Consider the following 69,802-nt stretch of genomic DNA (forward strand, 5'->3'; position numbering starts at 1 on the left):
TTATGGTATAGCAACCAAGTAATAAATAATACTGGTAATATCTTGGTTTCTGCTCCTATTACACCTACATCTGCCAGGGGCCACCCAGTGGGGTCATCAGAAATTCCCTTTTTCCATATTTCCAAAATTACTATACCAGATGTCTCTGACAGATACTTAACTTTGTGCAAACATTTCCAGCTTATTGGTTTAGCTTCAGTGCCCTCCCTTAAAAGTCAATTAAATATACCTTCTCTGCCATGTGGAAGGTCCTTGTTTATTCCCTGCAGGAGCAGCCAGGGAGCAGATTCCCCTCTGGAAAAGATCCAGGCTGCACCTTGGGGGGTCCAGCCTCCCAAGTGCTTCTGCAGCCAGTTGAAGTCCCATCGAGGACACCAAATGAAGAGTAGAATAAGGACTTTAATTAGAAAATTCTAAAGCGGGTATGTTTAATTTCCAGTTGGGATGCAGAGGGGGACATTTCCTCCAAACTGTGTGTGCTCCGGTGACTTTCTCTTATTTATCTTTTGAAGTATTATGCATTTGAAGTGTATGCATTCAATTTCACAACACACCTATACATTACCTACATACACCTAACCTCACTTTGTATTAAAATTAGCCAGAAGATATTCCTGCCGCTGCAGAGTCCCCTCTGGTGGTCGTGGGCCAGGGTCTTCTAATGAAGTAAATAGTCTTCCTCCGAATGTCCTCTTCTTGACTGGGCAGGCACAGTAAGGATTTGGCTAGTTCCCAGGTCAGTTTGCCCTGGCCAAAACAGGAGCCTTGTTCTTGCTGGCTCCCAAGCCACAAAGTTCTTCTTTATCAATTTTTGACAAATGCCTAGGTGCAGCTTTGCTAAGTTTCAACATTATACATCTTACCTATATTTTAGTAGCTACCTAGTAACTACCTAGCAGCCAAGCTTAATAGCTAGTCTTCTATGTGTTATCAGTACAAACTGGTTTTTTACTTCTACAAAATCACCAAAAGCTGCTGCTAAAATCTTGAATTTTCACATCCATTACGTCCCCCATATTAAGTGCACCCAATGCTGGAGCACCCCAGAGAGGGCATTACCATGGGGCTCACTCAGAATTGGCTGCTGGGCTGGGCTGGGCTGGGCTGGACTGGGGTGAGGGCAGGGGAGGTGGGCAGAGCTGGACAGAAGCTGGGCTAGACTGGGAAGTTCCCAGGAGATAAAACCCACCCACGTCAGCTGAGCTGTGTGACTCTGCAGGGCCAGGACACATTCCAGCAGGTTTGTGGGGCTGTGCCAATCCCCTGGCAGGGATCTCACACAGGCAGGTGCAGCGCTGAGGAGGTTGGTCTGTGGCTTTGGTGGCATGGCCAGTCTGAGAAGGTGCCCCAGGGCTTTGACCATCCCTCCAGCCTTCTCCAGCAGTCTTTTTCAGACCTGGGCACTCACCCTAGTTTGTTGGTCTATTTGTTCTCTGGTTATCTTCTTCCTCCTGATGATTTCAGCCACCCTGTCCCAGGCTCCCTCCTCACCCAGCCCTTGGCAGACTCCAGGGCAGGGCTCTCTGTGAACCCTGCCATGGGATGTGGGTGCTGGAACTCAACACTGAGGTCTGGTGTGGACACTCTGGTGGGGAACATTTGCCCACCAAAACACACCCTGTGCTGTACCGTGCCTGATGAGGGGGATGTGGGGCCTGTGCTGGGCAGGGGGCCTGTGCTGCCTCAGGGATAAATGACAGGGATGAGCCACAACACAACCACCAGGAGGTGAAAATGAGGACAAGCTAAAGAGGAAGAATTCAGAAATCTGTCCTGAGTGTGTATCCATGTGTTTAGGAAAGCCAAAGCTCAGCTGGAGCTGATGGAGGCTGCAGGCAACATCCAAAGCAAAGTTAATTCAGTTGCTTGTAGTAAATGGCTGCAAAAGGAACATGCCAACCTGCTGCTAAATGAGGTAATGGAGGGGCACATCTAGGATCATGGAATGGCCTGGGTTGGAATCCTAAAGATCATCCAGTTCCAGTCTCCTACCATGGGCAGGGACACCTTCCACTGGACCAGATTGCTCCATGCAACCTGGCCTTGAACACCTCCAGAGGTGGGGAGTCTGCAGCCTCTCTGGGTAACCTGCACCAAGGACTCACCACCCTCACTGGGAAGGATTTCTTTCCAATATCCCATCTAAACCTGCCCTTCTTCCCCTCATGACCATTCCCCCTTGTCCAGTCACTCCAGGCCTTTGTCCAAAGTCCCTTTCCAGCTCTCTCAAAGCCCCTTTAGGTGCTGGAATGGGCTCTAATGTCTCCCTGGAGCCTTCTTGTGCTCAGGCTGAACAGCTGCAGCTCTCTCAGCCTGGCTCCAGAGCAGAGGTGCTCCAGCCCTGCAAATGTCCATTGTGACACTGCAGGGCTTCCTGTAACCAAGGGTGCATTGTCACACTGTGGAACCAAGGAGACCCTCGTGACACTTTGAGGCCTCAAGGAACCAAGCAACCATTTGAACACTGCAGAACCAAGGAGACCATTGCTACACTGAGGGGCCTCGTGGAATCATGGAATCCATTGTACCCCTAAGGGGCCTCATGGAACCAAGTGTCTTTTGGGATACTCCAAACCAAGGGGCCATTGTGACACCTCAGGGCCTCATGGAACCAAGGAGAGCATTGTGGCACTGCAAGGGCTCATGGAATCAAGGAACCGCTGTGACACAGGAGAGGCCAATGGAACCAAGGGGTCCATGGTGACATTGAGGGGTCTCAGGGATCCAAGGGGCCATTGTGACACTTCAGGGCCTCGTGAAAGCAGGGGGATCCTTGTTACACTGTGGGGTCTTGTATAACCAAGGGCCAGTGTGGCACTGCAGGGCCTCATGGAACCAAGGGCCATTTTAAAACTGCAGAGCCAAGTAGGCCATTGGGACACTGTGGGGCCTGATTGACCTGATGAGAATAATGTGACACAGTGAGACCTTATGGAAACAAGGATCCATTGTGAAACTTTGGCGTCTCATGTAACCAGGAGTCCAACTGTGACACTGCAGAGCCAAGGAGATCATTATGACACTACAGGGTCTCATGGAACCAAAGGGCCATTTTGACACGATGGGGCCTCATGGAACCAAGGCGACCATTGCGACACGATGGAGCACCCTGGAAACAAAGCATCATGTGACACTGCAGTGCCCCATGGAAGCGAGGGTCCATTGTGACACTGCTACCAAAGATGGGAAAAAATAAATGAAACTACTTACCACCACGGGAGCAGGAAGAAGCAGCATTCTTTATTCAGCACAAGGGGGAATAGCTCCTCACAAAGGTGTGCATGCTAAATACAGGAAAGTTCCTGCCTACAGACCATTTTACATACATATTCAGTGATAGTCACAGAATAAACATACAGATGATAACCATTTCCCTGAAATCATAATCATATTTTCCCTCCCCTTCACAGATGTGTTCTTCTTTCCTTGGGGTCTCTTTGGTGGTCCCTGGTGGTTGGTGATGCTAGAGTCACACCTGAGTGCCTGCTGGACTGTTAGAAGTTGGCACAACTGCAGCTGGTCACTTTCCAATTCTTCTTACACAATGGGCATTGTGCAGTTCCATGGGCCAGAGGGTTTTGAAGAACAAGCATTGTGTGTGCTCAGCAGGTGGAGAGGGTTTTACATCTCGTAACATCCTCCACTTTGAGGCCTGTGAAACTTCTCTTCTTCCAAGCCTTTCTAAGCCTCACATCAGTGTCTGCTGGAATTCAATCTCCATCCCCATCCTGCAGCAGCCCTGCCTTTCCCTCCTCCAGCCTTAGTCTCCAGCACAGCCATGGAGGCTCTTTGGGCTTTGGACTTTTCCTGCAGCCACCAAGGGCAGCTGAGCTCTGCCCCTCCCACAGTCAGCCCTGCCCAGCCCAGGCAATGCCCAGCAATTCCTTGTCTGTGCCTGGCCTTGCTGTCAGCCCCGGCAGCGGCTGCGTGGCCCCTTTGTGCCGCGCTGGCCCAGCCATGGTGCCACAGCCCCTGTGCAGGCCCAGGGCAGGACAGGAGCATTGCGGGTGGGAACGGCCCCTGTGCCGTGGTGCCCACAGCAGCCTTGGGGCTCTGTGCCCCATGGCCTCCCTGCTGGGCAGCCTCTGCCAGCTCCTGCACAGCCCGTGGCACCTGTGGGGCTGCACAGACAGCCCTGCCCTGGGTAGAAAGTTTCTCACACAGTTTGACTATTGGAAAGTGTTCTGCCAATTGAGAGGGGTAATTTAAAGAACACAGACACCAATGGAAAGAATGACCTTATTTTACTATGAGTATAAAGGCAACACATAAGTAAAATGATATAATCCACGAAACTACAGACTTGGCTTTAGCAACAAGAAAAAGTAAGCAAAGTAATGAACCTAACCATTAGTAGATGAGAGAAAGACTGGAATTGAGAAAGATACATCACCAGTTGCCTAAATACTTTACCATCATCCAGAGTCCGCAGTCACTGGAGAGCCTTGTTTCACAGCGAGGATCTGGAGAACCCTTTCCAGTAACTGGCAAAATCCTGTGATGAGTGTCCATCCATAGGTGAGATCTCCAAATACACTGTTAAAGTGGGTCCAGCTTTTATAGGCCCAAATCAGTAACTGCTCACAGACTGGGCTATGACATCACAGAGTGGGTTATGTGAGATCATTGATCAGCTATAGCATAATAGAGGAGGCTCTGTGATGTCACAAAGTGGCTGTGTGACATCAGAGAGCAGGCTTTGACAGCACAGGGCAGCTGTGTGACACAGTGGGGTGGGCTGTGACAGCACAGGGGCTGTGACATTACACAGCAGGGCTGGGTGAGGTCACTGTGTTGGTCACTCTGCCCTGGCCCCCACTCACATTTCCCTCGCAGAGAAGTCTCCCCTGCTGCTCGTGCCCAGCAGGGTCCTCTGTCCCCCTGGGTTCCCCCTGCCCCCAGCACTGCAGCCTCCCCCAAGGATGTTCCACAAATCAACCCCAGAGCCTGACACGGGGACAAAGGGCTGGGCTGTGTGTGACCAGGGCATCAAGGATGTGCATGATCCAGATCACTGTGGCCTGGCTTGGGTTCCCCAGGGCAGGAAAGATGTCTGGCAGCTGCAGCAGGGTTAGCCCAAGGTGGGGCTGGAGCCCTTTGGCTGTGAGCAGAGGCTGAGGGAGCTGGGCTTGTCCAGCCCGCAGCAGGGAAGGCTGAGGGGCTCCTCATGCCAGCCTGGCAGTGCCACCGAGGAGGTGATGGAGAGCACAGAGCCAGGCTCTTCACCAGGGGCCTGGTGGGAGACAAAAGACAATGGGTGGAAGGGGAAGGAGGGGAGCTTCAGCCAGGACAGGAGGAGATGAAATGAGTCAGGATAGTTTCAGCATTTCCTCCCCATGAAAAGCAGCCTGACCCCCTTCTCCATCCACCACTGACAGCTTTGCAAATCAGGAATTGCTCAGGCTGTTTTATCCCCACTTCATGCAGAGTATCCTGATTCAACAACTGAACTGTGTTTATCACTGAATCATCTTTATCTAAAATTGGTTTTATATAGAAATTCCTTGTTAATTGTGGAACATGTCAGATGTTGCTGGAATCACTCACATTGCTGAGGAAAGAGTTTCAAAGTTTCTTAAATTGTATTGTGTTTACATTTTTTATGTTGTCAATGAAGAGACATTTTCTGTGCCTCGGAGTCCCACCAGTTCCTGACCACCAAAGGACACAAACCTGATGAGTTTTGGTTCCCACTTGCACTACCCTCCATACCCAGAGCAGAGCTCCCTTGTCCCAGAAAGTCCCTGGCAATGCAGGGATGAAGGGAACAGCACAGGCTGTGGGGATCAGGAGCAGGGCACAGACAGGGATTTGGGGTGGTTTTGAGCCCAGGGCAGGAGCCGGCCCTTGGCCTTGGTGAACCTCATCCAATTGTCCTGGGCCCATGGCTCCAGCCTGTCCAGATCCCTCTGCAGAGCTTCCTGCCCTCCAGCACAGCCACACTCCCACCCAGCCTGGGCTCCCTGGGAACTGACTGAGGGTGCCATCAATGCCCTCGTCCAGATCATCCATCAAGAGATTTAACTGACCTGGCCCCAGTCCTGAGCCCTGGGGACACCTCTGGGTGTGACTCCATTCCTCAGCTGCTCTGAGTCCCAGGGACTGGATGAGGGAAATGGTGGGGTGGGGGTAGGGACAAAGTGTGATTGATTGTCAGCCATGAAGGGTCTGGATTTTCAGATCTATTCAGACTGCACTAGGAGGTGCTGGGAATCAATATCAACTGGGGATCACTGATATCAATCTATGAAAAAAAAAGAAACCTAACCAGGACAAAAGAATTATTTCCTCATTGTTTTTGATACAGTATGTTCACTTTGAATGCACTTCTGAAAACTGCAGAAACTTCTAATTAACCACAGAAGAATTGAAGTCTTGAATGAATCCCAGGGGCTTGTCAAGTTTTGGTGTTTTCAACAAATGTTAATGAGCCTTTGCCAACAAATTTCTCAACTGCAGACCTCAGGAAGAGGCCTTTGGAAAAGTAAAATTCATTACAACCACCAGGTTACTGATGACCTATCCTCATCATGTCAGGAATGAACAGAAATGGGCACAGATTTCTGGCTGCCCCAGCTTTGGGATGGGCCCTGGGCCTGGAGCAGGAACAGCTCCTGAGGGCCACAAGGCCGGGGCTGTTGTGCTGGCCTGGGCAGATGAGATGGCAGCAGGGGCTGCAGAGCTCTCAGGATGTCCTGGAGAGGAGAGCAGGGCACCCAGGGAGCCTCCTTTTCCCTTGGCCAGGCACCTTCCCCCATGGCTGGGGCTGAGCCCTCTCTGAGCTGCAGCTGCTGCTGTGCCCTTCCGAGGGGCTGAGGCCGTGGGGCCCCTGCCCAGAGCAGCCTGCCCTGAGCAGAGCTGTGGGGCCAGAGCCGGCTGGGCTGTGCTGGGGAGAGGCCCTTGGTGCTGCAGAGAGCTCAGGGCAGCTGGCAGAGCTTGGAGGGAGCTGGGCTGGGCTGAGAGAGCCTGGCACAGAAACCATCAGTGTCCATCTCAGCCTGTGTGAGCGTGCAGGGGCCAAGAAAAGCACCCCAGGGTCCACAAGTTCTCTGTGTGGGAGCTGAGCTTGTGACCTCTGGAGCCCTCCAAGTGCTGGGGCTGCACCTCCAGCTCCAGAGGAGATGGGACAGATGGGAGCAGAGACAAATCATTCCTGCTAGATTCTTTATTTGCTTATGCAGGTGACCTGGATCTGTATGTAGTGTTGTTTTGTATCAGATAACACTGACAGAGTAATAATTAATTTTTTTTTAGCTGAAAATGATATTTGATATATAATAGACAATAAAAAAAAAAAAAAAAAAGGCACATATGATCAGAAGAGCATCTGAGTTTTTCAGAGGATGAGAGACACATTGATGTTCCAGTAGTCAAACCTGTTCAAATCCTTGCCTCAGGGCTTCCCTGAGATGACAGGTGACCACCAGAGGCCAAGGCCAGCCAGAGCCCTCTGTCCTGGCACCTTTTGTCTGGGAGAACTCTTGCGTAGAGGGAATTTTTCAGGGGGAGTGTCAAGTTTTGCTACAGGCACCAAGGAGGACAGATTATTCCTTTCCATAGGAAGGGAAGCACTAAGCCCACCATGATGAGAGGCAGCCCTCAGCATTCCAAAATCAGCTGGACCTGTCAGGTGGCCCCTGGGAGCCCAAAGCAGCAAGATAAGTTCCATCCCCCCCCTTGCTTCCATGAGGCCCAGCAGGGTCACAGTGGCCCTTTGGTTCCACAAGGCCCTGTAATGCAACAGTGGCTTCTTGGTTCCACAAAGCCCTGCTGCTTCACACTGGCCCCTTGGGACCATGCAGCCCAACAGTGCCACACTGATCCCCATGTTTCCATGAATTCCCACAGTATAATAATGGTCCCTTGGATCCAGGAGGGCCTGAAGTGTCACCATAGTCTCCACAGGAAAGAAGGCACAGAGCCCCAGTGTTTCAGGGGCTGATAAATGGCAGCCAGGAGAGGCCAAGTCAAACCAGAGCTCTGTGTCCCAGCAGTTGTCATCTGGGAGCAACGGAATAAATATCTTGGATTCTATATCTCGGATATATGGAATTTTGAGGGCAGAATCCCAATTTCAGCCAAGAACACCTGCATGAGAAGGCCAGTTCTTCCCATAGGAAGGAAAACACCGATCCCCAGTAGTTAAGGGCAGATTAGAGGCGACCAGCAGAGGCCAAGGCAAGCCAGGCTGATGGGTCATTTCAGCATTTATCTGGGAAAAACCCTTGCTTACAGTGAATTTTGGAGAAGTACCAATTTTGGCCATGAGTGCCTGGGCAGAAGGGAAGGTTCTTTTCTGTAGAAAGGAATGCATGGAGTCACGATGTTTCAGGGGTACATGAGAAGAAACCCTCAACATGCCAAGGTCAGTTGAGTCAGTCAGGCCAAGCCAACCAGACCTGTTCCCTTTTCCCTTGGATCCATGGGGCCTCACAGTGTTCACAATGGTTGTGTCATATGGGATTCTTGGTTTCACGAGGCCCCACTGTGTCACACTGGCCCCGTGTTTCTGTGGGCCCCCATAGTGTCACAATGGTCCCCTTGGTTCCATGAGGCCGCAGAGTGTCACAATGGTCTCTGTGTTTCCATATGGTCCTGCAGTGTCACAGTGGTCCCTTGGTTCCACTGAGTGCCTCAGGATCACAATGGCCCCTTGGCTGCATGAGGTCCTGCAGTGTCGAAATGGTCCCGTGCTTCCATGAGTCCGTACTGTGTCACAGGGGTCTCCTTGGTTCCACAAGGCCCTGCAGAGACTTTTGTGTCAAAGTTTCATAATAGTCAATTTTGAAATTTCATAAGTCTCCAGGAATCCATGAAGCCCTGCAAGGCCATGATGGACATTTTGGTACCATGGGTTACCGTGCTGTTCCATGAATCCTAAGCTCCATGGGGCCCTGCAGTGTCACATTGTTCTCTTTGGTTCAATGGTGCAACAAAATGCCACAATTGTCCCATGGTTCCAATAAGCCCCACAGTATCATTATGGACCCCTTGGCTCCACAAGGCTCTGAAGTGCCACAATGGCCCTTTGGTTTCCCAGGGCCTCAATGTGTACAAATGGCCTCCAGGGTTTCATGAGGCCCTGCTGTGTCACAATGGAGCTTGGGTTCCATGATGCCCCATGGTGTCACAATGGTATCCTTGGTTCCACGGTGTCAGAATGGACCCTTCATCCCATGGAGACCCACAGTGTTCACTGCAGCCCCCTTGATTCCATGAGGCACTGCCATGCTATAATGGCCCCTTGGTTCCAGTGGGTCCCAAAGTGTCAGAATGGTCTCCATTGTTCCGTGAGGCCCTGCCATGTCACTGTGGTTCCCTTGGTTCCACAGAGCCCCACAGTGTAACAATGGACTCCTGGTTGCATGAAGCCTTTCTCTGTCACACTGTACTTTTGATTCCATGAGGTTCCAGAGTGTAACAATGGTCTCCTTGGATCTGCAGTATCACAATGGACCATTGGTTCCGTGTGGCCCTGCTGTGTCAAAAAGAATTTTGGTTTTTATGAGGTGTCACAGAAGACTCTTTGAATCTGTGAGGCCCTGCTGTAACCAAATCTCCGAAATATCAGAATAAGGATCCTTAAAACTAATGTGCAATTAAGAGAGAATCACTTATCAGGCCTGAGATCTGAGGTGTGATAATTCAAAACCTTACATGGACATGTCATTTAAAAGAGTGTTAGTTATGTACAGCAGCTACATGAGCCATTACCATAAAACCCACAGAAACTTCCCAGATTCACTTCTTTTTTCCTATCACTGCACTCTTGAGGCAGATGTCTTCCACTTGCCTTCCCACTGTCCTTGCTGGGAAAGCAGGCCCTGCATGCCTTGTTCCCATGCTAAAACTTCACAAGAATGGTAAAAGTTGAATTCACCCTCCTGGTTTCATGCCCAAAGGTTTGTGTGGTGCCCAGGCAGAGGCAGGCAGGACGCAGAGCTGTCAGCAAAGGAAGGGGCCAGCGAGGTGGGGCAGCCGGGGGATGACGACAGCCTGCAGGGACAGAGGCGCAGGGCATGGACACCGTAGGACAGCCTGGGCTGGAGAGGGCACAGGGATGGGCAGCAGCTGAAAGGCCCTGACACAGCCAACTCCTGCAGCACTTGGGCCATGGCTGCTGGCCCTGGGCCTGAGCCATGAGCAGGAGACAAGTGACCCTGGCAGGCCTGGGGCCTCATTGCCTCCTTGTCCCTGCTCAGCAGCCTGGCAGGGGCCGCCCCATGGTGCTGCCCTTGGCATTGCACATCCCCACATCCCAGTGTCCCGGGAAGAGCCCTGAGCACTGAGGGAGGGACAGGATCTGCCTTGGCAGGGGCTGGGGCTCAGGCCTTGGCCCTTTGCATTCCTGAAACACATTTATTTTTGCTAAGCATCAGAGACACCTTTGCCTTGTTTGTCCCCACCGGTCATCACTGCCCACAGTGTTCTGCTCTAATGGGAACATGGGTACACTTTCTCACTCATGCCCCTCAAAGGGACCCATTAAAACTTGAAGAAACTTCAGTGTTTCATTCTATTTTTGAGTTCTTGAAAAGTATTTTGAAGACACTCTCAGGAGCTGAGACTGATGTAAACAACCCCAAAGCCCTGAGAGGGTCATTAAAGTCCTTGTGCTGTGTCTGTGCTGCTGAGCTGGGCTGGGCTCCTGGCAAAAAGGCAGCTCCTGGCAATCACAAAGAGCTTCAAAAACACATTTCTCCTGAGGAGCAGCTCGTCTCCCAGCCCACCAGGGCTGAGGGCACTGCATGCAGATACCAGGGAGCAATGAAGCAGACAGAGGCCTAAAGACACTGGAAGGACAATTCTGAGATTATTCAAGGAGAAATCTTCACAGCTTTTGAAAATTCTGAGCTTCTTCATGGAGAAATCATCACCACTCCTGACACAGTAAGTCTCTGGCTGCAAGGATCTCCTCAAGCTGACCCAGGACAGGACTGACATGACTGTAAGGATGGTTCTGCTGCCCTTTCTGCTTTGGGGGAGGATGTGCTCCAGAGCGGGGCTGCCCTGGGCACCGTCAGAGGGACAGGGCAGGATGGCTCCTGCTGCCAGGGACGGCTGCAGGGGCTGAAGCTGGGGCTGCAGCCAGGGGCGCCCAGGGCTGTCATGCAGAGCAGCTCCTGCAGGCCTGAGGGCTCTTGGCCAGGCCAGGGGATCTGCCACCTGCCAGGGGCAGCTCTCAGCCTGCCTGGGAGATCCCCATGGATGGTGGAGGGGAGCTGTGGGTGCCAGGAGTGACTCCTGCCAGGGCAGGAGGTGCTGCTGTGGAGAGGGTGCTGTGTGGGCCAGGGCTGCTCAGAGCTCCAGCTCATGCCCAGGTCATTTCTGAGGGGACTTTTCATGAGCTCATTCAGGGTAGGAGTTTCCTACTCGAGTCTCTTCTTTCTGGAATCTGTGCACCCATTTTTCCCTGGTGAAACTTTGTGGGAATGGAAACTCAGCTGTGCAGGGCAGAGGAGGGGATGAGAGTATTAAACCATCCCACTTTTCTGTGGGAAAACCATCCAGTTTTCTGGAAACCTCAGCAAGTGCCTCCAGCTCCCCAGCCTCCAGACCCATCCAGCATCCCCTTTCCATGGTGCCCAGGCCTGGGGGAGCTGTTCTTTAATCCCTGCAGCCCCGAGCAGCTGCAGGGCAGAGCTGGCCCAGGGGCTGGGCTGGGCTCTGGCAGCACTGGCAGGGAAGGAGCCCAGGACCACAGGAACAGCTCAGGCTGGGACAGCTCCAGCAGCAGAGGCGTGGGCAGGGAGGGAGGGAGGCAGTGCTGAGGGAAGCCCTGCTGCAGGGGAGATGTGGCACCTGCCGGCCCTGCCCTGCAGGGCACACACTGCCCTGAGCAGCACAGCTCTTGTGTCCCCTCGCAGCCAGCACAGCCCTCAGCCCAGGGGCTCGGGGCCCTCAGTCCCCTCCTGGGCCGGCAGAGCAGCCCCAGAGATGAAGGGCATCTCTCCTGCCATGTGCCCATTCCCTGCTGACCAGGGCCTGAGGGCCACTGTCCTGCACTGCTGCTGCCTGGCAGGGGCTGGGCAGGGCTGCGCAGGGAAAGGCTTTTCCTCAGGGCCCAGCTCTCTCTCTCCTTGCCTTGCCCAGGTGCTCCTGGCATTGCTGACGGGCTCTCTGGGAATGGCAGTTCCAGCTGCAGGCTCAGGCCCAGCCCTTGGGCTCCTCCTGTGCAGGCTGAGCACAGCAATGGGGTGTCCCAGCTCCCTCTGCCCTGGGAAGCTCTGGGCAGGGCAGGCTGGGAATGAGCCAACTCTCCCTGACTTTGGGAAAGGCAGGAGCCACTTTGTGTGCCAGGGATCCCTCTGCTCTCAGCAGTGTCTCCTGGCTTTCCAGGATAACAAAGGAGTGGAGCTCTGAAAGGTTCAAGTCCAGGGCAGCTGAGAACAGGAGAGAGGGAGAGAGCAGCTCCCCTCAGTTTGCACTAAGGCTCAGACAATCCTTCTGCCTCACTGTACCCCCTGTTCTCCCCAGGTGCAGCAGAATCTCTTGTTCTGCCCCCTGCAATTCCCATCCCTTCACCCTGGCAGCTCCTGTGCCTTAGGAGGGGATTCTTTGTCCAAGTTCAAACACCAACACTGGTCCCTGCCCTCACTGTTCCCCTGCACTGATTGGGGGTCAGGGCTGACTCCCAGGTGTCCTGCAAAACCAGGTCTGGCTCCTCAGTGAGCATTGGCCAGCAGCAATCTCCAGCAACCAAGATAAAAGAAGTTCTGCTAGATGTAGACAAAGGGGTGGTATTTAGTGGCAGGGAATGGTCTGTGAGAAAGGGCTTTGACGCTTCTATGAGAAATCTCCTGTCAAACTTCGCTGTCTTTCCTCCTACAGGTTGAAACAGCCAGACACTGCAAATGTCCAACAGCAGCTCCATCAGCCACTTCCTCCTGCTGCCATTGGCAGACACACGGCAGCTGCAGCTCCTGCACTTCTGCCTCTTCCTGGGCATCTCCCTGGCTGCCCTCCTGGCCAACGGCCTCATCATCAGCGCCGTAGCCTGCGGCCACCTCCTGCACACGCCCATGTTCTTCTTCCTGCTCAACCTGGCCCTCACCGACCTGGGCTCCATCTGCACCACTGTCCCCAAAGCCATGCACAATTCCCTCTGGGACACCAGGACCATCTCTTATGAAGGGTGTGCTGCACAGCTGTTTCTCTTTGTGTTTTTCATATCAGCTGAATATTACCTCCTGACTGTCATGTGCTATGACCGCTATGTGTCCATCTGCAAACCCCTGCACTACGGGACCCTCCTGGGCAGCAGAGCTTGTGCCCACATGGCAGCAGCTGCCTGGGCCAGTGCCTTTCTCAATGCTCTGCTGCTCACAGCCAATACATTTTCCCTGCCCTTGTGTCAAGGCAATGTCCTGGGCCAGTTCTTCTGTGAAATCCCACACATCCTCAAGCTCTCCTGCTCACACTCCATACTCAGGGAACTTGGGCTCATTGTCCTAAGTGCTTCTCTATATTTCAGCTGTTTTGTGTTCATTGTTTTCTCCTATGTGCAGATCTTCAGGGCCGTGCTGAGGATCCCCTCTGAGCAGGGACGGCACAAAGCCTTTTCCACCTGCTTCCCTCACCTGGCTGTGCTCTCCCTATTCCTCAGCACTGGCATGTTTGCCTACCTGAAGCCCCCCTCCATCTCCTCCCCATCCCTGGATCTGTCCCTGTCAGTTCTGTACTCGGTGGTGCCTCCAGCCCTGAACCCCCTCATCTATAGCCTGAGGAACCAGGAGCTCAAGGCTGCAGTGTGTACACTGATCAATGGACAATTTCAGAAGCATTGAACTGCTGGCCAGTTTCTGCAAATCCTTTGTAATAAAAGTCATCTTTGATACTTCCTTTTGGTTTGGTTGTGGAAGTTTTTTCATGTGTTTTAGTTTTTCAACATCATCCACAAAAAAGACCATTGTTTGTGCCTTTTGTAATTTTCTTTCCACCTTTACTGTGGGCCTATGTCACCCTGGTTTTTCTGAGTTTTTTTAAAGCCTTCTACTTGTTCATAAGATGGAGTCAGTTTCTTTAGTTTCTGCACAATATTAGGAGCAGTGTTTCACTTTTCTCATGCATGGGAACATTAACAAATGTCGCGGTGCTGTTCCTCGTGCTGATGAGCGCGGCCACGGGCTAGCTCAGTCTCGTGCACCGCGGCAACATATGAGGTCGGGGTGGCAAGCCGGGCGAGCCACCTCCTCCCTGTGGGGTCTTGGTTCCCCTCTCAGCGACGGCCAGCAGATGGCAAATGCAACCCACGGCAGCTAATCAAAAGGCGGAGTCCTCTGGGCTCAGTTAAACAGGATTTTATTCAGGGGGAGAGGCAGCACGGGGCTCAGCACTCTCTGACCCACCACCCAGAAGAGACCCCGAGGCCAGGCGTGCGGCAGGTTTTAAGGGTGGGTGGAAACAGGGGTGGCGACAACCGGTCAGCCAGTCACAGGAATCGGGGGGTTAACCGGGGGTGGGAACCATGGAACTGGGGACCAACCACAAAATGAGGGGAGGGGGTCTCCCGGGCCCCAGCCTATCACTCGGCAACCTTTCCCGGAGGATTCTAGAAGCCAGGGAAGGGTCTCTGAGTGGCAGGCAGGCGACCACAAGGAGGGGGCGGGGGGGGATTGACAGCGACAGGTGCAGGGAAGGGATGAATGACAGAAAACGTCGGGTTTTACAATAGACAAAACAACCGATGCAGAAGGGAAAACCAATGCAGAACACAGGGGTATACAGTGAACTAAACCATTATAAAAATAACTTTAAAATCTTACAAAAATAACTTAATAACTTAATAAAAACAATTCTCACACCACCACAAACAAACCTTTTGTTTTCATTCCCTGTCCTTTGTTTCCATATTTCTAGCTTTAAAATAGTCTGGCCATTGGGGTGATGAGGTGGTAACCCCAGAAACCAAACCACAATCAGATCCACAAATGTATAAAAATGAAAGAAATAAACAAGCTGCTCTCTCTGCTCTGGTTTTGGGGGAGCAACTCTGCACTTCAGACTTCTTGTCTCTGTGTTACTACTTTGCATGCCACTAACACAATTAGTGACCCATCTGTGTGACAGAACAGTCTGCTGAGGTTTTCCTTCCCCTCTTTCCCTGTTGTGTGCCTGCTCAGCAGGACACTCTGGTGTTGGAGATTTGGAGGATCCTCTTGGAGCAGAAACATGCTCAGGTCTCTTGGGAGGGGCTTCAGCATCTGTTCGTGTGGGGCAGAGAGTGTGGATTCTTTCCCACGCCAGATGACGTGCTCTGTTGGAAGGTGTGGATCCTCCTGAGAGAATGTCTGTTGGAGGCACTCAAAACAGAATATGATGACGAGGTTGCACGATTGTTGGTGCAGTGGAAATGATTCGAGGGGGCTGTGTTAAGGTGAACACCCCCCAAGCTTGCAGACCTCATGGGCTGCCTCCCACATTTTGAAGCAGGATGGGGGGCTGGAGGAGGGCGGGGTCGTTATGTCAGACCCAGAAGTATTGTCTGAGCCTGAACTTCAGCTCCCTTGTGAGATGGACTCTCCCCCTCCCTCCCCGGTCGCTGCGCCAGAGGGTCTTTCTCTCTGGGGCTCCAGAGCTGCTCTCTGAGAGGAAGAGCGCATCCCAAGCTGGTCGGCGCTGCTCCGGCAGCGGCGGGACCCCGGTGAGCCCGGGGCCGGTCCCACCTGTCCCTGAGCCGTGGAGCCACCGGAGTGGGGCAGGGCCGCCTCCCCTCCATGCCTTCAGGTGTTGGTGGAGGAGGGCGTCCCGGGGGCACGGGCCCCACTGTTGTTTGACCAGGATTCGGTCACTGTGTGGTGTCTGTGCTGCGGCACGTCCATCACCTATCCGATGGAGTTGGGTGAAGTGGAACAACCCACCCTCCCACCTGGGCCGGGCCCGGAGGGGGCTGCATTGGCCGCTTCTGTCCCCGCACGACCTGCTGAGGGAGTGCGGGGTGTGGATGCCACCGGAGGCAAGCTCCCGGTCGGTTCTTCGTTGGACCCCACCCCCATGGGCGGGCTGACAGCTCCGCTCCACTCGGGGGTGGCGGTGCCTGCAGGTCTCTGCCCCTCCTATGGGACTCTTCTCGGGGAGGTCCCGGACCCTCCGCTCCCCACACCAGCCCCGTGGGCTGCGGCTGGGGGCGGTGCTCGTGGGGCGGGGAGAGACTCCAGCACTGCCAGCTCTGATGGGCTGCCAGCCTGCGGGGGCCAAGGTGCTGTCTCTGTCTCTGCCTGAATGCAGCCCGGGTTTCCCAGCTGCACTGGGATGTGTGCCTGCTGCGGAGCGTTTTGACTGGTCTCCAGCGGCCGGTGCTGCGGCGCTGCCGGCAGGCTCCAGCCCCTCTGTGGATGCGGTGGGCCCAGCAGCAGCGGCTGGCCTGGCTCCATCTCCGCTTCCCGCTTGTGAGCGCTACAGCAGCTATGGGCACCGGGGTGTTTAAGTTCAGTGTGAACGGGGACACAGCCGGAATGCGGTCAGTCTTCGACAAGAGGAAAGGGCCCCACGCTGTTGGCTCTTCCTCCACAGCCTGGTGGACACGCCCTGCCGTCAGGTGACCATATGCCCGAGAGACCACAGGTGATTCTGGGGGGAGGTGAAAGCTAAGGCTGAAGGACTGAGTGATGGTGCTGATGCTGGTGCTGGACCTGCGGTGTCTGGTGTTCAGCCGGTCCCCAGCCGAGTGCCTGCCTCTGACCCTGTGGGGCCCACAGGGCAGGATATGGCAGGTGCTGCTGCTTCATCTGAGGGTCGTCAGGCCTTCCCTGTCCTTCAGAGTGTTACTCATAACACCTATCAACCCTTGGCTTGGCAGGCCTTGGCAGAGCTGTGTGATGCAGTCAGAAAGTATGGTCTGGGCTCAGCCAAGGTGATGCAAGTCCTCAGTTATTTTAATGCCAATCTTTTGACGCCCTTTGACATTTGGAGCTTGGCTAGGATCCTTTTTTCCACCGGTCGAATATGACTTCTTTGAGTATAAATGGACTCAGCTGGCAGTCAGAGCGGTAGAACAGAATGTGACACTGGGTCCAGGTGATCCTAGGCGTATGATTAATACCGATATGCTACTGGGAACAGGCAATTATACCAGGGCCGATGAGCAGGCTGGTTTTGAGCCTTCAGTCCAGGAGCAGTGCCAGCAGACAGGCATGGCAGCCCTGGTTCAGACCTTACAGCTGGCTACTCCACAGGAGTCCTTTGCAACTTCTTGTCGAGGGAGTTGATGAGCCCTTCCTGAGCTTTGCAGGACAGCTGACTGCTGCGGTTGAGAAGCAGGTGAGTGATCCTGAGGCAAGGAAGCTCATGCTTCAGTTCCTTGCTCAAAGCAACTGCAATGCTGTTTGCAAGGGGATAATTGAGGTACTTCCTGGGGAACCATCCATGTCGCAGATGGTCGAGGCCTGTGTGAGGATAACCCCTTCCAGCCAACAGATGGTTGCCGTAGCTATGGCTGTGCAGCCAGCTGTGGCTACGGTTATCCAACTGCTACAGCAGTCCAACCAGCCGTGCCTATAGCCGTGCAGCCGGCTGTGGCTGCTGCTGTGCAACTGGCTGTGGCTGCTGCTGTGCAGCCTGCTTGGGTTGTTCCCCAGGGGGTGCACCAGCAGCAATGGGGTGCTCGGGCCAGGAAGAAACAGGGCAGAAAGGCACAGAAGCCTACGGCTGTCTTGTTTCTTTGGGCACGATGTTGAAAGCCGAATCATGCTGTGGACGCGTGTAAGGCAACGGTGCACGTGAATGGTTGTTCCTTGTTCGGTTCGGGAAACGCGACATGGAGTGTGAAGGCGAGAAGCGTGCCAACACAAATGTCTCTGCCTCAGCCCACACCAATGGAGATCTGCTCAGCAGGCTTGCAGCCAGCACCCGCGGTTCAGCAGGTGTTGATGTCTGCACAGCTGAGTCTGTCGTGATTGATTTGGACAAAATACACAAGGTTCCCCTGGATGCCTTTGGTCCCTTGGGTGATGGCATGAGTGCCTTCCTGATGGGGAGGTCCAGTGCCACCATTCACGGTATCATGGTGCACCTGGGACTGATTGATGCGGATTTTTCAGGGCAGATTCATGCTATGGTGTAGTTTTTCCCTACGAGACTAGACGACCGCCCATGGCAAAAGTAAAAGAGTCTGCTCTCTGGCTTTGGGTGGGATTTAACAGCTTTTATTCTCAAGTCCTGCCCTGCTTTGCTGGACTGTGCCGATGACTTGCCGGTGCCAGAGAGATCTCGCCCCTCACCTGTCAGGGCTTTTTCCCCAGGGGACAGGGCCCAGAGACAGGGCCCAGAGGCAGCACCCAATAAGGGATACTCAGGAGGGGAATAGGGCTGGGTTACATCTCAGTGTGGCGGATGGGCACTGGGGGGCAAGGACAGATCATAGAACAGATCCATAGAGAAAATATTACAAATCCGATGAAATATATAGCAAATTAATGCATTACGACATTTCCCCTTTTCTTATTAAATTAAGAAGGAGGAAGGCTTGGTTCGTGGGAGATGTTCAGAGTTCAGACCTTGAGTACATTTAAAGTTGCTAAAGAAAAATGACCTTTAGTGCAAACAAAACTGTCTAGAAAAACACTGTTAAGGAATAATGATAATTAGAATGAGACGGTTCAGTGCTTTCTCCTCCTCCAGGCAGCACTGGCCACTTGTGGGCCCTCTGCAGGGGGTTTTGCAGTTTTAGGGATGAAGGGTTTCACCCACTCAGCTGTCACCCACTTGAGATCTGGGGGAGTGGACACATAGGCGTACCCACGACCCCAGGTGACATGATCATGAGGACTTTTTGTTTCTCTGGTCACTGGATCCTTTACTATCATATCCAGTGACTTTTGCTGAAAGGCAGAACTGGTTAAAGCAGGATTATTTAGTTTAACATTTACATTTTCTATTTTCTTTGAAAAATTCCCTTCAGACCTTTGAGACCTCCCACCCCCATTGTCCCGAAAGTCCAAAAATTGCTTCTTTAAAGGGCATTGAGATACCCAATGTCCAGCCTGATCGCACAGGAGACACGTTGTTCCTCTCTTGGGTGGTGGCTGTGGCACAGGTACAGGAGGCACGGTGTCTGCAGCAGCAGCTTTTTGTGGTGGCTTGACTCTGGAACTGTGCTTTTGATGAGCTTTTATGAAGGGAATCTTCCTGGCACACACCTGCAGCATGTCATGTAAAGTTGGAGCTAGTTCTGTGGACAGGCTGAGGATGGCTGCCTTGCACTGCTCATTTGCATTGGTCAGTGCCATCTCCTCCAGGACCTGTTCCTGGGCTCCTTCATTCTTAACCTGTAACTCGATAGCTCAGGTTAATCGCTCCACAAATGTTACTAAAGGTTCTGATGGAAGCTGCTTTATTTTACTGTAAGGTTGGAAAGACTTATCGGGCTGGGTTGCTAATTGAATTGGCAGATTCTTATTACCAACAGCCGTTTCAGGATTTTGCCAAAGCTCCGGAAGTAAATCTTTTTGGAGGTCAAAGGGAACTGTAGTATTTCTTGCTAAATTTGCTTTTAAACAGTTGCAAAAGTATTCTCTTTCATATTTGAATTTGGCCTGAGCTTTGCATAAACCCTGAATCGCTTATTGGGGGAAGGGGTCCCAATTACTGTGGGCAGCACTCCCTCTTTTTGATTGTTGATATGTGAAAGGGGTGGCAGAAAAGTCAGGATCACTTCCTGCTTCTGGGTTCCCGGCTCCACCCCTGCTTCCCCCCCCTCTCCAGGGCGTGGGAACCGGGACTGTGGAGAGGGAACCCGTGGGAACCAGGGGCAGGGAGGGGCTGGAGGCTTGAGTCACACGGGAAGGAGTCGGAGGGCAGAGGTTTGAGGGTAGGGGCAGAGTCAGAGGAGAGGGCAGTGCTGGGGGTGGCATCAAAGAGAAGGAGGGCTCTGGGGAGAAGAAGGAATTGCGGGAAGGAGGGGCAGACAAAGGGAGAGACTCCTCGTGGCTCGGGAGCACATGGCTTCAGCCATTTTGGACAAAGGAATCTCCTCCATCTTGTGACCCCCCCACCTGGGGATCACTGGGATGGGAGGTTTGGGCACTCGGACTACCTGCAAAGGTACAAGATGGGGAAAATTCACCAAGAACTGGTTTTTTTTTTCCTTTTTCTTTGGCTTTTGCAATGGAAACTTAATTTTTAAGCTATAGAAAGCAAAATTTGCATCTTCTTTACTATTAGAGGAGCCAGATTCAACTATTTTTTTTTGTTATAGCCTCCCAAAATTCTGGGGAGCTTATTTGCTCTAATGATAATGGTGGAAACTGAGAAAACAACCACAGAGATATTTTTTTCAGCTGTTTCTTTGAATAATGGGTCTTGACATCATCCAAGGCACATAAAATGTAGTAATAGACTCTTTTGTGAGGCACAGACAGCCTTGCACCCATTTTTGGCTCAGATTTTGAGTTTCTGTGTCCTCTTTATTGTGACTGAGAAACTAAAAAGAAAAAACCTTGCTGGAGAGAAAAAAAAAGGCAAAAGGGGAAACAGTTTCCTTTTCCACCGCCCCAGGCTGCCAAAAGAAGCGTGCTATTAAAGCACTTTGAAGGTTTACTCTGAAAGCAAAACCTTCCCCGATAGAGGAAAAAACCCTTTTCCCTGAGGAATCCCACCTCTGAAAAAGATTTTCCCTTAGAAAACCGAAAGTGGTACTCACCAAAATTCCAGCGTTCCTTTCCTTTCTTTCCCAATCACTCCTTTTGCTTGAGACTGACCCTTTTTAGTGCAAAAAGAGCTTCCAGTCTCGGTCCCCAGATCAGTTTGCCCCAAACACGTGGTCACTCTCTGGGGCAGCTTGCCATTTGGGGGGACTTCTTTGCAGCACTTCGATGGGATTTTTGAGTCCAAGGAGAAAACTGCAGCCCTGGCCTGTAGAGTCCTGTGTTTCGGAGACTTCACAGCGAATGCCAAGCCTGACGGGTCTGTCTCTGCATGGGTGGGCTACGTTTCGTGACTCACATACCTGCGTGAGATTCCTCAGCCACGTGCTCCCCAAGTGGTTCTTCCAGCTTTTTGGGAACCTTTTGTGGCTTCGAGCCGCACGTTGCGCTCCAGTTGTAGTATTTCCCCACGAGACTAGATGACCACCGATGGCAAAAGTAAAAGAGTCTGCTCTCTGGCTTCTGGTGGGATTTTACAGCTTTTATTCTCAAGTCCTGCCCTGCTTTGCTGGAGACCTTTCCCAATGACTCGCGGATGCCAGAGAGACCTCGCCCCTGCCCCCCTGTCGGTGCTTTTTCCCCAGGGGGCAGGGCCCAGAGGGCAGGGCCCAGAGACAGAGCCCAGAGGGCAGAGCCCAGGGGACAGGGCCCAGAGACGGGGCCCAGAGACAGAGCCCAGAGACAGGGCCCAGAGACAGGGCCCAGGGGGCAGAGCCCAGAGACAGGGCCCAGAGACAGGGCCCAGAGACAGGGCCCAGAGGCAGAGCCCAGTAAGGGAGAAGCGGGAGGGAACAGGGCTGGGTTACATTTCAGTGTGGGGGATGGGCACTGCTGGGCAAGGACAGATATATAGAAAAAACATTACAAATCCAATGAAATATAAACCAAATTAATGCGTTACAACATTCAATAAAACTATGTGCTTGGGTTCAGCGACAAGCAAAAGTAAGCAAGGTAATGCACCTAATCATTATTATATGAGAGAAAGCAAAGGGATTGAGGAAGACACATTACCAATTGCCTAAATACTTTACCACCATGCAGAGCCTGCAGTTGCTGGGGAGTCTTGTTTGACAGCGAGGATCTGGAGAACCCTTCCCAGCAATTGGCAAAATCCTGTGCTGCGCATCCACCCCGAATGTGGCTCCAGCTTTTATAGGCCCAAATCATCAAGTCGAAGCAACGTGATTATATTTTTAGCATAGAAATTCCTGGATCTGATAGCACATGTCGGACCAGCAGGGACCAGGGTTTGGCTAGAGCCCAGACCTCGGATGGGAGGGTTTTCCCCTAAAATACCCTACAAACAAACTGGCTTTTGTTGCCTAAAGATTTTAGCCTTCTGATTGTTTGCATTTTTGTAGTGGAGATTCTCACAAACTGTAACATAAACAAAGTGATTGTTTTCACATTCCTTCTTGGAGGAGGGACAATTGATGGACATCTAGTTTGACCAGTGGGGTCGGAGAGGTTTCAGTCTCATTCTCCCATCCCTGATCATTGTCCAGGATCTATATAAATTGAGGTCAAAAATAAACTCCCCTTTCTTTTTGCTCTGAACTTGACTGTGTGAGTATGACTCTTTTTGTGTCCTCCAGCGACAGTTATTCATGTCAATTAGGAAAGATTCTTAAAATGATACATTTCTTGCAGATAACTACACACGGTTATACAGAGCTAGAATAAGCATCTTTGTCATACATTTTTAGTTAAATAATAGCAATGGTGTTAATCAGAGAGTGCCCAGGATTCATCTGGTAAGTCAGCTCTGGCTGAAGCCTTGCTGCTCAGGCCCCAGCACATCAGCAGGCAGGAGCAGGGGCTGAGCCTGGCTCTGCTGGACGTGCTGCACATCACCAAGGAGGAGAGGCAGAGCCCAGGACAGGTCTGCACCTGTGACAGGTGAGCCAGGGCTGGGGGGACAGGGTGGCACCCATGGGACAGCCCAGCATTGCTGGGGACAGCCACTGGAAAGCCTGGCACCCAAGGGAACAGTGTGGCACCTATAGGGACAGCCTGAAATTGCTGGGACAGCCTGGCAGCCACTGGACAGCCTGACAGCCATGGGGACATTGTGACACCTATGGGGACAGTCTGGCATCTGCTGGGTGAGCCTGACACCCACAGGGACATTCTGGCATTCCTGGGGACAGTCCAACATCGCTGGAGACAATCCACCCACCTCTGCCTCTCGTTCCTGGCAGTTCCGAGGCACTGCCAGTGGCTGGTGCAGGTGACCTACAGTGTGGGGACAAGGGTGGCAGTGGTGTCACCCTGGCAGTGTCCCACAGAAGCTCCATCACTTGTGCCACATCCCTGACATCAGCACCGAGCAGGCGGTGAGCCGGGAGGGCAGCCCCATGGAGAACCAGCTTGTCACCCTCCCCAGGGTGGACAACAGGGTGCTGGGGATCTGGGGGGTTTGGGGACCCCCAGGGGCTTGGGGGGCTGTGGGGCTGCCGCCCCGCCTGGTGCAGGAGGGAGAGTTCCCCAGGCTGTGGGAGGCTCGTTCCTTCGTGCCTCTCCTCCATGGCCACTCCCGGCTGAGGGCAGGTGCCCAGCGCTCCTTCTGCAGGGAGGTGGCCCCTGCCCGGCTCCTGGGGGACGTGGCAAACCAGTGCCACGGGCCCCTCGGGGGGTGCCGGGACCCCCTGAGCAGCCCCGAGCCAGCAGTGATGGGGGAAGGGAGGTGACAGAATCCCCCCGGGAGGGGCGGGTCCCCATCCCACACCCTGTGCACCCCGGGACCTGCGGGGCTTGGGGACACCATGGGGAGGGGTGGGCAGAGGGGTGGGCACAGGGGGTCCTGGGGTGTCCCCGGGGGGACCACGGCCATCCCTGCCCTTGGCAGTGCCAAGTTGGTTTTGAGCGAGGTGGAGACAGCCGGGGTTCCCCAGGGTTTTCCTTGCTGTGCCACAGCCCATCAAGCCTGCAACAGTTCCCTGCTGAGTGTCTGCGCCCAGGTGAGACCTCCTTGGCATCCCTGGGGATTGGGGACTGGGACCGTGCAGGACCCTGTCCCCGGGAGGGAATCACAGCCCTGGCACCCACGGGGATGGTGACACAGGGATAGGCACAGCCTTGGGGCTGGTGTGGGCACCCACAGGGCAGGAGGGGTTTGGGGGCTCCCGGGGGTCCCCGCCCCACTGAGCCCGGCAGTCGCTCCACAGTCGTTCTCCAGCTGGGATTCCAAGAGATGCCTGGTCCACTGGGACAAGGACAGACACTTGTGGCTGTCGGGGGTGGCACGGAGGTTCTGCAGCCTGTGGGAGCTGCTGGGCACCTCCGGGCACTTGGGACTGCAGGCACAGGGGCCCAAATGCTCCTGGAGGCAGCCAGCCTGCCCTGCCCCAGAGGTGACACTGGGGGACATCCCAGAGAGGGGCTGTGAGGTCACAGAGTGTCAGTGATGTCACAGGGGGATGTGTGATGTCCCAGAGGGGGCTGTGTCATAGACACACCTCTGTGCCTGTGTGTGAGATCAGCTGTGAGTCTCAGAATGGGCTGTGACAACACAGATCAGTCTGTGATATCACAGGGCTGTGTGACATCACAGCAGGGCTGGGTGAGGTCACTGTGTTGGTCACTCTGCCCTGGCCCCCACTCACATTTCTCCCCCAGAGAAGTCTCCCCTGCTGCTCGTGCCCAGCAGGGTCCCCTGTCCCCCTGGGTCCCCCCTGCCCCCAGCACTGCAGCCTCCCCCAAGGATGTTCCACAAATCAACCCCAGAGCCTGACACGGGGACAAGGGGCTGTGTGACCAGGACATCAAGGACGTGCATGATCCAGGTCACTGTGGCCTGGCTTGGGTTCCCCAGGGCAGGAAAGATGTCTGGCAGCTGCAGCAGGGTTAGGGAAGGGCTCCAAGGTGGGGCTGGAGCCCTTTGGCTGTGAGCAGAGGCTGAGGGAGCTGGGCTTGTCCAGCCCAGAGCAGGGAAGGCTGAGGGGCTCCTCATGCCAGCCTGGCAGTGCCACCGAGGAGGTGATGGAGAATGCAGAGCCAGGCTCTTCACCAGGGGCCTGGTGGGAGACAAAAGACAATGATATAGGGTGAAAGAGGAGAGCTTCAGCCAGGACAGGAGGAGATAAAATGAGTCAGGCTGGTTTCAACATTTCCTCAATACCAAAAGCAGCCTGACCCCCTTCTCCATCCACCAGTGACAGCTTTGCAAATCAGGAATTGTTCAGGCTGTTTTATCCCCACTTCACGCAGAGCATCCTGATTCAACAACTGAACTGTGTTTATATCTCTCACAGATTCATCTTTGTCTAAAATTGGTCTTTTACAGAAATCCCTTGTGAATGGTGGGCATGTTGGATGCTCCTGGAATGTCTCACATTGCTGAGCGAAGAGTTTCAATGTTTCTTAAATTGTATCCTGTTTACATTTTTTATGTTGGCAATGAAGATACTCTGCTTGGGGCAGAGTGATCATGATAGGATAGAATTCTCAATATTTGGTGAAATCAGGAGGAACACCAAAAAGACTCTTACACTGGACTTACGGAGGGCAGACTTTGGTCTGTTTAGGAGACTTACTCAGAGTCCCTTGGGAGGCAGCCTTTAAAAACAAAGGAGTGCAGGAAAGGTGGGCGTGCTTCAAAGCAGAGATCTTGAGGGCAGAGGAACAGACTGTCCCTGTGTGCCAAAAGATGAGTTGATGAGGTAAATATCCAGCCTAGATGGGCAAGGAAGTTTTGGAGGAACTCAGGAAAAAAAGGAGGATCTATCATTTTTGGAAGGAGGGTCAGGTCTCTCAGGAAATATTTAAGGAGGTTGCTAGGGCATGTAGGAAAAAAATTAGGGAGGCCAAAGCTCAGTTTGAACTTAAAATGCTGACTTCTATAAAGAATAATAAAAAATATTTCTACAAATATATTCACGGTAAAATGAAGGGCAAGGTCAACCTTTGTTCTTTATTGGACGAGGGAGGGAACTTAGTAACTGCAGATGAGGAGAAGGCAGAAGTATTTAATGCCTTCTTTGCCTCAGTTTTCAGCGGGAAGACAACTTGCCTTCAAGACAACTGTTCTCTTGGGTTGGTTGATGGTGCTAGTGAACAGAATGGTCCCCCCATTGTCCAAGAGGAGGAAGTCAGACAACTGCTGAGATGCTTGGACGCTCATAAATCTATGGGCCCAGATGGGATCGATCCCACGGTGATGAGGGAGCTGGCAGATGAGCCTGCAAAGCCGCTCTCCATCATTTACCAACAGTCCTGGCTCACTGGTGAGGTTCTGGGTGACTGGAAGCTGGCCAATGTGACACCATTCACAAGAAGGGTGGGAAGGAGGATCCTGGTAATTAGAGGCCAGTCAGCCTGACCTCAGTACCCGGTAAGGTCATGGAGCAGTTTATATTGAGTGTCATCACACAGCACCTGCAGGATGGCCAGGGTATCAGACCCAGGCAGCATGGGTTTAGGAGGGGTAGGTCATGTTTGACCAGCCTGCTCTCCTTTTATGACCAGGTGACCCACCTGGTGGATGTGGGAATGCTGCGGATGTTGTGTGTTTGGACTTCAGCAAGGCCTTTGACACTGTCTCCCACAGCACACTCCTGGAAAAGCTGGCAGCCCACGGCTTGGACAGGAGCACTCTTTGCTGGGTTAAGAACTGTCTGCATGGCCAGGCCCAGAGAGTGCTAGGGAACGGTGCTGCATGCAGCTGGCAGCCAGTCACCAGTGGTGTCCCTCAGGGGTCTGTGCTGGGACCAGCTCTGTTCAGGATTTTTATTGACAACATGGATGAGGGTATTGAATCTTTGATGAGTAAATTTGCAGATGGCACTAAGATGGGAGCATGTGTTGATCTGTTGGAAGGTAGGAGTGTAGTGGTGTGGGATTTGATTTTGGTTTTATTGTATGTGCTGTTAATTTATGGTTCGTTCTACGTACCCCTGTTTGTTCCCCTAATGGTCTTTCCCTGTTTTTCTCCTCTCCAACAGTTGTATGTCAATCCCCCACACCCCCCTCCTCTGGGGTCTTCCTGTCATCTCAGGGCCTTCCTCTGGAGCTAGAAAGTTCTTCCAAGGTCATTGAGTGATAGGTCAGATCCAGAGGGGGTCCCTCCCCATCATTTATGTTTGGTTTATGAAAATATCATTCATCAGTGTGACTCCTCCCTGGTTATCCCTGATTTGCTGATTCCCTGCCTCTTCCCCTTGTTCCACTCCCAAATAAAAGGTGCTGGCAAGCAGCCTGGGGGGCTCTGCCTGGGCAGTTTCCTGGAGGTGAGGAGGTCTCACACTGGGGCTCCAATAAAATCTTGTGACCAGCTCAGCAGAGTCCGCCTTTCCATTTCTGCCTTCTTCGCCTTGCACCACCTGTGCCTACTGCTGAGGTCGCATGGGAGCCAAGTCCCCACAGGATGGGATTAGCTGGCGCGGTGAGTTTGCCGTACCTTTTCACACCGCGGTGCCTGAGCTAGCCCAGGTGAGCATGGAGACCACGCATAATGCACCACGACAGCGTTACTGGCATCCAGTGTGGGGCCCCCGACACCGGCGTACCCCGTGGAGAGGACTTTTGGACTCGCATCCATTGATAAGTCACTGGTCGTCACACTACCCCAGTTGTAGCAGCTCCGGGTTTTCTGAGTGCGGGGATGAGGAGGATAGCATCTTCTGCACCCAGAGAGGTCCTCCTCAAGCAGAGACTCACCAAAGCCGAGATTTTCATCCTCTCCGGAGGAGTGGTGAGTCGCCTCTGCTCCTTTGAGGGGGCAGGCACTCAAATGAACAAAGGAAATTGAACGGAAGCCTCAGGCTTCATCCCGGTGCACTCACTACATTGACGCACCAAGGCTGCACAGCCCCGGGGAGGTGGGTGTTGGCCCCTTCTCTGGATTGGGTTTCCTCTGGGGCGTTTTAGGGGTTTTTATCGTTGTTTTATCCTCCTTTTTTCATTTTTGCAGCGCAGTTCACGTGGCTGGTAACTGGATGATATCCTTGTGTGTGCCCCCAATGATGATGTGCTGACCCACATGCTTGACCTGACAATTAATGCATTAATTGTTGCAGGGTTCGAGCTGCAGGAGAGCAAAGTTCAAAGGATGCCACCTTGGCAGTACCTGGGACTCAAAATTGGCAAGCGGACCATTGTGCTGCAGAAACTGGCCATCAGGACAAAAATCAGGACCCTCGCAGATGTCCATCAACTGTGTGGGGCGTTGAATTGGGTAAGACCCTGGCTAGGTCTGACCACTAAAGACCTGGCCCCTTTCTTTGAATTATTGAAGGGGGGAGAGGAGCTAAATTCTCCTAGGGTCCTCACCCCAGAGGCCGAGAAAGCCCTGGAAAAGGTCCAGAACATCCTGTCTATGTGGCAGGCAAACCGGTATGAGCCAGACCTGCCTTTCAAATTTATCATAATGGGGAGGTTGCCACACCTCCATGGGGTCATCTTTCAATGGGACCAAACAGCTAAAAAGGACCATGGCAGGGAAGATCCTCTCTTAATCACAGAGTGGGTTTTCCTCAGCCACCAGCCGTCCAAAAGAATGACAAGGCCACAAGAATTGGTGGCTGAACTGATTCGGAAAGCAAGAACCCAAAACAGAGAAATGGCTGGATGCAACTTCGAATGCATTCACATTCCACTTGGACTTAAATTGGGCCAAATTACAAAAGCAATGTTAGAACACCTGCTTCAAGAAAATGAAGCTTTGCAGTTTGCCTTGGACTCCTTCACTGGTCAAATTTCAATTCATAGACCTGCCCACAAAATTACGTCCCAAAAGTCTCAGGGACAAAAGAAGCAATCTCACAGGTGTCGGTCACAGCGTGGAGAAGGAAAAAGAAGGAAGATGACATCTGGGGTGAATTTCCCTTTCCTTCCAGTTTCCCCACCCTAAACTAATTTGTCTCTTTTAGTCCTTTTCAGTCAATTTGAGCCGGATCCTGACCCGAGCCCAGTTTGTGATGGAGATCCATCTTCTCCCAATGATTCTGCTCGCCAGCCTCCTCTTGCCAATCAGCGAATGGATTGTGCCACAGCCAAAGGCAAATGTGTGGACCACCCTTGCAAAATCTATGGGACAGGACCACATTTGCCTTTCTGCCTCCTCCGCCACCAATCCATTGTCGACCTGTCTTGTGGGGATCCCTTCTAGACCAGATGAGCTCCCTCCAAGACTCCTGGGAATCTCTGCGCAAGCCAACCACAATGACCCTCCCCTTGGTCTCACCCTGTCTCGGGACACCCTCACAAATTCTTTTATTGAACACCGAGTTAATCTCCCTGTTAAAAACCCCTTGATCCTATGGAGAAGTTATGTTCCTGTCCTTTCCCAATTGCCCGAAGAACCCAATGACTTGGAAATCCTTGGTTCATCCAATGCTTCCTTTTGTGTTCAGTTTGTTTTTACCCCACCCAAGGGCCAGGAAAAATGATTCCAATCCATTTTCCAAATAAAAATTGTTTACACTGCTGGAACATGGTGCGACAGAATCACCCATGTAAAGATGGCCTCTACCTTAAGGTATAAACCCTGTAGTCCTCCCCAAGGGAGTTTTTCTTATTTGTGGTGACCGGGCATGGGCAGGCATCCCCTCTCGCCTGACAGGAGGTCCATCCACTTTAGGCCGGTTGGGCTTGTTCATCCCCAACAAAACTCACATTATGGATTGGCAGAGGAAAAATTCTACTGCAAAAGTGGTTATCCAAAAGAGAGATTTTGGCACAACTTGACCCAGACTGTGATTCCGAAATTATTCATTGGTCTAAATCTAAAGGAGTCACCATCGCAGTCTTTTCACCGTGTGTCTTGGTGGCAAAGGCTCTAGGTGAATTGGCCCACCGAGAGTGCTGGGTGGCGAAACAAGGGAATTTGACATCCAACGCCCTGGCCGATCTCCTGGCTGATGAAGAAATAACAAGGCAGGTGACACTGCAGAACCGGGCGGTGATTGATTACCTCCTCCTCCTTCATGGCCATCAATGTCAGGAGTTTGAAGGGCTGTGCTGTTTCAGCTTGTCCTCGAAAGTGGAAAACATCCACAAAAATATCCAGAGAATTAAGGACATGGTTGGCAAGATCAAGAGGGAGACAGACGACCGGTTAAGCAGACTTGTTAAGGATTGGGGACTCTCAGGTTGGGTTGGTTCAATTTTAAAGACTAGTTTGTTAATTTTATTTATTATTGACATTGCTTTAATTTCTTGTGGAGTCATCAAGAAGATGATTCATAAATTAATGGTTAACATCACACGTTCCCCCCCAGTGAACCATGCCACCATCCCGAGTGCATCAGAAGAAGACATAGAGCTGGAGGAAGGTCTGAGCATCGAAGGGCAACACCATGAAGGCTGGCCCACCCAGCAAGAGTGGTTTGCCAAATGCTATCCAGGTTCAGAGCACCTTCTACCTCCAGCCCAATTCTCTTAATTTTAAAATAGAAAAGGGGAGTTGTTGTGGTGTGGGATTTGTTTTATTGTATGTGCTGTTAATTTATTTAATGGTCCCTCCTATGTACCCGTTTGTTCCCCCCCAATGGTCTTTCCCTGTTTTTCTCCCCTCCAACAGTTATGTGTCAATCCCCTCCTCCCCCTCCTCTGGAGTCTGCCTGTCATCCTGGGGCCTTCCCCTGGAGCTAGAAAGTTCTTCCAAGGGCATCGAGTGATAGGTCAGATCCAGAGGGGGTCCCTCTCCATCATCTATGTTTGGTTTATGAAAATATCATTTACCAGTGTGACTCCTCCCTGGTTATCCCTGATTTGCTGATTCCCTGCCTCTTCGCCTGTCACCGAGACACACAAAGCAATCACACGCAGACAAGAGATTTTCGCAGAGGTTCCTCTGATCCAGCTCCCAGCTGAAAGAGCGGAGAGAAGAGACCCCTTTGTTTATTCTTTTACTTTTATACATTTGTGGGTCTAGCAGAAGATTGGCTTTTTGGGGTTTCCACCCCTCAGCCTCAGTGGCCAGACGAATTGTCAGTTACAATTGTTTTCAGGTTAGAAATATGCAAACAAAGGACAAAGAATGAAAAACAAAGGATTTGTTTATATTACTTCTGTGGGAAAGGTAGAAGAACTGCTCTAATATTCTACAGTAACTAAAAGATCTGACTCCATTTATGAAAATCAAAAGGCTAATAAAAAACTCAGAAAAACCAGGGTAACATCTCACCCTTTTAACTTTAAAAAAAAGAAAAAACAGAAAAAGAAAAATGAACAAATTTACAAAGGGAATATATACAAGTTCAATCACTGTCTGTGGAGGAATCATCAGAGTGATCACTCGAGGATTCATCCACTTGGTGGCTTTCAAGTTGATCATGGCTTCCACCTTGCCTGTCAGCTGAATTCTGCCTCTGTGGTCGCAGGTCAGGACGGACACACTTTGAAGGTAGCCAGCGTGTCCCAGTGTCCGTGGACACACACGCATACCCTCGCCCCATAGCGATTAGGTCATAGGGTCCTTCCCATTGCTTGGTGACTAAATTTCGGACCCGTACCTTCGCTCGAGGCTGTTGCTCACCGTCCGAAGCCTGCAACGAGAGATGATGGTTCAAAATGACAGGATTATTTGAGTTCTGCGGCACCGTAAGGTGATTGATGGTGTACAAAGCCTTTGCCAACCGACTGTTTGGGGTTTCACCCTGCATTCCCCGTTTCTGCTTCTGAAGAACACGCTTGAGTGTACCATGATTGCGTTCTACAATCGCCTGTCCCGTCGGAGAATGAGGGATGCCAAAGTTATGTGACACACCCCATGACTGTAGGAACTGTCGTACCTGCTGCGAGGCATAAGCAGGACCATTGTCGGTTTTCACAGCAGAAGGTATGCCAAGAACGGCAAAGGCCTGCCTCCAGTGGGCAATGACATCACGGGCTTTCTCTCCTGTGTGAGCAGAAGCCCACATCACAGATGAGAACGTGTCCACCGTGACATGCACATACTTGAGCCGGCCAAACTCGGCGACCTGGGTAACATCGGTCTGCCAAAGCTCCAAGGCTTTAAGGCCTCTGGGGTTAACCCCGGCCGGCAATGGCGCACCAAGGGCGTGACAGTCATCACATGACTCGACAATCTCACGAGCCTCAGTGGCCGTCAGTTGGAACTGCTTCTGCAGCGTATGCGCATTTTGGTGGAAAAACCCATGCGATGCCTTGGCCTGTGCAAGCACGTCAGGCTGAGGGGCCACCCACGCTGGGTTAGCCAACTTGTCAGCCCTCGCGTTACCTTCCGCTACAAATCCTGGCAAATTAGTGTGACTCCGTACATGCAGAACGTAGTATGGATGAACTCTGGCCTGAATTGCACACCACAGGGCTTTCAGTAAATCAAACAAGGCAGGGTTACTGACCTCCTTCAAAACTGAACAACTCAATCGCTGTGCGATGTCGGCAACATAGGCAGAGTCCGTGATCAAATTGAAAGGTTCCTGGGAAAATTTCTCAAATGCCATGACAGCAGCCTTTAGTTCAACCAGTTGGGCTGAGCCATCCTCATGGCCTTCCAAAACCTGCCACTCAGATCCATCCTGCCAGGTAACAATGGCTTTTCCTGTTTTCCCCGAACCGTCAGTGAAGACGGTGGGACCTTGCACTGGCTCTTGGCTACTTTTGGGTCGTAGAGAAAATTGAGTATTTTTGGCCACTTGCAATAGCTTGTGGCTAGGCAGATGATAAGTGATCTGCCCTGAAAAACCCTCGAGAGCACTTTGCAACGAAACATTGTTTGCATAGCTCCAATCAAATTCCTCCCTCTGAACCGGGAGTATGATCTTTGAGGGATCTGCACCCACCAATTGCAAACAGCGTTGCCGGCACTTGATTATCAAGCGCGCAATCAATTCAAACAGCGCTGTCGCCGTCTTATGCGGCTGATGAGGCAGGAAGACCCATTCCAAGACGTGCAGAGGATCAGTCCAATCATCATTCCACTGGCCGATGATACCTGTAGGATGTAAATCAGGAGTGGTGATGAACACAGTAACATCAATGGAAGGTTCAATGCGGTACACCTGGCAAGCCGAAACAGCTTGCTGAACCTCCTCCAGCACTTTTCGTGCCTCAGGGGTCAATTCACGAGGTGACTTTAAATCAGTGTCCCCTTTCAACAATTCAAATAAGGGAGACAGTTGTGCTGTGGTCAGTCCCAAGTAAGGACGTAACCAAGTGATAACACCTACCAGCTTCTGAGCATCATTCAGTGTCTTCACCGATTGCACAAATTGCACCTCCTGGTGACGGATTGTCCGTTCCAGAATTTTGACTCCCAAATATTTCCAAGGAGGTTGTTGTTGTACCTTTTCTGGAGCCACCTGCAGTCCATGTGAATGCAGAGCATTCAACAACTGAGGCTGCAGCCTCAGCAGCTCTTCCTGAGTGGGCGTAGCCACCAAAATGTCGTCCATATAATGATAGACGTGAGCATCAGGAAACCGCTTGCGAACTCCAGACAAGGCACGGGCTACATACCATTGGCATAACATTGGGGAATTCCGCATTCCTTGAGGCAAAACTTTCCATTGATACCGCTGTGCGGGCTCGGCATTATTTATTGTTGGCACCGTGAAGGCAAATTTTGGTCTGTCATCGGGATGCAGAGGGATCGTAAAAAAACAATCCTTCAGATCCACGATGAGGACCGGCCAGTCCGCAGGAAGCATGGTAGGCGATGGCATACCAGCCTGCAATGTCCCCATGCCTTCCATCACGGCATTGATCTTTCGGAGGTCTTGTAGCAACCTCCATTTCCCAGACTTCTTTTTGATACAAAAGACAGGAGTATTCCAGGGACTGGTAGATGGTTCCAAATGCCCCTGATCCAACTGGTCCTGTACAAGTTCACGAAGGGCGACTAGCTTGTCATGAGGGAGGGGCCACTGGTTCTCCCAGATGGGTCTGTCCACCAGCCACCATAAAGGAGGCCTGGGACACTCTGTGCCCTTCATCACAGTGGCCCCAATCAAAAATCCGTCCCCAGTCGCACCCCCCACGCGGCCAAAACATCCCTCCCCCAGAGGTTCTGAGGAATCTCAGTAACATGAGGCCAAATTATGGCCGTCTGTCCCTCCGGGTTCGTGATGGCCACGGGATTCCGGCTCACGTAGCATTGCTTCGTTCCTCCTAAGCCCGAGATCGATGTCTTTGCCAGGGTCAAAGGCCACTGCGGGGGCCAAGCGGCCAGAGAGAGAATGCTCACGTCAGCCCCCGTATCTAGGAGGCCACGAAGGTGAATCTCCGATGGCGTGGCACCAACCATGGACACGGTACACAGCGTCTCAGGACGGTCTTTGGTCAGGACAGCAGTCCAGCGCACTTGAGGTGGCCCTGTAGAGCCGAAGCCACCGTCTCCCCGTGACCGGTCCTCGGTCCTGGAAACAGAAGACTTAAAAGGAACAAGTTGAGCAATTCGTGTGCCTTTTGGGATAGTCAGAGGGGGGGTGGGTGTGGAGACCATTGCATGAATCTGCCCTGAAAAATCTGCATCAATCAGTCCCAGGTGCACTATGATGCCCTGAATGGTGGCACTGGACCTCCCCATCAGAAAAGCACTCATGCCATCACCCAAGGGACCAAAGGCATCCAGGGGAACCTTGTGTATTTTGTCCGAATCAATCACGACAGACTCGGCTGTGCAGACATCAACACCTGCTGAACCACGGGTGCTGGCTGCAAGCCTGCTGAGCAGATCTCCATTGGTTGGGGCTGAGGCAGAGACATTTGTGTCTGCACGCGTCTCACCTTCGCGCTCTGCGTCGCGTTTCCCGAACTGCCCAATGACTGACCATTCACATGCACTGTCGCCTTACACGCATTTGCAGCGTGATTCGGCCTTCCACACCGTGCACAATAAAACAAGACAGCCGTAGGCTTCTGCGCCTTCCTCTGTTTCTTCCTGGCCTGAGCACCCCACTGCTGCTGTTGCACCCCTTGGGGAACAACCCAAGCAGGCTGCACAGCAGCAGCCACCGCCGGTTGCACGGCCGCAGGCATGGCCGGCTGGACTGCCGTAGTCACCGTCGGTTGGACAATCGTAGCCACAACTGGCTGCACAGCTGTATGCACGGCAACCACCTCTTGGCTGGAAGGGGATATCTTTGCACAGGCCCCAACCATGTCCGACATGGATGGTTCCCCGGGAAGGGCCTCAATAATCCTCTTGCAAACAGCATTACAGTTGCCCTGAGCAACAGACTGAATCATGAGCTTCCTTGCTGCCGGATCACTCACCTGCTTCTCAACCGCAGCAGTTAACCTCCCTGCAAAGCACAGGAAGGGCTCATCAACTCCCTGGACGATAGTCGCAAAGGGCTGCTGTGGAGTAGCCAGCTGTAAAGTCTGAACTAGGGCTGCCATGCCTGTCTGCTGGCACTGCTCCTGGACCAAGGGCTCATAACCAGCCTGCCCTTCGGCCCTGGTATAATTGCCTGTTCCCATTAGCATATCAATATTAACCATATGCCTAGGATCTCCTGGACCCAGTGTCCTATTCCGTTCCACCGCTCTGACTGCCAACTGAGTCCATTTACTCTCAAAGAAGTCATATTCAACCGGTGGGAAAAGGGCCCGAGCCAAGCTCCGAATGTCAAAGGGTGTCAAAAGACTGGCATTAAAAGAACGGAGAACCTGCATCACCTCAGCTGAGCCCAAACCATATTTCCCCACTGCATCACGCAGTTCTGACAAGGCCTGCCAAGCCAAGGGTTGAAAGGTGTTATGAATAGCACCCTGAAGGACAGGGAAGGCCTGAAGACCCTCAGATGAAGCAGCAGCATCTGCCCTATCCTGCCCTGTGGGCCCCACAGGGTCAGAGGCAGGTACTTGACTGGGAACCAGCTGAACATCAGACACGGCAGGTTCAGCACCAGCATCAGCATCTCCACTTAGTCCTTCAACCTTAGCCTTCACTTCCCCCCAAAAGCGCCCGCGGTCTTTTGGGCGTACAGTCACCTGACAAGGGGGTAGCGTCCAGGCTGTGGACGAAGAGCCAACAGCACGGGAATTTCTGCTCTTGTCAAAGACCGGCCGCATTTCGGCCGTGTCCCCGTTCGCGCTGAACTTAAACACCTCGGCGCCTGCAGCCGGCGCAACGCTAGCAGCAGGAAGCGGAGGCGGGGTCGGACCAGCCGCTGGCGCTGGCCCCCCCGCATCCTCAGCGGCGCTGGAGCCTGCGCCAGCTGCCGGAGACCGGTCCGACGGCTCCGCGGTGGGCACGCATCCCTGCGCGCCTGAGGAGCCCGTGCTGCGTTCAGGAGGAGGCGGCGACCGCGCCCCCGTGACTGGGGGTGCCGCGCCAGTCCCTGCTGGCAGCCCCTTAGAAGTAGCCGCACCAGAGCCTCTCCCCGCCCCGCCAGCACCGCCTGCAGCCCATGGGGCTGGTGCGGGAGGCGGAGTATCCGGAACCCCCCCGAGAAGGGGTCCCGCGGGGGCCCGGGAGCTCGTGGGCCCCCCCATCCCGGAGCCGGGCGAAGCTGTCAGCCCGCGCAGGGAGCCCCGCGCTGCCGGCGGCGCAGGGGCAGAGGCGGCCGACGCAGCCGCCTCCGGGCTCGGCCCAAGCGGCAGAGCGGGAAACTCCACACCGCCCGACCCCATCGGATACGTAACGGTCGTGCGGCAGAACAGACAATGCACCGTGACCGAATCGCGGCCAAAAGACAGGGGAGCCCGCTTTTCCGGAGCGCCCTCACCCACCAACGCCGGAAAGGCCTGGAGAGGGGGCGGCCCTGCCCCGCTCCAGCGGCTCCGCTGCGCGGGGACCGGCGGGGCCGGCCCCAGGCTTGGCAGGGCTCTGCCCCTCCTCTGCCCGAGACCAGCGCCAGAACCCGAGGGGGGGGAAACCCCCCGCGCAGGAACGGGGGAGGAAGGGGAAGAATCCACATCACAAAGCAGCTGAAATTCAGATTCCGGGTCTGACATAACGACCCCGCCCCCTCCCAGCTCTCCGTCCCGCTTCGGACTGGGGCTCTCAGCCTTCGAACTGTAAGGAGTCGACTTAAATACAGCTCTCTCAAATAATTTCAACTGCAATAAGAGTTCCGCGATGTCTTCATCGTATTCTATATCAAGAGAGTCTAACATACAGTCCCCCAGGAGGTACCACTCCCGTCGACTAAGCACAGACCCTGGCGTGGGAAAGAACCCATGCCGCCTGCCCCATGCAAATAGATCCTGTAGTCCCTCCTGGGATATCTGAGCATCCTTCCGCTCCAAGAGATCTCCCCAAAGTTCCAAAACTAAAGAATCTTCCATGATAAACACAAAACAGGGAAAAGGAGAAAGGAAGAACCTCACCACACTGTTCACCCACACTCAGGGTCACCAGATGTCACCGAGACACACAAAGCAATCACACGCAGACAAGAGATTTTCGCAGAGGTTCCTCTGATCCAGCTCCCAGCTGAAAGAGCGGAGAGAAGAGACCCCTTTGTTTATTCTTTTACTTTTATACATTTGTGGGTCTAGCAGAAGATTGGCTTTTTGGGGTTTCCACCCCTCAGCCTCAGTGGCCAGACGAATTGTCAGTTACAATTGTTTTCAGGTTAGAAATATGCAAACAAAGGACAAAGAATGAAAAACAAAGGATTTGTTTATATTACTTCTGTGGGAAAGGTAGAAGAACTGCTCTAATATTCTACAGTAACTAAAAGATCTGACTCCATTTATGAAAATCAAAAGGCTAATAAAAAACTCAGAAAAACCAGGGTAACATTCGCCTTGTTCCACTCCCAAATAAAAGGTGCTGGCAAGCAGCCTGGGGGGCTCTGCCTGGGCAGTTTCCTGGAGGTGAGGAGGTCTCACACTGGGGCTCCAATAAAATCTCGTGACCCGTTCAGCAGAGTCCGCCTTTCCATCTCTGCCTTCTTCGCCTTGCACCACCTGTGCCTACTGCTGAGGTCGTGTGGGAGCCAAGACCCCACAGGATGGGATTAGCTGGCGCTGCCAGCTGTCCGTACCTTTCCACATTGCAGTAACTGAGCTAGCCTGGGTGAGCGTGAGGAAGACCATGCGTTAGACACCAGGACAGGGGGTCATAGAGGTCATGTGGTCATGGGGGTCCATCAGGGTCATGTGGTCATGGAGGGTCCATCAGGGTCATGGCGGTCCATGAAGGTTGTGTGCACATGGGGGTCTGTCATGGTCATCACAGGTCCTTGGGGTTCCACCAGGGTCATTGGGTTGTGGGGGTCCATTGAGGTCATGTGGTCATGGGCGGTCATCAAGGGTCTATTGCGGTCCATCCAGGCCATGTGGTCATGTGGCATCGCTGGGGTCATGGGTCCATGGGGATCTACCTGGGTCATGGGTCCATGGGGGTCCATCAGGGTCATGTGGTCATGGGGGTCAACTGAGGTCATGAGGTTATGGGGGTCCATCAGGGTCATGGGGGTCAATTGAGGTCATGAGGTCATGGGGGTCCATCATGGTCATCACAGATCCATGGGGGTCCAGCAGGGTCATGTGGTCATCAGGGGCCATCATCACGCCGTTGTCCCCAAGGCCTTGTGTCACCTCCTGGTGCCACCATCACTTCAACATCACTTCAGTGTCTCCAGGGCCACCATTGCCCCAATGTCCCCAAGGCCACGAACACCTCAGTGTCCCCTCCCAGTGCCACCATTGCCCTGATGTCCCCAAGGCCACCACTGACCCCCCAATATCCCCAAGGCCACCACCACCTCAGTGTCCCCTCCCGGTGCCACCATTGTCTCAATGTCCCCAAAGCCACCATGACTCAATGTCACCCTTGGCTTTGTGTCACCTACTGGTGCCACCATCACCTCAGTGTCCCCAGGGCCACCATCATGTAAATGTAACCTCCTGGTGCTACCATCGCCCAATGTCCCCAAGGCCACCACAGACCCAATGTCCCCAAGGCCTTGTGTCACCTCACTGTCCCCTTCTGGTGCCACATAACCCAATGTCCCCAAGGCCACCATCACTCAATGTCAACTCCCAATGTCACCAATGCCTTGATGTCCCCAAGGCTACCACTGACCCAATGTCCCCAAAGGCACTGTCACCCCGATGTCACCCTTGGCTTTGGGTCCCCTTCTGGTGCCACCATCCTATCAATGTCCCCTCCCTGTGCCACCATCACCCCGATGTCCCCTCCCTGTGCCACCATCACCTCCGTGTCCCTTCCCAGTGCCACCATTGCCCCAATGTTCCCAAGGCCACCAGTGACCCAAGGCTCCCACTGCCACCATTGCCCCAATGTCCCCAAGGCCACCATCACTCAATGTCACCCTTGGCTTTGTGTCCCCTCCTGGTGCCACCACTGACCCAATGTCCCCAAGGCCTTGTGTCACCTCTCTGTCCCCTCCTGGTGCCACTGTTGATCCAATGTCCCCAAGGCCGTCATCATTGACTCAATGTCACCTCCTGGTGCCACCATTGCCCTGATGTCCCCAAACCCAGCATTGACCTGATGTCCCCAAGGCCTGGTGTCCCCTCCTGGTGCCACCATCACCCAATGTCCCCAAGATCTTGTGTCACCTCCTGGTGCTGCCATCACCCCGATGTCCCCAAGGCCACCAGTGACCCAATGTCCCCTTGCAGTGCCACCATCTTCTTGATGTCCCTAAAGCCACCAGTGACCCAATGTCCCCAAGATCTTGTGTCACCTCCTGGTGCTGCCATCACCCCGATGTCCCCAAGGCCACCATCATCTCACTGTCCCCTCCTGGTGCCACCATCACCCCAAGGTCCCCAAGGCCACCATTGCCCCAATGTCCCCAAGGCCACTGTCACCCCACTGTCCCCTCCTGGTGCCACTGTTGTTGCGATGTCCCCAAGGCCACCATCAACCCCATGTCACCAAGGCTTTGTGTCACCTCTTGGTGCCACCATCCCTTGAATTTCCCCAAGGTCACGATTGACCCAATGTCCCCAAGGCCACCATCACCTCAATGTCACCTCTTGGTGCCACCATCACCCCGATGTCCCCAAGGCCACCACTGACCCAATGTCCCCAAAGCCACCATCACTCAATGTCATCATTGGCTTTGTGTCCCCTCCTGGTGCCGCCATCACCTCAGTGTCCCCAAGGCCACCATTGACCTAATGTCCCCTCCCGGTGCCACCATCACCCCGATGTCCCCAAGGCAACCTTCACCCTGTGTCCCCTCCCAGTGCCAGCTCTCCGCACTGTCCCCGTGTTCCCTCCCCCAATGGACAAAATCCCTTTTTTTTCACCCATTTTTATTCATCACCCTTCTCGGGGAGACTTTGGGGACATTTTGAGGACAGCTCAGCAGGAGGTGGCGGCTCCTGCAGAGAGACGGGGGAGAGAGGGTCAGGGTGATGGTGCTGTCCCCAACGTCCCAAATGTCCCCAGTGTCCCCAAGGGGGCAGGGGACACTCACCTTTCCCGGCCAGAGGTGACAGCTCCGGGGAGGGGCGGCAGCGGCTGCGGGGACAGGGACACCTCAATGTCCCCAAATGTCCCCAGTGTCCCCAAATGTCCCCAGTCCCCATGTCCTTAATGTGCCCGATGTCCCCTGTGTCCCCAAATGTCCCCAAATGTCCCCAGTGTCCCCAAATGTCCCTGAGTGTCCGAAGGTCCCACCTGGCCTTGCTCCGGCACTTGCACTTCCCACCTGAGGGGACACAGGGGACAGAGGTGACCCAGGTGGCACACAGGTGACACAGGTGACACAAAGGTGGCACAAAGGTGGCACACAGGTGGCACTCACTGAACAGGACGATGATCCCCACCACGCTCAGCACCGCCGCCACCACGAGGCCACCGACACGCAGGTGACACCAGTCTGGGGAGGGGACAGGGGACAGCTGGGGACACCTGGGGTCACCTTGGGGACATTGGGGACACTTTGGGGACATTCTCAGTCCCTCCCAGTCCCTCCCAGTTCCCCACACTCACCGTACTGGAAGGGATTGGCGGCATCTGGGGGGAAGGGAGGGGTTAGAGAGACCAGTACGGACCAGCATGGACCCCTGCTCCCAGTATAAGCCAGTATGGACCAGTATAAACCAGTATGGACCAGTATAAACCAGTACAGATGAGCATGGACCTCTGCTCCCAGTATAAACCAGTACAGACCAGTATGAACTGGTACAGACCCCTCTCACCCAGTATAACCCAGTATGGGATTTCTATCCCAGTATGACTAGTATGATGCAGTGCATTCCCAGTTCATCCCAGTCCATCCCAGTTTGTCCCAGTCCCTCCCAGTTCCATCCTAGTTCCCTCCCAGTCCCCTCCCAGTTCCATCCCAGTTCATTCCAGTTCCCTCCCAGTCCATCCCCGTCCCTACCAGTTCCCTCCCAGTTTGTCCCAGTCCCTCCCAGTTTGTCCCAGTTCCATCCCAGTTCATTCCCAGTCCCTCCCAGTTCCCTCCCAGTTTGTCCCAGTCCCTCCCAGTTTGTCCCAGTCTCTCCCAGTTCCATCCCAGTTCATCCCAGTCCCTCCCAGTTCCATCCCAGTTCCTTCCCAGTTTGTCCCAGTCACTCACCCGGGGGGTTCCCTCTGGCCAGGGACAGAACTGGGAGGGGGGAGTGACACCAGTTAAACCAGTTTGGGGTAGGCACTGGGTGCAGTTCCTCCCAGTAACCCCCAGAATCATCCCAGTTTCATCCCAGTCCATCCCAGTTCATCCCAGTTCCCCCCAGTCCCCTCCCAGTTCCCTCCCAGTCTCTCCCAGTACCTCCCAGTATCACCAGTGCTCCGAGCATTTCCCACTCCATTCCGTGACCTTTGACTCCTGGGGGGGAGGGGAAATTCCAGAGGGTCCTGGGGGAAGGGACTGGGATGGACTGGGAGGGAACTGTGATGAACTGGGAGGGGACTGGGATGAACTGGGATGGAACTGGGACAAACTGGGAGGGGATCAGGATGAACTGGGAGGGACTGGGACAAACTGGGAAAGAACAGGGACAAACTGTGGGACTGGAACAAACTGGCAGGGAATGTGGTGAACTGGGAGGGACTGGGGAGGATGAGTCACTGGGATTCCTGAGCAGGGTGGGACTGGGACCAACTGGGGGGAACTGGAACTGACTGGGAGAGACGGGGAGGGGGGGGGGTGGGGGGGATTTGGGGACTACTGGGAGAGAACTGGGCAAACTGGGATGGACTGGGGGGACTGGGAGGTAACTGGGGTTTACTGGGATGGACTGGGGGTTACTGGGGGGGTTACTGGGTGGACTGGAAGGGACTGGGGGGTTACTGGAGGGTTACTGGGAAGTTACTGGTATGGACTGGGGGGTTACTGGGATTGACTGGCAGGTTACTGGGATGGACTGGGATGGACTGGGGGCCCCACTCACCTTCCCAGAGATGCCACAGGGAACTGAAATTGAGGCGGGGGGGGGGGGGGGAATAGAGGCGTGGTCATTTGAGGGGGAACGGCCAACAGAGGGGCGTGGCCAACAGAGGGGTGGTCAATTGAGGGGGCGTGGCCAAAGCAGAGACAGACTGGGTGTGATACTGGGATGGTCTGGGAATGGCGCTGGGAGACACTGGGACAAAGTGGGATGTACTGGGAGTGACATTGGAATGGACTGGGACAAACTGGGGGACGCTGGGGGGTACTGGAAGGGACTGGGGATGAACTGGGCTGTACTGGGAGGACAGGAGGGGCACTGGGGCTGTACTGGGGATGAACTGGGCTGTACTGGGAGGGACTGGAGGGGCACTGGGGTTGCACTGGGCTGTATTAGGTGGGACTGAAAGGGTTGATTGGGCTGTTCCCGCCTTCGCAGACTCCCATTGGTCAATTTTCATGCCTATCAAGGCTCTCAGCTAATCAGCGCGGGGGATCGAGGCGTCGGGGCAGGACCTGGAATCGGAGCCATTTTGGGCACTTTTAGCCTGCAGCTCCCGTCATGCCCCGCGGTTCAGTGGCGGCTTAACAGAACCAAAACTACAAATCCCGTCAGGACGCGCGCTGCACGGAGCAGCTTTATGCAGCTCCGCGTGCTCCATAGGCGCTCCCCACACCCTCCGGGTTTCCCGAATGCCTCCCCCGCACCTACTCAAGAGCCCCAAACCACAACACCCCAAATCGCATCGAGGCATCTTACCGCCACGTTCGGGACTACAGCTCCCGTCATGCACCGCGCTACGCACAGAGTGCCCTTGAAGCTGCGACTCCAGCTCCCATCATGCTCCGCGTCCCATTGAACCTTACAATTCCGGGCCTTCAACTCCCATCACCCCCCGTGGCCCCAGAGCGCCCTCACAACCCAGTCCCGGCCCTACAAGTCCCGCCACTTCCCGCGCCCCAAAGAGACCGATGAGAGCTCCCCAAGTGCCCCCCAAGGGCTTCCCGACCCCAAAGGATCCCCCCAGAAGCCCCTGTGGACGCAAAAGTGCCCACCCGGACTCTCTAAACGCTCCACTGCAGCGACTTGCGGGACTACAGCTCCCAGCGTGCATCGCAGCGCCCGTAGCGCGCCATTAAAGCAGCGACTCCATCTCCCGTGATGCCCGGCGGCCACATTGAGCCGCATTAAACCAGCGCCTCCATCTCCCGTAATGCTCCGCGGCCCCGTTACACCGCGTTATATCCGCGCCCACAACGCCCATCATCCCCCGCGCCCCAGAGAGCCCCCTCAGAGCCCCCCAGGCCCCCAAGTTCTCCATAAATTCCCACCTAAAACTGCCCAAAAAACAGGAAAAACACCCAATTTATTTGGGACACTGTGAAAAACGCTAATCACTTGTTTTAAAATTTTAAAAGTTTAATAGTAAATAAGATGGTTATAAAAATAGAATTAGAGTAAAAATTGAACAATTTTAGAGTTAGGACAATACGAGACAATAAAAACAAAGTTACAGACGTCTGGGTGCCTCTCCCGAGCCACAAGCTCTGGACAAGGACCCCTGCTAACAAAGGACTGTCTCTTAAAAGCAATAGCCTGTTGAATATTCATATATTTTATACATGATGCATAAACTTTATTTAAACAAAGAACTGTCTCTGGTTAGTATCACTTTTTTTTTTTTTTTTCTTTAATCTCTGTGGCATTCTCAAGGCTGAGAGAGGCAGGAGGAGTTGGTTTCTTCTGATAAGGAAGTAGGAAATTCTTTTTCTCTGAAAGATTTACATTTTCCTGTGGTTGGCATACAAAAACTACACTTTAACTACAAAACTTCATTTACTATACTATCAAAATATTAATACAACACCAACAATTAACACAACACAACACATATAGTAAATATCTTGCGTAGAGCCATATAATATGCACTTTTCACAATCCTCCCTCTTTCTTTTTATAATTAATTTGGCTCAAGCAATATTCATTGTTTTCTAGCCTTCATTATTCGCTTGTTTTTTTTCACAAATCCATCTCGCTTCTTTGAAGGGGTCTTCTATATTATTTTGTTTCTTTAACACCATAATCCTTGGTGGTGGTGTTGTTGTAGGCAACTTTTGGTCCATGTTCACTGATTGCATGCCTTGTACCACACTGGTGATGAGCCGAATGAAACAGGGAATCAAACAAGGAAGAAAGATTAGACCAGCTGTAGCGCTGTCCTAGGGTAACTTTATGATGCTTGTATCCCCAATCGTCTGTTCTGTTTGTGCTGTATATTGAGTTCTGTGCCTTTAAGACTGGTTCTAAGAGCAAGGAGAAGTGCGGAGTTTGTTTTGAGAAAACTGCCTGACTCCTCCACATTCTTCTCCAGCCAGGGTGTTCGGCAGAGGCTTGGAGAGACTGCAGGACAGAGATCTTGTTTTGCTTTTAGTTAGTTTCAGCTAGCTAGGGCAGAGAAGTTCCCTGGACTGTTTTTTTTCCTTTTTCTTGGAATTGTTTAAACCTGCTCTGGACTGAAAACCCAGGGGAGCACTGGGGGCTGCACCTGCGGCCCACCGGGGCCTGGACCTCGGCATTTTCCAGCAGCGCTGGAGAGACTGGGACTGAGGAGAGACTGAGAGAGAGAGCCGAGCTACACCCACGGCAAGGACTTTCTCAATTTGCCATATCACTTCAGAAGGAGAGGTTTTATTGTTTCATATTATTCATTCTTTATACTTGTATGCACTTCATTTGTTTAGTAAAACAGTTTTTTCCACTTTTCTCCAAAGGGTTTTTTTTTTTTTTTTTTTTTTACCGGACCGGTTGGAGGGAGGGGCCACTTAGGTTTGCTTCCTTAGAGGGATCCTCTACAGGGGTTTTCTCCCAAATTTGTCCCAAACCAGGACAAGCGCATAAAAGGAAGAAGCCTAACTTTTTCCACCATTCTGCTCCTAACACATTATCCCACCAGCTAGTGTTTAGCATTGATTCCCACTTTTGAACTGGTACATGGGCAATTTTTCTGATATCATTGACTATGTCCAGGACGGCATCTCCATTGTCATCTATTTTAAAACAACAATCTGATGTATTGAATTTTCCACAAACACCCCCTTCTTCAGCTAATAGATAGTCCAAAGCCAACCTATTCTGATACACAGCCGCTCTTGTTTGGGTTTGTTGCCTTGATATTAATTCCATTGCCTGACCAGTTTTGTTCGTTATTATCTCTACAGCGGCCTGAAGTCTTATAATATGATTTAGCATATAAATTGGGGTTCGATATCCCCAACTCCCATCTTGTGCCCAGGTGGCTGGCCCATATGTTTCCAGTATGCGTTCAGGGGGCCATTCCTCATCTCCTCATTTTTGGAATCCTCCAATCAATTCTCTTTTGTTTCTCTTTAGATCCTCATAAACTGGTATCCCTAATTGATCTCCATCAGGTCCTGGTAAAAGAAAAAATCCTGGCTGTATAATTCCTAGAGTACAGCTCCCTTTCCACTGGGAGGGGAGTTTTGGGTATGCTCTTTTTCCACATATCCAAAATAAGCCGTCTGAAGCTTTCCAATAGTTAAATTTTTGTTGATCTATATTCTCCCAAAATTTGGAAACTTCTGGGATGCCATAGTAAGGATTTTTACTTGTATCATTACATTGAAAAAGGTTTGTTTTGTTGTCGTACTTACAATTCACTTTTTTTGCTTTTTCTTGGGTCCAATACACAGTTGGTGCTTCTGGGACCCACCATACAGAAGTTCCATTACTAACCTTATATCTTTTACAGGGTGTTTTTCCTACTTCATAGAGGAAGCTTTTCCCAGTGTGCCAGAGACATTCTTCCCCTATCACTGTTGAGCTTAAAATCCACCCTTCTGGTCTGTTTTCTCCACTTGTACTTGCTTGGTTCCATTTTAGAAGCTCAATTGGGCCTAAGCTGCTGCCTTTCATGGCCATTCTTCTGACATCAAAGCCCCTCCACAGACCCAACAATTGGTTATGTTAAGTTCCTTACTTATTCTTTCTCCTAATTCTACAAACTGATTTTTACCCATCCTTGAGATATCTATTTCTTTCTCTAATTGCTGTTCAAGTTTGGTATACAAATCATTGATGGAAATTGGCACAGGCTTAGGTGGTTTTACTGACTTAGCTTTTTTGCTTATCAACTGCTCTTTTACTAAATCTGGTGCTTTTTTTCCAGTAATGTAGGTAAAACAAATCCATCTCCCCTCTTTTGGGCACTGACTTCCCATCCTGCTTCCACTTGTTCCTAAGTTCTCTGCAATCCAGTACTTTTTCCCTTTATGTATGCAATTGCCCAATTTGGATGGGTTGTAACAGTGGCTGTTGACATGAGTGTGAGAAATGAAAAAAGAACCTCGGTGTCTTTCCATGTACAGCTTTTGGTAACATCTGTAACATGGCCTTGTCGATATCCCAAAAGGGAGAAGACAAAAATTGAGTGACAGAAAAAGGAGTAACAGAGGTCCAGTATGGCTTATACTCCCACCTCCCATGCCTATGGGGTTGCAACCCACAGCAGGTGTATTTGATCTTCTTGGTGGCGAATACAGAGGCCAATCTGGTCTTGCCCTCTATTTCCTTGTCACTTCCTCTTAGCTAATTTCCAGACAAATCGTTTTTGACACTTTTTAACTGTCGTTTCCCACTGTTCTTCAGGTATCTCCCATTCAACAGGCACTAATAATTCCCATCCACAAAACAAAGTTATTATTTCAGTTTCTTGGAATTCTATTTGGATAGGAGATCGATTTGGCCCTTGACACTTCCTGCAACGAGAGCGTTGCTTGTGTGAACTACAATACCAATTCTTCTCACAATTTAAACATTTACATTTAACCCAGCTAGCATGTCTGGTATTTGGGTGGATCAAACAGGATATTTGGTCTGCCACTGATGGAAGTTGCAACTCCTCTTACTCCTTGTATAAATCACAGGCTAAGGCGTGAATACAAGAGTTCTCTGTCCGAAACAGTCCTGATCCTCCTGTTTGGAGTGGAAGTATTCCTCCCCAAGGAGGGTATCTGAGGCGTCTCAAAATTGTCCAGACGGTACTTGAAACCACTAATATAAGCTTGGCCTTATCTCCCAATTAGGTGTGATCCTGGGTATGTTTCTTGGACTATTTGGGTCGTCCCAGTTCATTACCACCCAGTCCCCGTTTAAGAGTCAGTTTTGTATCACCCGGTTCAGATGTAATCGTCCACTCCTTAGGTTCATCCACAGGTCCTTTGATTCTGCTGGCGTGGATCCACCCTCGTTCCTTGGTCCGGATCGCGGCCTCGGTCGTCAGCAATACCTGAAAAGGACCTTCCCACTGAGGAGTTAAAGATTGCTCTTTCTAGGTTTTTACTAGCACCCATTCCCCTGGATGAACATTATGGATTTTAAAATCTAAAGGTGTGGTTTGAGGCATTATTCCTTTCAACCGTAAGTTTTCAAGAGTTTTTGCGATGGTGTTAACGTATCTTTTAACGCTTATTTCCCCTACCTCATAGGCAGCATTTTCATGTTGGGTGGTTAAAAAGGGTAACCCAAACATCATTTCATAGGGTGACACTCCCAGGTCTGACCGGGGTTGTGTTCGGATCCTCAATAAGGCCACAGGTAACACTTTTGACGTAAAATGCGTTCCTCTGTCTGAGTCTATTCTATTAACCATTCTGTATCTGGGAATAATTTGTTCTAAAATGGTCTTACTTACCATGTTGGCTGAGGCCTTGGTAGTGGGAACTGCTTCTACCCAATGGGTTAAATCATCTGTTATTACTAATAAATACTTCCATCTTTGTACTTGAGGAAGTTCAGTAAAATCTACTTGGATAATTTGAAATGGTCGAAGAGCTAACTCACGACCTCTTAATGTTGTTTTTCTCATTATCTTTTTGTTTATCCTCTGGCAAGTTATACATTTTTCAGTTACTTGCTTTGCTACTCCATAAATCCCAATGCATCCATAGTTCCTTAAAAAATGATCACACAAGGCCTGAGTACCCCAATGGGTTTTCTGATGCATATCTTCTAATATTTTTTCTAGCCAGTATTTTATTAAGTAATTGTCTTCTATCAGGAAGTTTCCATTTCCCTGATTCAGCCTGTTCTCCTCCTATCTTATTTAATTCTTTTTTTCTCTGCTTCACTAAACTTTGGGATTTCCAATTTTTCCTCATTTGAAGTTAATATTAACATGACTCTTTCAGCTCCATTTTCTGCTGCATCCTTAGCTTCCTGATCTGCTAAATTATTTCCTCTTATTTCTGGGGTCACTCCTTTTTGGTGTCCCTTAATGTGTACTATAGCTATTTCTTCAGGCAGTTTTAATGCCTCTAAAATCTCTAAAATGAGTCCCTCATGTACTAATCCTTTTCCTCTTGAGTTAAGTAATCCTCTTTCTTCCCAAATTTTTCCAAAAGTATGTACTACTCCAAAAGCATACCTCGAATCAGTGTATATAGTTCCTTTCTTGTGTGCTAAATATTCCAGTGCCTTTTTTAGAGCATATAATTCACAAGTTTGAGCTGACCAGTTTGAGGGTAATTTTCCTTTTTCAATAGTTTGCATGTTTTTTCCATCAACTACTGCATAACCTGACATCCTTTTTCCTTGTAGACATCTGGAGGAACCATCTACATAGATTATTTCCCCTTCTGAAAGGGTTTGTTCTTCAAGATCTCCTCAAACTTTCATTTGGTATTGGATAATTTCTAAACAGTTATGTATTAGGTTATCTGCTGGTTCTCTATATAGGAATTGAGCTGGATTTAAACTCCTGTTTACCTCTAATGTCAGATCATCACTATCTATCAAGATTGCTTCATATTTTAACATTCTAGAGCCTGTCAACCATTTTTCAGCTTTCTGATTTAACACATTTCGAACCGCATGAGGTGTGCACACAATTAGTTTACCTCCAAAAGTAAGTTTACGACTTTCTTCTACAAGGATTGCAGTAGCGGCTGTAGCTTGAATACATACTGGCCAGCCGTGGCTCACTGGGTCCAACATCTTTGATAAATAAGCTACTGGTCTCTTTACTCCTCCCCACTCCTGGACCAGAACTCCATGAGCTACCCCCTGTTCTACATTCACATACAGATGAAAGGGTTTTTCTAGTGAAGGTAAGCTTAAAGCTGGTATTGAGGCTAGTTTTAACTTCAATTTTTCTAATTTATCATCATCTTCCTTGGTCCATTTTATATTATCTCCCTCTGTCAATTTCTCATACAAAAATTTTACTGCCTGTGTGTACCCCTCAATCCATAATCTACAATATCCCAACAATCCAAGTAGTTTTCTGATTTCCCTCTTTGAAGAGGGAGGTGGAAGGGATAAAATTCCTGCAATTCTCTCTGGACTGAGCCTTTGACTACCCTTACTTATCAAGTGTCCAAGATATTTTACTTCTAGTTCTACAAATTGCAGTTTCCCTTTTGATACCCTTAATCCTTTTTCTCCAAGAAAATTTAAAAGCTTTATTGTAGCTTCTCTAACTTCAACTTCATCTTCCCCAGATAGTAGAAGATCATCCACATATTGGATAATTTGTATTCTAGGAGGAGTGGAGAAGGCTTGCAGTATTTTTTCTAAAGCTTGCCCAAATAAGTTTGGAGACTCCGTGAACCCCTGCGGTAATTTTGTCCATCTTAATTGCTGCTTTCTTCCAGTTTTTGGATCCTCCCATTCAAAGGCAAAGATATCTCGGCTCTCCTTGGCTAGTGGACAGGCCCAAAAAGCATCTTTAAGATCCACTACACTAAACCACTGATGCTGGGGTGGAACTTTACTTAGAAGTGTATAGGGATTGGGTACCACTGGATAAGAGACCGAGTTCTTTTGTTAACCTCCCTTAAATCTTGTACTAGTCTGTAACTCCCATCAGGCTTCTTTACTGGGAGAATAGGGGTATTATGGGGAGACATGCAAGGTTTTAGTGTCCCATCCTTTATTAGTCCTTCTATTACTGGCTTCAAACCCTCCCGTCCCTCTAAAGATATGGGGTATTGACGTACACGTATGGGACAATCTTCTCTCTCTGTTGTAACACTTATAGGATCAATATTTAATCCTCCCCTATTTCCTTCCCCAGCCCAAACTTTCTTGTTAATTTTTTTTTTTCTCCTCTTGGCCTAATTTTAAAACTTTAGCTGTCATTTTCTCATCTTCTTGTATAACCCCTATTCCTAATTTCACTTGTGAGTCTCTTCCTAGTAGGTTGCTACCTGTCTTTGGGACCACTCTGCCAACAACATTCTCCTTGATTCTGCAGTGTCACAAGGATCCATGATCCATGAGGTTCTGTAGTGTCACCATGGTCTCTTTGGTTCCACAAGGCCTTGCTGTGCCACAATGGCCCCTTGGATTAATGAGGTTCTGTACTGTCAACAGGAATCTCCTTGGTTCCTCAGTGTCATAATGTACCCTTAGTTCCATGAAGTGCCTGGCCTCCCACAGCCTCTCAGAGACCCTTTTCCCCCTCAAGGTCCCTGACAACTCCTCATGGCCCCTCACAGCCCCTCACAGCCCCAGGCACAGGGCTCCTCCCAAAGGAGAAGGGGTCGGGCCCTGCTTGTTCTCCTTTGATTTCAGTCCCTTCACAGCCATGAGTAAAGAAAGGCTGAAATGGAGCCTTTCCCCAGCGTTTCCCTCGGGGTTCATTGCGGCTGAAGCTGTGTGCTGGCGCTGGCCCCAGCGCCAACATCCCTGCAGCCGCCCAGGCCTTTGCTGTCCCCCCGTGTCCATTCCCTGTCCCCGAGTCCCGCCCGGCTCTGGCAGCAGCAGGAGCCGCAGCGCAGCGGGCGCTGGCCCGGCCCAGCCGGGGCTCCCGGGCAGGAGCAGCAGCAGCGCCGGCCCCTTCCCACCTGCTCCTGCCTCGGCTTCCCAGGGGATTTTCCAGCTGAATTTCTGGAGTAGAGCAACAATCACCCACAAACAGCCCTGAATCCTCCGGGCCCGGCTGTGCTGCCCTGAGCCAGCCTTCAGAGAAAGAAAGGATCGGGTTCCAGCGCTGTTTTCAGCACTGTTTTACTCACCCTGAGGTGACAGCAGGAGGCTGCCACTGCCTTTGCCTTGGGAATTGTAGATCATGGCTGTTCTTGCCCCTCTTCTGCTTGCCACTTGAATTTTATCCGTTAAATTGCAATTGCCTCTTTCGATTGGTGCCACCCAGAGTGCCTTTGTGACAGGGAACTCTGGCATCATGAATAGCAGATCTCCAAATGTTCACAGGTCCCTGAGCTCAAAGCTGAGGAGAGTTAAAGCCACACAGGCCACATTTGCAGCGCTCAAACACAGCCCTGATGCTTGTGCTGCTGAAATAGAATCAATTGACAGAGGCCATCAGAAATTGCCTCTGGAGAGTCAAATAAAATGAAAAAATCCACCAGAAGAAAAAGAAACCAACAAGAACTTCTCAACTCGCTTCATCGTTGCTTCCGAGCAGCAGCCCAAAGTGGAGATGCCCAGAGGTATTCCCAGCTGCTGCTGATCCCAGTTGGAGCCCAGCCTGCTGCCCAGTCCCAGCAGAACCTGAGCCCAGCCCGGGCAGCTCCCGCAGTGTCGGGAGCTCAGCGCACGCGGGGCCAGGCCCAGAGCCCCGGGCACGGCCGCCGATTGCGGGGCAGCGGCACAGGCGGAATGTCCTGCGGCCCAAACCTCCTGCTCCTGACACACAGCGCCCATCGTTCTCCCCCTCCTTCTCCCCCTCTCCCAGCACAGCAAAAATTCCAGCTCGGAGGAGGCTTCCCATGACAGGGTTCAGGCTCCTGTTTCAGCCTGAGTGTCCCTGCAGAGGAACAGGGCATCTTTCAGGCAGTTCCACAAGCTCAGGATTCTCATTTCATGGGAAATCTGAGAGGCAAATCCCTTGTTAGGAAGGACAAAAGCAGAGGGAATGGATTGGAAATGATTTAGACAAAATGACCCTTTTTTACAGATCAAGTCCACCAAGTCATTCCCTGCATTTTTCCTTTTCAGTTTCTTTCTGTCATCTGCTCTGAGAGCTTGTTCTGCTGCTTCCAATGAACTGATTGTACTCTTGATTTATATCAGTGCATGACATGTAGAATCATCAAAACTGAACACAGAAACAAATTCCCTCTGTCAGCCCATTTTCATGTTCTGGATCACTTTCAAAATGTCCATGGTGTTGTTGAAATGATTATCACACAACCCTCAACTTCTGGCTGCAGGCTCTAGAGATTCTATCTCTGCATTCAACCAGGCTTGTACTCCCTAACAATTCATGGAATCACACAATCACTATGTTGGAAGAGACCTTCAAGATTATCGAGTCCAAACCTTGCCCTAACACCTCAACTAAATCATGGCACTGAGTGCCACATCCAGTCTTTTTTTAAACACCTGCAGGGATGGTGCTGCCACCACCTCCCCAGGCAGACCATTCCAGAACTTTATCGCCCTTTCCGTAAAAAGATTTTTCCTAATATCCAACCAGTATTTCCCTTGATGCAGCTTCAGACTGTGTCCTCTCATTCTGTCAGTTGCTGCCTGGAGAAAGAGACCAACCCCCACCTGACTACAACCACCCTTCAGGAAGTTGTAGAGAGTGATAAGGTCACCTCTGAGTCTCCTCTTCTCCAGGCTAAAGAACGGCAGCTCCCTCAGCCACTCCTCACAGGACCTGTGTTCCAAGTCCCTCACCAGCCTTGTTGCCCTCCTCTGGATGCACTCAAGCATCTCAACGTCCTTCCTAAACTGAGGGACCCAGAACTGGACACAGCACTCCAGGTGTGGCCTCACCAGTGCCGAGTAGAGGGGAAGAATGACCTCCCTGCTCCTGCTGGCCACACCATTCCTGATCCAGGCCAGGTGCCATTGGCCTTCTTGGCCACCTGGGCACACTGCTGGCTCATGTCCAGCCTGCTGTCCATCAGTGGAACAGGTCCCTTTCTGCCTGGGCACTGTCCAGCCACACTGTCGCCAGAGTAGAGCGCTGCAGGGGGTTATTGTGCCCAAAATGCAGGACTCAGTACTTGGACTTATTAAACTTCATCTTATTGGACTCTGCCCACCCATCCAACTGTTCCAGGTCTCTCTGCAGAGCCCTCCTACCTTCCAACAGATCTACACACGCTCCCAGCTTAGTGTCATCTGCAAATTTGCTAATAAAAGACTCATTACCCTCATCCATGTCATCAATAAAAATCCTGAACAGATCTGGCCCCAGCACAGACCCCTGAGGAACACCACTGGTGTCTGGCTGCCAGCTGCATGCAGCACCGTTCCCCACCACTCTCTGGGCCCGGCCATGCAGACAGTTCTTAACCCAGCAAAGAGTGCTCCGGTCCAAGCTGTGGGCTGCCAGCTTTTCCAGGAGTGTGCTGTGGGAGACAGTGTCAAAGGCCTTGCTGAAGTCCAAATACACAACATCCACAGCATTCCCACATCCACCAGGTGGGTCACTTGGTCATAAAAGGAGAGCAGGCTGGTCAAACACAACCCACCCCTCCTAAACTCATGCTGGCTGGGTCTGACACCCTGGCCATCCTGTAGGTGCTGTGTGATGACACTCAATATAAACTGCTCCATGACCTTACCGGGTACTGAGGTCAGGATGACTGGACTCTAATTACCAGGATCCTCCTTCCCACCCTTCTTCTGAATGCCTGTCACATTGGCCAGATTCCAGTCACCTGGAACCTCACCAGTGAGCCAGGAATGTTGGTTAAATGATGGAGAGCAGCTTTGCAGGCTCATCTGCCAGCTCCCTCATCACCTTGGGATGGATCCCATCTGGGCCCATAGATTTCTGAACATCCAAGCAGCTCAGCAGTTCTCTGACTGCCTCCTCCTGGATAACAGGGGGACCATTCTGCTCCCTGACACCATCTACCAGCCCAGGAGGGCAGTTGTCCTGAGGACAAGCTGTCTTCCCACTAAAGACTGAGGAAAAGAAGGCATCAAGCACTTCTGCCTTCTCCTCATCTGCAGTTACTGAGTTCCTTCCCACATCCAGCAGAGAACAAAGGTTGGTCTTACCCTTCCTTTGCCTCTAATATATTTGTAAAAACATTTTTTATTATCCTTTACAAAAGCTGTCAAAATAAGTTTGAACTGAGCTTTGGCCACCCTACTGTTTTTCCTACATGCCCTAGCAACTCTCTTAAATACCTCCTGAGAGACCTGACCCTCCTTCCAAAGATGATACATCCTCTTTTTATTCCTAAGATCTTTCAAAACCCTGTTGCCCATCCAGGATGGACGTTTGCCTCGTCAGCTCATCTTTCAGCACACAGTCTGTTCCTCTGCCCTCAAGATCTCTGCTTTGAAGCACACCCACCCTTCCTGGACTCCTTTGTTTTGAAAGGCTGCTTCCCAAAGAAACTCTCAGAATAAGTCTCCTAAAGAGGCCAAAGTCTGCCCTCCTGAAGCCCAGTGTAAAAGTCTTATTGATATTCCTTCTGATTTCACCAAATATCTAGAACTCTCTCATTTCTTGATCACTCTGTCCCAAGCATCCTCCAACCACCACATCTCCCACCACCCCATCTCTATTTGCAAACAACAGGTCTAACATAGTCCATCCCCTGGTGGGCTCACACCAGCTGTGACAACAGGTTGTTCTCCATACACTCCAAAACCTTCCTGCACTGCCTCTTTTCTGCTGTATTAAGATCCCAGCAGATGTCTGGCAGGTTAAAGTCACCTACAAGAACAGGGGCTGGTGATCCTGAAACATTCTCCAGCTGCTTATAGAATAAGTTGTCCAGCTCTTCTTCTTCCTGCTTGGTTTGACAATAACAGACTCCCAGTAGGTACCACCGGTACCCCGTCCTGTTTTCTTAGGGGAGAACAGTAACAATGGAAACCTTACCAATGGCACAACTCCCCAGTTCACAAGGAAAAGAAAGAACAAGTTGTCATGTTTATTAAAGATTTGTCCTGCTTTGCTGCAAGGCTCCTGCTGCATGCACAGTGTGGAAAGCCAAGGGGAGCTGCTGTTGGTGGCACAGCTTGTGCCAAAAGCTCCACCCTGTTCTCCAGGAAAGTTTCTTGGAAAGAGCAAATGGGATTTTGGAGCAGATTCTGGGGAAACTGAAAGAGCTTTTAAGGAATGTAATGAAAATGGAAAGAAACATTCCAAGATGTTTTTCTCTATTTATTTCTATGCTCCCCTTTTCCATCTTGCACTACTTCTCCATCCCATCAATTCCAAATGGATCTCACCTCGAAGATCCATGAGTTGGCAACTTTTAGACACTGTAAAATACCATGAGCTGCATCCAGTTTGCCTTCCCCTGTTTTTCTTGGAAAGCAATGCTGGAGACACAAGTGCAGTGCTTGGGTCAGGTACAAATTCTGCATTCAGGGAATGTGCTCTGACAGTGTCTGACCCTCAGCAGGGACAATGCACAGCATCAGCCAAGGGGATTCCTGTGCCACCGTGCAGGAGTCAAGACTCTGGGTCTTGGCTCAACACTGCAAAGTTCCCGTGTCTGGACAGGCTCAGGGGCTGCCCCCAGGGAGCGCGGGGTTCGGCGCGGGGCTGAGCGAGCAACAGAAAAACGGACACGGGGAAAAATGGCCCCAGGGCTTCAGTTGCAGCAGCAGCAGTGGCAGCAGCAGCAGCAGCGGCATAAGCCAAATAGGAGATTTTGTCTACCCCATCCTGCTTCTTCCCTCCCTCTCCCTCAGTCCCGCACACTCTCCCGCAGCCCCGCACCCTCTCCCGGTCTCCCTTTCCCGGTGTCCCCCTCCTCTCCCAGTCTCCCTCTCCCCTGCCGGGCCGGGCCATGCCCCCAGCCCGCCCCCGGCCCCGGACGGGGCTGCCCCGTCCCCGCCCCCGGGCGTCCCGCCGCGGTCTCCCCTCCGCCCGGCTCTGGCCGTACTGGCGGTGGCGATGCTGGGCGGGCATCAGTGCCTGGAGCCAAGGGGGCATCGCTGCCCTTTGGCTGCACCTGAGCCATGCTCGGCCCCGGCCCCGGCCCCGGCCCCGGCTCCTCCCGGGCCCCGCAGAGGACACACGCGGCGCAGCCGCTCCCGCCGCCTCCGCTGCGGCTTCCCCGGCCCGAGCTCCGCCGCTCGGCAGCGCGGCCGCCGGCCCCGAGCCGCCGCTGTCGCGTCCCAAGGAGCGAACGCCTGGGGATGCCCGGCCCGGGGCGGTTGAGGGGCGCTCGGGGGCCGTTCCTGGCCCCGGGCCGAGCGCTGACAGCCGCGTCTCGCCGGCAGGGAAGGCGCAGCACGGCCTCAAGGAGCAGTACCGAGTGGGGTCGCTCCTGGGGCGCGGCGGCTTCGGCAGCGTCTTCGCGGCGACGCGGCTCTCGGACGGCGCCCCGGTGAGCGGCGGGGCCGGCAGCGGGCACAGGAGATGGAGGATGGGGCTGGGCAGGGCAGGTGCTGAGCTCATCCCGCTGCTCCCCTTGGTTTGCAGGTGGCCATCAAAAGGGTGCCACGGAACCGCATCCGGCACTGGGACCAGCTGGTGAGTGAGCGGGGCCAGCGGGAGAAGCCGGGGCGTGCTGGGCGGGGATGAGCCGAGCCCCGGCAGGGTGGAAGACCCAAGGATGCCTGGAGGGAGAGCGGGCATGGGGCCAGCGCAGGGTGCAGAGCATCCCGGGCTGGGTGAGGGCTTCCTCAGCCCTGGCACGGCATCAGCCCCACTGACGGCATCGTGCTCCTCCCGCAGCCCAACGGCACCAGCGCACCACTGGAGATTGTGCTGCTGCACAAGGTCTCCACTGGCTTCCCTGGTGTCGCCCAGCTGCTGGAGTGGCTTGAGCTCCCCAACGACATCATCATGGTGCTGGAGCGCCCAGAACGATGTCAGGACCTCCGGCATTTCATTCGGGCACGGGGGTTCCTGTCCGAGGAGGTGGCGCGGGAGCTGTTCCGCCAGGTGCTGGAGGCCGTGCAGCACTGCACCAGCTGCGGGGTCCTGCACAGGGACATCAAACCAGAGAACATCCTGGTTGACCTGGCCACCAGGCAGGCCAAATTGATCGACTTCGGCTGTGGCACCTACCTGCAAGACACAGCCTACATTCACTTTGCAGGTGAGCCCACAAAGGGGTGTGCTTCCAGCTCTGGACATCTCTTGGCCCAACATCTCATGCCCCAACCTGAGTGTGGCAGCAGGGATTCTCCCTTTTGCTGCCAGTCATGGCATTGAGTCTTCAGCCAAGTTGCTTTTGAGCAGGGGCAGGTGGGGGTCAGCTTTCAGCCGTGCTGGCAGCCTTTTCCAGCCACTCTGGCCAGGACTGGGGCTGGGACTGGGGCAGCCAGCCTGACAGAAACACCCGTGTGTGGGGGTGGCAGAGAGGGGTGGAGCCAGAACCTGTGCAGCAGCCAGTTTGGTGTGCAGGTGAGAAAGGGCTTGGACTCCTCCACTCGCCTGGTCTGCCTTGGCTTCAGAATGTTTTTAGGGCAATGCAGGCAGGGAGGATGAAGGCATGGTTTTTCCCCAGCACTGAATGGGATTTTCCTTGTCATGGTTGGGCATTGCCAGAACTTACACTGCCCTCTTCCAACACCAGTGGCTTCTTTTCCAACCCCAAGGTTGTCCACAAGTCCCAGGTGCTGGCGAGAGGGCAGCAGGTCACACCACGTGCCACTGGGGCAGCCTCCGCATGCCCAGGGATGCTGGGGCCAGGCTCTGGGAGCAGCAGCATCCCCCTGATGAGCTCCATCTGTATTCCATAGGAACACCGTCATACAGTCCCCCAGAATGGACCCACTTTGGCTGGTACTACGGCAAGCCAGCTACCATCTGGTCCCTGGGCATCCTGCTGCACCAGATGGTCTGCGGGGAGCACCCTTTCAGGAGGGGCCAGACTATCAGCTGGGACCATCAGCTCTCACTGCCAGAACGGCTCTCTCAAGGTGGATCCTCATCTCTGGGCACAGGGGCAATACCAGTGCTGGGAGACAGCAGCGGGCTGATGAGCATCCTGCTCTGGCAGCTGCTGAGGAGGTGGCACATGTCCTGCTCTCCTGCTCTCCTCCAAAACAGGGAATTGATGGGAAAGTTTAGGCCCAGCTCTGAGCACATCCAGCATGGCCTGGGCATGGGAATAGTGGGGCAAAGCAGACAGGAGCCTTCTCCAACTGACTGGCAGTTTCTGGTTTCTCTCCCCAGAGTGCCAAGATCTGATCAGGAGGTGTTTAACCATGCTAGACATGGACAGGCCTTCATTAGAAGACCTGTTGTGTGATCCTTGGATGCAGGATATTCATCTGCCATAGAAGATGGGAGAGAGCCACAGGCACCCTTTGATGCAGGGCCCTGGTAAGTTACAGCTGCACACATGCCTTGGCAATCAGAAGCAAAGAAACCCAGACTTTTTTCTGCTGCCTGTGTCACTGCACAGGGATCATCAGATGGGAACACACAGCCCTTGTGCTGGAGCTGAGCGTGTCTGCCCAGCACTGGTGGCTGCCATCCCAGCTGGTTTGGCTTGTCCTGGTCCACTGACAGCTGGGGCCCTGGGCAGAACACTGACAGCCTGGTCTCACCCCCAGGGCAAGGAGAAGGAGCCCCTGGAGGAGCTGTACCAGGTGGGGCTGCTGCTGCTGGAGACAGCGAGGATGACATCAAGGATGACAACCTCTTCCTCGACCTGGCCAGCACAAAGCTGAAGTTGATGGACTTTTATTCTGGAACCTTCTTCGAAGCCAGGCTCCACAGTGAATTTGCAGATGAGTCCACATGCAGGGGGATGCTCCCAGATTTGGGCATTGCACAGCCTGGCCACGGAACCAAAGGTTCCCCCTTTGCTGGGGCTGATGCAACTGATTTTTCAGTGGGCTGCCAGGCTGATTTTTGTCAGGGCTGGGGCCATGGGCTGGGGTGGTTACGAAATGGGAGTTGGCTCCTGGCCCTGCCAACAGCCCCCACCACCCACCGTGCCCTGGGCTGGGGCTGGGGCAGCCAGCCCGACACAAACAAACCCCCATGGCAGGAGCAGAGGTGGGACTCCAGCACCTGTGCCCCGGTGCTTTGCTTTGCAGTCAGGGAAGGGCTTGGGCTGCTCCACTGCCCATGTTTGCTTTGGGATCACCATCACTTTTGGGGGGCAGTGCAGGGGGGAAGGGAGAAAGCATGGGCTTCCCTCACCGGTGGGTGGGTTGTTCCCTAGCATGCAGGGGTTGGGCCTTCCTCAAGCTGTGACTGACATAAGATCTTTTATTTTTTCCCTTGTTTTTCCTTTTTGCCTGTAATCTATTTTCCTTAATTTGTTGTCTGTTTTTCTAAAGGAAGCCTTCCAGGCAGTGTCCAGTGTGGATGGGGAAGTGCTTGGGACCAGCTGTGGCGTGGATGGGCTGTGCCCTTGGAGAAGGCTGAGGACATCCTTTGGGAGCAGCTTTTCTTCCAGCGGCGGATGGCGTGAGGTGGGTCCCCATCTTCTTGGCATGGGTGGGATAAGAGCTTTTGGGAGATGGCAGCGAGCTCAGGAGCATCCTGCCCTGGGCAGCTGCTGAGGAGGTGGATGTGCCATGGCTGGCTGCAGGCTGGGCACATGTGCTGCCCTCCTGCTCTGGTGCCAAAGGCAGCAATGATGGGCAGCTTTGGGCACCGCTCTGAGCACGGCCGGCATGGCCTGGGCACCGCGGGCAGCTGGGACAAGAGCACAGGAGCCTTCAGCTGATGGGCAGTTTCTGCTTTCTCTCCTTGCAGCTGGGCTCTGCAGATGCTGAGGCTGCTCTGGGCTCTGCCAGGGCTCTGCTGGAGCTCAGCACCGGGCCGGAATCAGCCAAAGAAAAAACGGTGTGACCTGCAGCAGAGACTTGCTTGAGCATTTTGGCAGTGCTACTCAAGTTTGGAGAATGTACATCTCCAAAGGAAAACATGACATCTCCCCTAAATTAAACCTTTTCAATACCTTGTGAAACGAAATCAATCTAGGATGACCCTAAATGACATTTTTCAGCATGCTCAAGCTGTAGCTCAGCCCTTTACTGAATAGTTCTCTCCCCCAGCTGCCTTTTACTTCACAACTGCTCCCTCCTTTCCCCCAGTGAGTTCCCAGCCCATCGCAGTCTCCATCACACTGTTGCCTTCCTTGATGCCCCTCACCATGAGGGAGATCGAGTCCCAAGCTTAGGGACTCATCCTATCCCTGGTGGAAGAACAGCAATGTCTCAGAGGTACAGTGGCATTTTAGTGTCATTCAGAGCTGCTCTCCAGCCATCAGCCCTCCTCACTGCTGAGTTCCCTCTTCCCTTTTCCTCATCCTTCCAGAAGGATGAGCTCTGTGAATCCCCCTGAGCCTCCCCACTCTTCCCAGCTCACCCACCCAGCTCAGTTAGACTAAAGCTGAAGCTTCTTTGTCTCCTCTGGCACACACCAGTGCAGTCCCCTCTGTGCAGAGCCCCAGCCCCAGAGCACAGCACACAGCAGTGCAGTCCAGGCTGGACCAGCTGCCCTGCGCCCCTGGCTTGGCTGTTTGTGGCACCTAAATGCTCCCTGTTTCCAGCTCTGCCTGCAGGATGGCCCCAGGGCAGAGCCCAGCCGGGCTCCCACTGCATCCCCTGGAGCTTGGGGCAGACAGTGGTGCCAGAGCTGAGCTTCATGGGGAGCACCCAGAGCTGTGGCTTGCAGTCAGTGTTTGCAAGGGTTGTGTTCTCATGTCCTGCAGCTTGTGGGGAAAGGGTCTGTGTGTGCCAGGGGCTCTTGCATGTCTCTGTATCCATGGATAGAAGGGTCTGTGTGTGCCAGGGGCTCGTGGATGTCTCTGTATCCATGGATAGAAGGGTCTGTGTGTGCCAGGGGCTCTTGGATGTCTCTCTATCCATGGACAGAAGGGTTTGTCTGTGCCAGGGTTTCCATAATGTCTTTGTCCTCATGGGTATGGAATGAGCACTGAGAGTGAAAGTGTCAGTCACGTTGCTTGCACACTCCTTCCTTTCTATACAAGACACATTAGTGCACACCCCCACGTATAGATATATTAAAAAGATAAGAATGGATAGAGATTTCCCACAGAGCTCTAACTTTGGCATAACTCACTTGTAAGCTGGTGGCCAGGGGATTTTTTTCCCCAGCTCTGTGTGAATAGGTGTCCAAGAGCTGAAGGGAGCAGCATTCAGAAGCAGTTTCAGGATTTCTAGGCAGGAAATGGAGCTGACAACTGCCCGTGTAACTCGCCATATTCATCAGGATGAGCTGCTGGTTCTTTAGGAATATGGCACAATGGAGACACAAGCTTTGGGAAAATCCCAGCTCTCAGTGGATTTATGCTGTGGGGGGTGCAACAGAAACACTTTGTGTCTGCTCTGGGGGACACAAGGTCCAAGGAGCTGCTGTGGCAGAAGGTGACCTGGGCTGGTGGCAGGTTAAGTCCTGTTTCATGACATTCTGAGTGGCACAGGGCAAAGCCCCAAGCCCCCACCCCCATGATGAAGTCTTTGTGTTGCTGCACATCCTCGAGGAAAAACTGCTGTCACACAATCCACTGGAATTTTGAAATTTCATTTGCAATACTTTACATCCAAGTTGCAAACTGTAATATTTTTACAATCCAGACACTGTCATGCACAATCCATCTTTGAGTTGCTTATTGCTTCAACCGCAATTTAAAATAACTTAATATTGGGAAAACGTCACCAAAATCTTAAAAAAAAAAGATGCTGACATCAGTAAGATGGATCCATGCCATCAGAACTAAGTAAATAACTTAGTTCTTTTTCAAAAGATCTGTTACCTCTTAATCCAAAGTTCTATAAGATTTGTCACTACACATTTATATTTTGCTTTCCTCTTTCATATATATTTGGTTTTCTTTTTTCTTTTTCTTTTTAAGGAGACAACACGGCCTAAAAAAGGAATGTACAGCAAAATGAGATACATTTCTGATAAACAATCAAAATGTACGCTTCTCTTCTATTTACTTTTGTTTGGATACCCTGAAGAAAAAAATGTAGCAGAGACCAGCAGATGTGTAAAGTAGTTGCTTTGGACATAACTGGAGTTCACCACTGGTGACATCTTGTTCTAGTCAAGAGTTGCAGAATTCTTTTGCATATCTTGAGCCATGTGTTTGCAGGCACAGCACCTGCAGTGCTGTTGCACCACTGCACTTGAATAACTCTGTTATTCCCTCACAGAATTTGGGCTCTTCCCAAGAACAAGGTGCTACAGTCCTTTTCTGCTGGTTCCTATGTGGAGCAGCTCCCTTCCGGCTGGCTGAGCTGCTCAGGCCCTGCAGGGCTGAGGCTTTTCCCCACTGCTGGGCACAGACTGATGGAGCAGCACTGCTGAACATGGGGACACACAGAGGGAGCAGAAGCAGCTGCCTGTGTCCACCTGAAGCTCCAAGGGCCAAACTGTGAGCAGACAGGGCTGGAAGAGACCGGCAGGCTCCCTGTTTGCTGTGCTGCCCCACTTGTGCCCGGCCCAGCTCTGCGGGAGGCAGAGGGAGAACAAGGGGCAGCTCCCTGCCAGCCCCAGCCCAGGGACCCCTCCAGCCCCGGGGCTTGGGGCACTGTCAGCACCCGCTGCTCCAGCCACAGCTTCTGCTGGCCCTGACAGCAACAACCACATTGTGGCTGATCCCCAGGGAGCAGCAGCAGTGCCTGGATCTGATCCCTCACTCTGGGGCAGGGCTGCACAAATGACCCCCACAGAAGCAGCAGCAGCACATGGAGCTGACTTTCAGCACAGCCCCTGCCACTCTTCCCTCCCGTGTGCAGTCCTTGGCTGTGACAGCTTCCCCCAGCTGATGTGTGGATCTGGGTGATGGGAAAGTCTGAGGGGACCTGGTGCTGTCTCTTTCTTAATCACTGCAGGCAATCTTTGGTAGTGATGACTGGGTGCATTGCTGAGCTTCTCCTTTGGTGATTCTTTGCAGTTGTGCATTATAATAAATCACAGAATTCCTGAACTTTGTGTCTGTGTCTTTGGTGCTGACCCTGCTCACCAGCAGAACAGACACTGCGGCCCCACAGAACCAAAGGTGCTGTGTGACACTGCGGAGCCTGGTGTGACCAAGGGTCACTTGTGTCACTCTGTCACCAAGGACACCTCTCTGCCATTTCAGGAGCTCTTAGAACCGAGGGGCCATTGTGGCACTGCAGGACCTCATGAAACCAAGTGGACCATAGTGACGCTTTGTGGTCTCATGGAACCAGGATGAAATTGTTTCATTTTGTGGCCCCAAGAAATCAAGCAGCCATTTTGACTCTTCATGGCCTCCTGGAACCATGGAGACCATTCTGACACTGCAGGGACCTGTATAACCAAAGGTCCATTGTTTTCCTCTCGCTGGCACTGCAGAGTCCAGACTCTCCCTGCCCCTGTCCCAGCCCCACAGAGCAGCAGAGTCAGGTCTGGCCCTGCAGCAGGGACTGGAGGCCATGGGGCTCAGGGACAGGGACTCTCTCTGCTTCCTGGAGATTTTCCCCCTGCAGGTGTTTCCCTGTGCCTGATCTCTCCCTGCCAGCACTCACAGACCCCAAATCTGTGCACTCTCCCTGGCCCTACAGAACCCTGCCTGTTTGCAGGGCACTGGCTGGGGGCAGGTTCTGTTTGCAGCTTGGAGAAAGGACAGGTCAGACTCAGCCTGATGGGCCCTGATGCCGAGGCAACAAGATAATGCTTGAACTGTGCAAAAAGCTGCAGCTGTGCAGAAAGAAATAGTTATTTTGTAACAAGGAATGTGAATGAAGCTCATTTTAGAAATCACCAAATTTCGCAGAACAAGCTGTATTGGTTTGGCACGGCCTGGTTTTTGGCGTCAGGGCACCACCAAGATTGCTCCTGTGGGGAGCTGCTGGAAGCTTCCACCATGTCCGGCAGAGCCAGTGGCTGACGGCTCTGAAGGTGGACGTGCTGCTGCCAAAACTGGGCCGGTGAGAGAGGTTGGTAACGCCTCTGTGATGACATATTTAAGAAGTACATCAAACCAAAGTCACATGATTTTTGCTGTTAGTCAGAGAAGAGTAGGAAGTGAGAACATGTGAGGGAAACAACATGGAGACGCCAAGGTCAGTGGAGAAGGAGAGGCAGGAGGTGCTTCAGGCACCAGAGCCAGGATTCCTCTGCAGGCCGTGGTGAAGCGGCTGTGACCCTTCAGGCCATAGGGATCCATGGGGGATGCAGAGATCCACCCATAGCCTGTTGGGATCCACGAGGGATGCAGAGATCCACTCTCAGCCCATGGGGATCCATGGGGGATGCAGAGATCCACTCTCAGCCCATGGGGATCCATGGGGATGCAGAGATCCACTCTCAGCCCATGGGGATCCATGGGGATGCAGAGATCCACCCACAGCCCCTAGGGGAGGTGCCCATCCCAGAGCGGGTGGATGCCTGGATGAGGCTGTGATCCAGTGGGAGACCCGGTGGAGAGAGGGGGCCCTGCTTCCAGGCTGGAGCAGCCTGTCCTTGGAGGACTGCACCCCGTGGGAGGAGAGACCCATGCTGCAGCAGTTTGGGAGGACTGTGTGCCCGTGGGAGGGACTCACGTTGCAGGAGGTGCGGTAGGGCTGCTGCTAGTGAGAGTGGACCCATGGTGGGGCAGATCATGGAGAACTGTATCCAGTGGGAGGGACTCCATGGCCACATGGGGGAAGGGCTCCTCTCCAGAGCAGCAGAAGAAAATCTCTTGATGAAAGGAGAAAACTCCCATGCCCTGTCTCTCTGTGCTGTCATGGGACGTAGCGAGGGGCTTTGTGGAAAAAAGGTCTTTTAAGGGTTTCTTTTACCTCTCATTATTCTCCTCTGATTCTGTTAGTATTAAAATTCACTTTGCAACTTAAGTTGAGCCTTTTTTGCATTTGAAATATTTCTCCTGATTCTTATCTCACTTATGAAATGTTTGTTAATATTTTTCTCCTTCTCTGCCCAGCTGTGGCAGGAGAGGGTGAGAGAAAGACTCTCGTAGGTGCCTGGCATTGGGCCAGTGTCCAACCATGACACAAGCTAACTGCAAACAGCTGACCCCTGGCTATTTGAGCAGGCAATCTTATAGAGCATGGGCAGGAAGCAGGGGTAACAAGTTCAAGCCCCAGGAAGTTTTCTGAGCCTTCATCAAAACAACCAACAGGAAGGTGACGAGCACTTCGGGCAGAGACCACGCATGTACTACAAGGGCTTACATAATCATGTGATTACAGAATGTGCGACGATATGAAGGTTAGGAAAATATAATGAGAACATAAACAAAAAAGAGTTTAAAAGCTAGTACTATGTGAAGAACAGACAAGTGAGTTTGTGGTGGAGCTATCCCACTCCCTCATGATGTCGAATAAACAAATACCTGCTCTAAAACCTTATACTATGGGTTACTGATTTCTTGCCTAGTTTTCCTGTTTTTTTGCCCACCTCATTGCCTGCAAATTTGGATGTACCAGCAGGAATTCCCAGTTGCTGGGAGAGGCTCTTTAGTCCCTGGCTATGAAAGCTTCCTCCTGCTGATGTGTGGAACCAAGGAGATCATTCTGACAATGCAGGGACCCTTATAACCAAGGGTCCATTATTTTCCTCTCCCTGCCCCAGCCCTGCAGAGCAGCCCAGGCCTGTCTGGCCCTGCAGCAGGAACTGGAGGCACTGGAGGTCAGGGACAGCCACTCTGAGTCTGGAATGCTCAGGACATGCTCAGCTCAGGCAGCTCGTGCAGCCCCAGGGCCAGCCCCACTGCCCAGCACAGCAGCACAGAGTTGGCCCCGGGGCTCCTCAGGCAGCTCCTGCTGCCCCAGGGACAGGGCAGCCTCTTGCCAGGGCTCCTCTGCACACCCACGGGCTCCTGCTCTGCTCCTGGCACATGCCAGCTGCCCACAGAGCCTTTCCCAGGGGAACACGTCTGTGCTGGCCTGAGCAGCCATTGCTGCAGCCCCTGCCCTGCTGCCCACAGCCCCGAGCTGGGGCTGCTGCTCTGCAGAGCACGGGGGCTGTGCTGCCCGGGGCCCTGGGCTGCCTCTGCTGGGCTCTGCTGCTCAGGCTGGGAGACAGAGGCAGCTGATGCTGCTCCCTGCACTGACCCCCTCCCACACAGGCTCTGCTGGGGCCATGGAGGCTGCTCAGAGGTGCCTGCCTTGTTCCAGGGCTGCCCCATGGCCTTGGGGCTGCCCTGCATCCTCCTGGGGAAGTTCCCTGAGGGTCAGAGCAGTCCGTGCCCAGACTCCTTTCCCTGTGCCTGCTGTGTCCCCTGGGGCTGCAGAGCTCTCCTGGCTCACAGCACACATTCAGTCCTTGATCTCGGGCTGAGCCCACCCTGGCCAGGCCTGTGCCCAGGGAGCTCCACTCCCTGCTGATCCCTGGCACACACTGTCCCTGCAGGTGCCCTGTGTTCTCCTGGCAGCTCCCAAGGCCCTCCAGACAAACCTTCCCCTGCCATCAGCCCTGGCACAAGCTGCAGAGCCCCAGCCAGGTTCAGCACAGACCATTCCCCATCTGATGGGCCCTGGCCACCAACAAGCAGAACCTGACCCAGCCCTGAGTCCCCTGAAGGCCACACTGGGACCCTGATCTCATCCCACTGAAGCCCTGGGAGAAGCAAGGAACACAAGGAGCCTCTTCAGAGTCTGTTCCTTGGGCCTGTTCCTGAGAGTGACTCTGCAGGGAGAGCAAAGCCTTCCTGCCCTGCCCTCAGGAGATCCCTTTGCTGCTGGAGCTGCTGTGCTGGAGCCCAGCTGTGTCCCAGCAGTGCCCATGGCCTGTCCCTGCCTGTGGGCACAGCACGGACACGCAGCAGGACAGTGACCAAGCTGCCAGAGCACTGGGGCCTGACAGCCACAGCAGGGCTGGGAAGGAGAGGCTGGAGTTGGGAAGAGCAGATGTGGGAAGAGCCAGGGCCATTGTCCCTGGCTGTGCTGCTGTGCTGGGAGTCTCTTCCCTCCACCTCTGCTCACAGGCACCGCCCCTGCAGAGACAGAGAAGGGCAGAGGAAGCATCTTGGACACACAGGGCAGAGCAGGACACTTTATTTTACATAAATGCACAGTGATGATGGCTCCTTACTGTCTCTGCTTAATACAAGCACGGGAGATGCTGATGTAGCAACACTGTGACTAATGGGATTGTTTTTGGAAAATATATGTTAAAAAAAAAAAAAGAGGAAAATTAAAATACAACCAATAGAATAACAAAAAAGACACATGGCACAAAACAGTCTGGGCCTGGAATGAGTTCCATTCTGAATGCTATGCAGAAACAAAGAGGCACTTGATTGTTTCTGAAAAGCACAGAGTGGTCATATTCCTCAGGGCATCCTCACGCTCCTGGTTCCTCAGGCTCTAGATGAGGGGGTTCAGTGTTGGAGGCACCAGCAAGTACAGAAGTGACAGTGTCAGATCCAGGGATGGGCACCAGGGTGGCACAGGTGACCTTTAGGCTTTGCAGGGCCCAGGCACAAGGGCTGTGCCCGAGTCAGGGCTGAGCTCACACTCTGTGGGCTGGGGCAGAGCCCAGGCAGAAATCAGCCCCTGCCCCAGCAGCTCTGCAGTGGTGGCCACCAGGCTGGGTTGCCAAGGGAGGCTTCTGGCCATGGCCTGCAGGGAGCTGCTGCTGCCCAGGTGCCTTTGGTGTCCCAGGCTCTCCTGGCACAGCTCCCAGCACTCTGCACTTGTGCCCGAGGCCTTCACTGTGTTGGGGCTGGCCTGGGGCTTTTCCTGCAGCGGGACCTGGCCTGGCCATGGCACAGGAAAGGCAGTTCCTGCTGGAGCAGGAGGCTCTGCCTGGAATGGGCTCAGACAACTCCAACAAGGCTCTGTTTGCAGAGCCCCCAGTGGGGAATGAAGAAGGGGGGGGGTCATGCTGCTTTTGGGGTGAATAATGCTGAAAGCAGCCTGACTCCTCCATCCCCAAGTTCAACATCCTGAGAGGCAGCTGAAGCTGTGGCAGAGCTGGAAAAAAGCCCAGAGAAAGGAACAACCAAGTGACACCACTGAGAGTTTCTGCAGAGCTGCTGAGCTGGCACAGCCTGGGCACATCTCACTGACAGGGCAGCACTTCTGACTAGAAAAAACCCATCCCAAATTTTACCTGCAGCATCTCCTGACATTTCCCTTCTTGGTGGGGTGTTTAGATTCCTCCCTGGAATGGGGACACCCCTCAAGAGCACTGCCTGAGGCTGAACTAAAGAGATTTGCCCACGGCCATTGGTCTGGGGGAGTGACACCCATCTCTACTTAATAACTGGTTTTACTTTAATACAATTGCTTCAAAATGGCTTCCTAGAGCACTATATTAAAATAGATGTTACAGCTCCTATACTGTGGAGTAAATAAACAAAACCTTTTTGTTTAATCATGATCATAATCAGTGTCTCGGTTTTGAAAAGACAGGTGTCTGCTATGGAGAGGCGGACCTCTCTAGGAAATGAGGAATTTGAATCCTTCCCTCCGTGTTATTATAATTTGGAAGATTAAAAATAAAACTTTTCAGTCAGAGCTATGGGGAAAAGGAATAACAGTCCTTTACTAGTAAATATAACAGGACAGACAAAAAAACAACAGCAATTATAACAATAGAACCAAGAACCCCGAGGGCAAACGGTGGAAGCTCCGGCGCTGATGGCTGGAAGCCGGGCGCAGTGGGCTGTCCTCCGCAGGCAGGGGGTGTCCTCCACAGGCAGAGGTGGCTGCCGGAGAAGCTGCAGCAGCGGGACCCGGTCTCACCCAAAATCCAGCAGGACAGCGAAGAAACTCCGAATTCCTGGATACTCCAACAGATGGTAGAATTTCCAGGACCAGACTCCTTCGTTAACCGTGGACCCCAGCAGCCAGCCGTGGCCCGATCGGTGCTCCCCCCCGGAAAAAGAAAAGCCACGAGATCCCCCCACCCTCCGCTCTCTCCGGGAGCTTTTTTTTTTTCCCCTCCCACAAAACTAAGTTATCAGTTCTTTTGTCCACGTTAAGCACTCAGCACTTAGTCTCCTAGCAACTTGGGAGGGGGAAAAAATTCTACAGGAGACTTAAACCCCAACAATCAGTCATATCTATATGTGCACAAATACTTCTGGTTTGCCATCCCTAATGTTGTGGGACAAAGTTGTACTAATGTTCAATTCCACCTGTCTAATCCTTTACACAGAAATCCTTGACAAAGTCTGGGGCTGGGATTGGATCCAGTAAGTCCCAGGATCCTCTCACAGAAAGAGTTTGTAAAGCCTGGTTTGGGGGAGCTTGGGGGTATGATTGGGGTGTTGGGGGTCCTTTCTGCACCTTGTGGCCCAACAGGAATTTGTTTAATAAATTTTGCCTGAAGCTGCCACTGTGCCCATGACAGGAACCCCTCTGAGTGTTGTGACGTTCCGGCCCTTTGGCAGCCTGGAGACTCCTGGGATGTCCCCATGGAGCCCTGTGAGTGTCTGTCACCTCGCTGCTCTTTAGGAGCACAGGGATGTCACCACTGGACTCCTGCCACTGCCTGGGACAAATTGGCTCCTTGGCAGCGTAGAGACACCTCTGTTGTCACTGTGCAGCCCTGTGACTGTCTGTAACCTCATGACCCTTAGGAAGATTAAGGACCCCTGGGATGTCACCATGGAGCCCCTGTGACTGAGTGTGACCAAACAGATCCTCAGGAGCCCAGAGACCCCTCAGATGGCACCATGGAGCCCCTGTGTCTGCATGTGAGCTCACGGCTCTTTAGTAGCTGGAAACCCCTGGAATGTATTCAATTTAAATAGATTGCTCTGCTGAGCAATCTATTACAATCTATTTAGAATAGATTCCTTTGCTCTGCTGAGGATGGATACTCAGCAGCTTGGAGGTTCCCTGATGAATTTTAGCTCTCCAGAGACTTGTTCCGTGTTCAGCTCTTCAGTTCAGGAATTCAGTGCCAAAGGCTCATTAATATTTCAAAACACCCTAAAAAAGACAAGCCTCTGGGAATAATTTAATTTCAACTCTTCAATTCTTATGTGGTTACTTAGACAGATTATAGAAGTGTGTTCAAAGAGAATACACTATGTCTTTGAAAAATGCAGGGAGATTTTTTTCTCCTGTTTCATTTTGTT

General features: G+C 52.4%; 3 protein-coding genes across 3 annotated transcripts; 2 read left to right on the top strand and 1 right to left on the bottom strand.

Moving 5' to 3' along the window:
• The first annotated feature begins 10,822 nt into the window (after window positions 1-10,822).
• LOC120764648 (olfactory receptor 14A16-like) lies at window positions 10,823-13,787 on the top strand. The gene is made up of 2 exons (XM_058423852.1): window positions 10,823-10,890; window positions 12,832-13,787. Exon 2 carries the CDS (start codon window positions 12,855-12,857, stop codon window positions 13,785-13,787), a length of 933 nt encoding a protein of 310 aa, XP_058279835.1. The 5' UTR covers window positions 10,823-10,890; window positions 12,832-12,854.
• Window positions 13,788-39,811: 26,024 nt separating this feature from the next.
• LOC120764647 (FXYD domain-containing ion transport regulator 3-like) lies at window positions 39,812-41,378 on the bottom strand. Its single transcript, XM_040088652.2, has 7 exons — window positions 41,264-41,378; window positions 41,072-41,101; window positions 40,480-40,503; window positions 40,292-40,366; window positions 40,165-40,195; window positions 39,962-40,005; window positions 39,812-39,866 (listed from the first exon to the last, which is right to left on the bottom strand). Exons 1-7 carry the CDS (start codon window positions 41,301-41,303, stop codon window positions 39,847-39,849), a joined length of 264 nt encoding a protein of 87 aa, XP_039944586.1. The 5' UTR covers window positions 41,304-41,378; the 3' UTR covers window positions 39,812-39,846.
• Window positions 41,379-55,639: 14,261 nt separating this feature from the next.
• On the top strand, window positions 55,640-58,088 carry LOC120764625 (serine/threonine-protein kinase pim-1-like). The gene is made up of 5 exons (XM_040088627.1): window positions 55,640-56,182; window positions 56,278-56,328; window positions 56,533-56,899; window positions 57,546-57,725; window positions 57,982-58,088. The coding sequence occupies exons 1-5, from the start codon at window positions 55,640-55,642 to the stop codon at window positions 58,086-58,088; spliced, it is 1,248 nt and encodes a 415-aa protein (XP_039944561.1).
• Window positions 58,089-69,802: the final 11,714 nt, after the last annotated feature.

This window comes from Hirundo rustica, chromosome 33 (assembly GCF_015227805.2).
Source record: "Hirundo rustica isolate bHirRus1 chromosome 33, bHirRus1.pri.v3, whole genome shotgun sequence".
Classification (NCBI taxonomy): Eukaryota; Metazoa; Chordata; class Aves; order Passeriformes; family Hirundinidae; genus Hirundo; species Hirundo rustica.

Excerpts from the sequence above, each read along its gene's own strand:
- LOC120764648 (XM_058423852.1), top strand. The coding sequence starts at position 12,855 with ATGTCCAACAGCAGCTCCATCAGCCACTTCCTCCTGCTGCCATTGGCA.
- LOC120764647 (XM_040088652.2), bottom strand. The coding sequence starts at position 41,303 with ATGGAGTGGGAAATGCTCGGAGCACTGGTGATACTGGGAG. Across the intron at positions 41,102-41,263 it reads AGCACTGGTGATACTGGGAG|TTCTGTCCCTGGCCAGAGGG; the intron begins GTACTGGGAGAG and ends CCCCCCTCCCAG. Across the intron at positions 40,504-41,071 it reads GGCCAGAGGGAACCCCCCGG|ATGCCGCCAATCCCTTCCAG; the intron begins GTGAGTGACTGG and ends CCTTCCCCCCAG.
- LOC120764625 (XM_040088627.1), top strand. The coding sequence starts at position 55,640 with ATGCCCCCAGCCCGCCCCCGGCCCCGGACGGGGCTGCCCCGTCCCCGC. Across the intron at positions 56,183-56,277 it reads GGCTCTCGGACGGCGCCCCG|GTGGCCATCAAAAGGGTGCC; the intron begins GTGAGCGGCGGG and ends CTTGGTTTGCAG. Across the intron at positions 56,329-56,532 it reads TCCGGCACTGGGACCAGCTG|CCCAACGGCACCAGCGCACC; the intron begins GTGAGTGAGCGG and ends CTCCTCCCGCAG.